This window comes from Pyrus communis, chromosome 4, assembly GCF_041283825.1.
Source record: "Pyrus communis isolate YQ-2024b chromosome 4, ASM4128382v1, whole genome shotgun sequence".
Taxonomy (NCBI): domain Eukaryota; kingdom Viridiplantae; phylum Streptophyta; class Magnoliopsida; order Rosales; family Rosaceae; genus Pyrus; species Pyrus communis.
Window position 1 is genome coordinate 2,303,399 of NC_142568.1, and position 65,468 is coordinate 2,368,866.

Sequence of the window (65,468 nt, forward strand, 5' to 3'; positions counted from 1 at the left end):
CCACATGAGTAGTTTATTATTATTCATCTAAAGAAAAATCAGATGAATTATTATTCATACGAAGAGATGGATTTCTATTTATGCACAATATTTTACTATTTATTTGAGGAAAGTTTGTAAAATGAATAGTATTGCTATAGTAATGTTTTGTTTATAAGATAAGAGGCATCCAAAGGAAGGAAGAGTTGAGAAGAAGAAGAAAGAGATGAGAGAAAAACATACAGAGGAAAGAAAGAGTATGGAGGAAAGAAGAGAGATGCGGAATAAATTATCAGTGAGCCAAACTATAGAGAAAAGAAAAAATAGTGAGAGTTATTTTGTACTCCTATTATTTTCGATAATGAAAGAAATTATTACTGCTGCCTCGAGAACATAAGCACCCTTGCCGAACCTTGTAAATATTATGTCTTATTTACTTTATATTCTACTGCATAAATACTGTCGACTTTACAATACTTAATCATATACACACACACACATATATATATAGTCACTCATGGTGCAGTTAATTTTTTATTTTTTTTTTAGATAAATACAGTTACTAAATTTGACCAAACCCCTCCTTAAAAAATTTGAACAAAATCAACATGTGCATCTCAAACTCTAAAGGAGATGTCAAATTCTCAAGTGTTACTGTTCATTTTTACTTTAAAAAATCCTTCTAACTATATGTCATTTGCTGGCTGGATTTAAAACCTTTGTGATTAGAAATCAAATTTAACAATGATGTCAAATTTACTTTTAATTAATTTTAATAGTGAGTGACTTATTCCACTGATATTTCAACAACTCCTTAATGAATACAACCATTTAAAATTCTATATTAATAACAAAATAACATTTAACAATTCGGCTGAAAAAGTATAAGAAATGTGACATAAGACTTCAAATTATCACATCAGCTATTAATTACAATTTGACTGTTATAATTTGACATTTTCTTTAGAGATGATCTTAAAATTATGAATTGCTTCCAAGTTGAAATAACTAGGAATTAATGACTAGGAGATCAACCTTCTCGTCTATAGTCTAAACATTGTATTACAAAAAGCAATCTACTTGTGCATCCTGATGTGAATTTTATCTCGGCTAATTATTCCCGTTCTAATAACTAATAAGTTAACATTAAAACTGTCGCTAACAAATATTAGAGGACAGTTTCAATACAAAAAGTTGAAACTTTATAACTCATTCGAGAAAGATCCAGAACCGTCCATTTAACTTGATTAGTTGATAAGACTAAACCCCCTACTTGAAGTTTATCCGATATAGAAGGCGGCTGCCGACCATATAAGTATATTACATCATCTCGCTAATTTTTTGGATTTCGCTGTCTGACAACTAATTAATCGATCTATTAAACTAATATTAAAATTAAAAAAATCAGATAAACTATAATCCATATTCCTAATAATAATTAGGCTAATTGCCACATCCAATCCAATTGGCACTTGCTCATGCATGGTGCGGCCAACCTACACCGAAACATCCCTTTCATTTTAAATCAAAGTTTTTGTGAGTCACCATATATGTTACGTGAATAAGTTCGTACTAAATATTTCTTTTATTATATTCGAACTTAAAACTTTGCATGTTCGTGTCGTTACATTGTAGGTTTTCTTCATCAAAGTTTTGATTTGATTTTTGGTTTGTTTGATATTTCAGGACCTAAAGTCGTATTTTAATTTAAATATTTAAATCAACAATTTTAATCGAATCCCATTTGCGCCGTGGATGAAGATTATTGGGTGAACTTACTTTTATGGGTGAAATTGGGTTCATTTTTGCTCAGTATTTTTAAGTTTGTGATAATGCTCATCACCATACTTCCTATCATTTGATGAATTTAAATTTAAAAATTTGTATTTATCAACTGCACCATACGAAATTAAAATTTATTTAACGTTTATAGATAAGTTGGTGAAACTTGAGTGCCAATAAAGCTATATTTTTAGTAAAACAATAATGCTTGTGAGTTAAATTATTAGTTGTTAAAAAAAAAAAAAAACCAGATAAATAAAACTCGTACCAAATGTAAAAACAATTAAACATAATAATTATTAATAGAAATTGAGTAATATTAAAATGTGTTAGTAATAAAGAATAAACACGTTAATTAAGACTTATAATTCGATAATTAAGGGTTCGTTTGGATGTGCTTTTAAAATCTTTTAAAAAATATTTTTGGGTTCCAAAAACACTTTAACACTTTAAGTGCTTTCTACAGAAGCATCAGTTATGTGCTTCTTCCATGAAGTACTTTAAGTGTTTTTCTAAGATTTACTTGCATTTTTATTAAAAAAAATTTCCAAAAATATTTTCATCAAAATCATTTTCACTCATTTTAAAGGTACATTCAAACGGGCTACAATAAACATGCTTTTAACAAAAGTGCTTTTGTGAACCTTGTAAAATTTAAAAAAAAAAAAAAAAAAAAACGAAAAGGTCCAAGTAAGAAGCAGTCGTAAAAGTATTGCTTCTTCAACGTCCGCCAGCCATTGGGGATAAAATACAAAACAAAGAATAGAAAGCTTCTGTCTTCTCTCTCTCTCTCTCTCTGTTTCAGAAAATCAGAATCAAAGGTGGTTGCTTTCGCTTGATCAAAGTCTTCTCTGCCGTTTCCGTCAACACCAAATTGGTAATTTCGCATAAACGATTATCCTTTTCTTTTTCTCTTGGTCCAAATTCAATCGAATTATCAAATTATCCGTATAAATTCGAGTAATTTGACATTTTGATTTGATTTGGGAACTGACAGCAGTGACTCAGATTTATCCATTATCCTCGAAATCCCCGAAATTCAATTCCAAAAACCACGACGGATCCGACGGCCGAGACACGGAGGGGCCCCGACTGTATGGTGGGGCTGGAGTGCTTTCTGGACGTCGTCAGGGCCCTCGGCATGGGCTCCTGCCTCTCTGCTGATGGCAGCGCTGCCGCCTACGGCTCCGTCCCTTCATCCGACAGCAAGAGGCGGATGAGGAGGGTGGCTGCGATTTCCTCCCCGTCCTCAACGACACGGTCAGCCGATAACGTGGAGATGTGGCTGCACAGAGTCCATGACAGGATGTTCTTGAATGGGTCCTCTGACTTTACTTCCTTGTTCAGCAAGCAAGGCAAGAAAGGGGTCAATCAGGACGCCATGATTGCTTGGGAGGTGCTTTGCTTTTTCTCTCTACTCAAATGTTTATCCAATCATAATTGTATAGAAATAGATATTTTATCCGACAGTCTGGATTTTAATGTTGCCGGTCTATGATGTTATTGCATGTTATGTTGTCTGCCTATGATATTATGTTGTCAAACTGCGAATCTGGACCATTGATTGCTGCAAAACTGAATATCTTTGTGGTGTTTCGACAGAATTTCGGTTCGGCGGATACCACTTTCTGTGGTGTTTTTGATGGGCATGGTCCTTTTGGCCATGTGGTTGCAAAGAAGGTGAGGGATGCTCTACCTTTGCGGCTGACTTCACAGTGGGTATTGAATGGTAATGCCAGGAACGGGCCTGCTGATGATTCGAGCGAGGCTGTTGCATATCACGAAGGCAAGGATGAGGAGCGCTGTGATCTTTTTATGACATTGAAAGATTCATTTTTGAAGGCTTTTAAGGTCATGGACAAGGAGCTCAAATTACACCCCCGTATTGATTGTTATTGCAGCGGGACAACTGCTGTCACCTTGGTCAAGCAGGTAGGTTTTTTGCGTAGCGTCACAAGATCCTCGTATTAATCTAATAACATTTCAGTTTTCGGATGAAATACAGGCATTAAGATGCTCAGTAGATCGGCTTCTTTTTATTATCTTCGACAAATTGCATCGCAATAGTCCGTATCTGATCCAAGAGCTCAGATGCTATTACTTAAGTTTTGGTACATCAAGAGTGCACCTGTAAAATTTTCTTTTAAATACTTACGTGTGTTTACAGGGTCAGGATCTTGTTATTGCAAATGTTGGGGACTCTAGAGCTGTATTGGGCACAAGAGATAAAGATGGTTCCCTCGTTGCTGTTCAGTTGACTGTAGACCTCAAACCAAATCTTCCAAGTATCTTTCTTTCTCTCACTCTTTCTAGTCTATAGTTAAAAGTTAAATAATATGAAGAATTGAACTTTATATTTAACCGCTGCATTTGATTACCGCTTGTCAAATGCACACGTTACTCATAATATCAGTCTCATATTCCTTAAATTGATTATGAACCATTAAATTATTACAATGGGATCCAGATGACGATTTCTATCTTTGATAGTTTCTATAAATCAAGAGTAGTGACCCAATTATAGATTCTGGTTTGTCATATATAATTCATTGTGACAACTGAATCCTGATGCACAAAATAAAATATCTCTAATATTAATCTGAAAAGTGACGCGATTTAGGAGTTAGGACTGAATAGTTGTGCTGTGGAAACTTCTGTAGTAAGGGAATGAAAGCCCGCATCCATATCGAAGGCTGAAAAGCCTTAGCTGCATAGTGCTTTACAAGGTCTTTCCTTTGCAGAGGACCATGGTCAATATGTCCTCTTAGATGTTATCTATTGTCTCAGCATGTCATGTTTACTCCATTTCTTGGTAGTTGAGTGCAAATTTGTTTTGAAATGGTTGGGTGCATGGATACAGCTTGTTTGTTTGAATTGGATTATGAAAGTAAGTTCACATGCAGACATGAACACTTGCAGCACCCACCTACACATGGGCATGTGCTCATGCATACACACTTAAAATTTTGGTGTTGCAGTAGTTGATATGGTCAATATACTATTACTACTTGTAGCTTAATTGGTGTTTTTACTATTACTACTTGTAGCTTAATTGGTGTTTTAACGTAATCATTCTTTATCATACAATTATAAATCCTGGATTAATAATATGGGGTCATTAAAGTTAGTTTTGAATCCAATTTTTTTGTATCCATCTAGGGGAAGCAGAGAGGATCAGGCTATGCAAGGGACGAGTATTTGCTCTCCAAAATGAGCCTGAGATCGCTCGAGTTTGGTTGCCCAACTGTAATTCACCTGGCCTGGCCATGGCACGGGCTTTTGGAGATTTCTGCCTAAAGGACTTTGGCTTAATCTCTGTCCCTGATATATCTTATCGTCGCCTCACTGAGAAGGATGAATTTGTAGTGTTAGCTACGGATGGGGTAAGAAATCTCTTTCCTTATATGTTGTGGCCTACAGCTTTTTGTATAGATGCAATTTACCAGCATATTTTTTCCTTTTGAGTGTCACACTTATTATGGTCTTTAGTGGAAAACTATAATGCCAATTTATTTATTTATTTTGGTTAGTGGTGGATTAAGCAGTAAACTAAAATTGGACAGAACGGAGACTGTAAGTTCAAAATAAATGCAAGCGGGGGAAGGGATACGACCGGACCCCTCAAATAAAGACGAACCCATCTAGAGGCAAGAAGTCAGAACCACCCAAAGGCCTAAACTAATACAGATAATGGGAAGAGTATCCACTCAAGGAGCGAATGTATAGGATCAGCAGGCCTCAAAGAAATGGTAGTGGGATGGAACTTTTGAGTATTCACTAGGATAGTATTTGACTTCTTCCATCACCAATGGAGAAGCAAACACTAATATACTAACCATAACAACTAGAAACTTCAAAGCTGTAAGCATATAAAAACTTAAACCCCAGTGTACCATTTCATAGGCTTTTATCAGGTAAACCTTAAGGAAACATTTTGGGGGTGCCAAGGGTGTTATGCAATTCATCGTGAGCTTCTGAACTAGGAAGATGTTGTCCCCTATCCTTCTTCAAGCAACAAAGGCATGTTGATTAGCGCTAATAAGGTTGAAGTGCGACAGATTCACCGTTTAGCAATAATCTCTGCAATTGGTAATAGTGTTAGAACATATGAGGAAGGTTTGACATGTCAAGTCATGCACATAGGGGGTATCGGAGCAAGAATGGTGGAATTAATCTGCATAAGAGTGTTCTGTTTAAGCGCTTGAGTCCTGCACTGGAATTGTAAAAAAGCTTCTATCTTTACCTTTTTTTTTCCTTGCCAGCAACGAAAAAATTATTTTCGTATTTGTACATTCTCTCTATAATATTCCTGCTTAGCCTCATCCATTGGAGTCTTAATTTCAGTCTTTAATTCGTCCATTTGTGTAGTTAATCTTCCACCTCTCTAAGCATTCTTCTATTCTTTTTCTTTCTTTGAATTAAAGTACCATGTTCTTGGTCTGGAAAACATGAAAATCCAAAACTCTGAGGTTTCTAACTTTATCTTCAATGAAACTGGCTTTGATTACCGGGCAGATGTGCTTCATTTCGTTTGGGGGCAAAAGTGCTGTTTATTTGATCCGCTTGTGGAGATATCTTGATAATTTTTACAAGTCGATTTAACTTAAAAAAACCATATAAATCCAACTGACGTCATAGATTCAAATATATGCACATGAAAAGTGTCACTGTACAGATGGTTTAGTATTGGCTTACATGTATTTACTTGGATATTGTCTCCTGTCCTCTGCAGATATGGGATGTCCTCTCAAATGAGGAAGTGGTGGATATAGTAGCATTAGCTCCACGACCATCTGCTGCTCGAGCCCTGGTAGAGTCAGCAACTCGTGCTTGGAGGTTAAAATATCCGTATGCCAAGGTTGATGATTGTGCTGTGGTTTGCCTCTTCCTCAACTCCAGTACATCAAACACTACTTCCCATTTCTCGCCAACCGGAGAGGAAATGAGCTCTGGAAAATCGCTGCAGTATCCGGAAGGGAGTTAGTACAAAAACCAACAGCAGCAGTGGCACACTTTTTTCGACTTGCCTGCTCCTGTGCCTTCTTGATTGTAGGGTGATTAATTTTCTTGTCATTGTCTATATCTCTTTTCATTGTTATAGTGATTGGTTGATTTTTTTCTATTTTTCACATAAATCTCGGCGAAAAAAAAGGATTTCAGGTTATATTTTCAGATTTGTTTGAAGGGAGACGCGGTATTACATTGTCTCTCTTTAGCGTCGTCGATCTGGGATTTCTGTAAATACAAGTCTTGAACCTGAAGCCTTGTGGTTGTTCAGGCTGCCTTGATTTTGTATGTTGGTGGGTGGTCGGAAATGTTCTCCTTGGGTGAGTATGTTTCCGCTCGTCTTCTTATTTTGTGCTTTTTCTTGTAATCCAAGCTATCTTTTCTTTCCTGGTTGCCTTGCATTTGATTTCTAATTGCTTTATTAGGCCCTCCAATGGCTTTTTAATGCCTTGCAAAACACGAAATTTTGTCTTTGATGGATGAAAATGCTGGATATAATCAAATTATGTGACGGAAATCCATGAGTAGTACGTATCGTGTTTCATGACATGATAATGATAGGGCACACTCGCTAGACTGCATCGATGAGGGATTAACTTGGCTCCTTGAATGAGGAGGAGTTCCGGTATTTCGAATAATTCCTCCTCAATTCACTATGTAGCTGATTCACAGAACTTCACTTACGATCCGAATTGTTCATGTTCGAAATACTAAGAAGACTCTTAAAAGTGGGACTTTCCATAGGGACTCTTTGTCATCTCATGTTTTTGCACAATGTTTTATATTGTTGGCATTGCTAATTATGAGTTTCACTTTGAGAGAGTCTTCTTAGCATTTATGTTGCTCATATTATAAATTAAAATGTAAAGATCATCTCTCCAAAAAATCAATTAAATATGGGATCGTTTGGTCATCGAACTGTATAAAAACAGATAAACAAATTCGATAAATGAATTACGAACCGTCTATTTGCATGCTACAATTGATTGACTAAACGTTAATTTTAATTGATTTTTATAAAAATAATTTATAGGATGAGGTGCCGATTTAGTCTCTGAACTATCACCTCAATGAAAATTACGCCCTTGAATTATTTTTTCGGTAAATAAGTGCCTAAATTCATTAAAAACTATTAATTTCATCCCTACTATCAAAGCTATTTTATTCAATTTTTCGTCAACTTAAGTCAATTGACACACTTTAAAGTGTAATACCGTTATTTTCTCGCCTATCAACCCTTAACATTTCATATAGGTTGCGAACTTAACGTCTAATTTACTATCCAAAGTTAACTCTATACACTATTTCCTTACAAAAAATTAAAAAAAATTATCAATCTACCCACTAATTTGTATCACATGCAAATAGCGTGACTTAAATTGACAGAAAATTGATTATAGTAGTTTCAAATATAATATTAAGGATGTAATTAACAGAATTTCATAATTCAATGACTAATTTTTCAGGAAAAAAAAAATATTGAGATTTAATTTTCACTTCGTGATAATTTAAGAACTAAATTGATAATTCACTCTAATTTATAATTGAATAATTTTAATTACAAGCCCGTGAATCCATATACCCACCAAGCACTAAATTGACAATTCATCCTAATTTGTAATTGAACGATTTTAATCATAAACCGGTGAATCCGCCACCTCAACATCCATCCTCACCCCTCAAGTACGAGGAATGAACGACTGAAGAGAACAAAAGTACCATCAGTCCAAAACCTCCACCCAAAAGCATAACTTCCTCCAGATACTCCTTTCCTTTCCCTCCCTCTTCCCACCAACCTTCCATCTTCTTCCATCTCCTCTTTCTTCCCTCTGTAATCTCACAGGCAGTTCAGATTCCTTCTCCTCCACTTTCAATGGCCTCCTCCTCCTCCACGTTTGTCCTCTCAACCCTCTTCTCTTCCTGTCCTCCCCAATCCCTAAACCCAAACAAGCCCAAGACCCCCTCCTTTTCATCCACCCGCCAAACCCTCAAGGCTTCCACCTTTCTGAAAGCCAACCAACAACCCACTTTCCACCCCATCCCTCGCAACCAAATTCACTTGTCCCGCAAATTTCGCACCTTCATCACCGTCAGAGACGGCAGCGACGGCGACGGCGACGAGCAGCCAGTGGTGGGGGAGGACTCGGCTGAGTTTGTGTTGTCGAAGCAGAAGCTGTCCTCGTGGATTTATTTCACTGCAATTCTGGGTACTGTTCTGTTCATACTCAATGTGGCTTGGCTGGATAATTCGACCGGACTCGGAAAGCCCTTCGTCGATGCGGTTTCGGAACTTTCCGATAGCCCTGAGGTAAATTTTGTTTCTCAATCTCATTGTGGTAATTTTGATTGAGTACAAATTATTGAGTTAAAAGCTGGTGTCAGGTTGTTTGTATGTTGAGGAATTTAATTAAAGCTATTAATAACATCATTAATCATTCATTAGGGTGTTACTAATTGCTTGTGTGTTTTTATTAAGGAAACAAAGAATTGGATTGAATTAGGATGAAAACGAAATGGGATGATACACCAATATGTTCAAATCAGAATGTAGGTTCGAAACAGCATTACAGTGATGTCTTCTGTTAATTCTCGAGAATAATTACACTAACAGTGGTAGTGAAAAGGGGAAGGGGATGTGTGGTCAGTATGTGGATAGTAAAATTTGTGAATGTTTAGTTGGGAATTGCGATAAAAGGAATCGTGTTTAAACTTTTAAATGTTGAATACTGTTTATGGAAGCTATGGTATCAATTGTGTTGCTTTTATAATGACGGGGATAATGGGGGTGACAATGTCCATACAGAGGGGTCGTATTTAAATTTGGTTTAACAGTTGTTTCCTGAAAGTAGGATAGACCCGATAGAGTGTTCATTTGGTTGAATTTTTGGAACAAGAGTGTGTGCAACTTCCATTCTGGTTTCCTCTTAGGTGCTTCGCGTGCATTGATTAGGGGCATGCTTCTTTTTAGTGGAATAAATAAATTCCCTTGTGTTTTGGTTTTCTTTTGATCAATTGCTGTATTGAGAGCTGTAAAATGTGATAAGGGTTTTGGTTATAAAACCTGAGGTTTGAAATGGTATTCTGCAGGTTGTGATGTTGATCCTGATTCTAATATTTGCCATTTTCCATAGTGGTTTGGCTAGTCTACGTGACGCAGGTGAGAAACTTATTGGTGAACGTGCTTACCGTGTTTTGTTTGCGGGGACATCTTTACCACTGGCTGTTACAACTGTTGTGAGTTCCTCACTCTCTATAAGGAACTCTATCCTTCCTTTTCTATATCTAACTTCATTCGCTGCTACTTTTTCTGCTTTAAATTCTTTGTTCGACGGTGTGGAGGGAATTGACTTCTGAGGGTTTGTGATTCAGGTGTTCTTTATTAACCACAGGTACGATGGACTACAGTTATGGGATGTGAAGAATGTATTTGGCGTCCATGAACTTGTGTGGCTCTCAAATTTCATTTCGTTCTTATTCCTTTATCCCTCAACTTTCAATCTACTAGAGGTAGCAGCCGTTGACAAGCCCAAAATGCATCTTTGGGAAACTGGGATTATGAGAATAACCAGGCATCCACAGGTAGCAAGTTCATTTACTGGGCATTCGGTTGCCCTTTGGGTCTTTGGATGAACTCTGGTGTCAGTTCTACCATTGAATTGTACAAAATGTGTTATGAACATTTTCAAGTTTAGATGCAATATGATGCCTTCGATTTTTCCAAAATCACCAGGCTGTTATCAGTTTTTCTCGGGGTTTATTTGCTATTTCGATTATTCTCTAACTAGCATATGGGCACACACAAAGTGTGAGAAAATTTTTTATTTTTGTTTTTGAAATAGGAGAGAGGAAGGGAGTGATAGAGAATGTGGGAGTGGGAAGTGTTTTTTTTTATTTTTTATTTAGAAATATGTTAGAATTACATGTAAGTGAGGCTTTGAAAAAAAAAACAACAAAATTTGGTTGTGTGAAATTACATTTCTGCCCCATATTTTTTATTCATGTTATGTTTTAATTAGAGGGTTAAACTGGTAATTTCATAGGATTTTGGTTGACTGTGGGTATTTTATTAATTAGTAGAGATACAATAATGGTGTTTTATGTTTGCCTGCACCTTCTGTCCTCTTTTCCTTTCTCTTTCTCCCCCTCATTTCTGATTTGTTAAGACAATTTGGTAATGGTTTTGTATTTCCCTTAGCTGGCCGGACAGGTAATATGGTGCCTGGCTCACACGATTTGGATAGGGAACTCCGTGGCGGTGGCAGCTTCTCTTGGTTTAATCGGACACCACCTGTTTGGTGCTTGGAATGGTGACAGGAGATTAGCTGTAAGATACGGGGAGGCCTTTGAAGTTGTGAAGAAACGAACAAGTATCATACCATTTGCAGCGATTCTTGATGGCCGACAAAAGTTGCCCAAAGATTACTACAAGGAATTTATTCGGTTGCCATATTTGTCGATCACTGCGTTGACGTTAGGTGCGTACTTTGCACACCCCCTTATGCAGGCGGCCAGTTTTCGGCTCCATTGGTAGGAGCAAGATACAAATGCATATGATTTGTACCGGATTGCGAACGGGAAGCTGGAACTGTATATAAACTGTGTAAGAGAGACAGGTTAGGTTCCTCGAGACGTGCTTATCATAGCCACTAGTCACAAGCATGTTCTATGGCCCTGATATGCACTGGTATCATTAATCAATTTATCAAGAAATTGAGTATATAACATGTTTTATGTAAGGCTTCAATGCTACGTATCATTCAATGTTACAAGTACTTTGAGCCGTTAGATTTGATTTCCACCACTATTTATTTCTTTTTTTTTTAATCCTAGCCATTCATTTTCCCTATCCTTTAATACTACCAACAAAAGATTCGGATGATCTGAATGATGGACATAATTGGGGCTTGAAACACGATGGGAAGGAGGAAGAAAAACGAAAATTTCAATGGTGCAGGAAAAACCTACTCTGATGCCATCGTAAAAGATGGGAAATTTCTTATATCATTGATAGGGAATTACGTACGGGCAACAGTTATGGCCGGAGAGTAATCATGGTTATTTATTCATAACTGTTTAAATTATTACCCGCATAACCGTTTATTCGTTGGATAGTTCTGTAAACGAGTATACCAATAACCATAATCGTTTATGAACGAGTAAATGTATCTGTAACCGTGTCTCCGTTTACTTATTTACCGGTTTTTTAAGAAGTTGAAAATCAAAATAGAATTTTTCATAATTTTGTTTAAATTCCATAATTGTATTTTCATTTTTTTTCAACTATTTTCATTTTCAAACTAAAGTATATTATGCAACATACTTTTCAGCTAAATCCAAGGAAGTTTTTAATTAAAACATCTAGACCAAGATTAAAATAAAATCAAACTGTATATGATTACAAAGTTGAAGCTTCCAATCTAGAAGATTCAAAGCTTCAAAAATTAGCCAATCTTGTATGGTTCTGTAAACGAGTATATCAATCTTGTATACTAGAAGATTCATGCTTCAAAAATTAGCCTAGTCTCCAACACATACCCAAAACTAACCTTCAAACACTCTAATGCTTTGGCACGTTTAATTACAAAGTCTCGTGACTCGTTATCACAACAAAAGGCCTACAAAAGAAATGGACAAATTGAATTAATATCCCAATCAATCAACAACAGCCAAAAAATAAAAAACAAAAATTAAGAGTTATCTTTACCACATTCACATCAGTATCGTCACCAAACTAGAAATCTTCAACACGAATAGTAGAGTTTGAACTTGATTCCACAATAAAAGTTAAAATTAGGCCAAGACGGTAAGTTATGGATATATATATATATATATATATATATATATATATATATATATATATATATCCATAACTTACGATATATATAATGTTTACACAATAAAAGTTAAAATATTAAACTAAGACGGTAAGTTATGGAGTGTGTGTATGTATGTATGTGTATACACACACACACACACACATATATATATATATATATATATATATATATAATGTTTACATGAAATTTTACATTACGCATACCCCTAATTTGACTCTACAGCTAGTCTCGAGCACACATGAGAGCATCCGCTATGCTTAAATGAAGTCGACTATAATGTGGGTTAATAATCCTATCACCAGTACTTGGACTTTTTCCTCCAAGTACAAGTCTAAATTGGCCACTAAGCGAACTGAAAGAACCCCTCAATTTTGAGGAGCCAAGCCTTGCTCTTGTCCATAGCTAAAAGATATATTTCAATTAAAGATATAGATTTGATCCATAATTCGTAATATTCATGAAATCAGTTTCAATCCCGCAAACCAAGTCCTTTTCTTTTTTTTTTTTTTTTTTTTGATAGAAGCGATAGAGTTTTATTATCATAAACAACCAATTACAAGGGTGGCAGATGGGTACATATGCTTCAGTGATAATTTTTTTTTTTTTTTGTTAAACGATAAATTTTATTAAATTAGATGTTAGGTTATCCACCGATAGGGTTTGAACCCACGCCGTCATGCAAGGGTTCAACATATTTCCACCATTGTAGTAAAGGGTCACTTGCTCCAGCGATCAATTTCTTGATCTAAAGGTAATTAGAACGAAACGCAAATAATTTAAAACTCCTATACGGCCACCCCACAAACCACACACTAGAATGAGAAGTCCCAAAGCATATATGCCACATAGACGAGATGTGACATACCAAGTCTTCTTCTCTTAGACATAAGACTTAGACGCATATTGTATGGTCTTAGATGACACACCCTGACCAAAATCAAGGTGTGCTGGCAATTGTCACACCCGGTCCGGGCCCTCACCACATCCCGAGCTCGACTCCACCGTGGCACGATATTGTCCGCTTTGGGCCCCGACCACGCCCTCACGATTTTGTTTTTGGGAACTCACATGAGAACTTCTCAGTGGGTCGCCCATCATGGGATTGCTCTCGCGCTACTCGTTTAACTTCGGAGTTCTGATATAACCCGAAGCCAGTGAGCTCCCAAAAGGCCTCGTGCTAGGTAGAGATGAGAATACACATATAAGGCTTACATGATCCACTCCCTTCAGCGATGTGAGATGTTATAATTTCCCAGAAACAAAACTGTGAGGGTGTGGTAGGGGCCCAAAACAGACAATATCGTGCTACGGTGGAGTCGGACCGGGGCTGGGATGTGACATTAGAAATAAGTCAAATTTTCAAAATATATTCTATATCAACCCGCCAACGAAAAAAAGGCAAAATATTAATTGTCATTTGAATAGTCTTTGTGGTACATTTTAGGGGTTTAAATTTTACATAATTGAATATAACTTACGTGCAACTAAAATCAAATGTCACGATATTTCAAACTTATCTTACATTTGTCATATATTTTGTATTTAAAATATCGAATAAAGATAGAAATATCGATATACAAATTTATGAAAATATCGACATATATATCAATATTAATTGAGTTCAACAGAAATTATAAAATTTACAATGGAATGAGTATATCAACTCATTCAGATTAAGTCGAAATTAGAGAAAAATTCAAAAATAATTCAAAAGTTCAAAATTTGCAATGAATTCCGACAAATTTTTTGTAGTTAATCGGTAAATATCATCAAAATTCATTGATTTTTCTATATTGCGCAAATATATGATGAAATTTCCATGATAGTTGATATCGTGTGATTGATATCGAATCCCATCACCTTTGAATACCTGTTCCATGTAAATTCCTCAAGAAGAGGTGAATAGTAATTTAGAAAAAAAAACTAATAAAAACAGCTTCAAATCTTTTTTTTTTAATAAAAAATCATTCAATAACTTTATTTAATAATAAGAACAAAAATAAATAAATAAAAACATTAAAACCCCAACTTGCGCTGGGCGTGTCTCCTCTCCCAAACCCACCCCTTTCCACACTCCATTTTTTTTTCTTCCCATTGTTAGCTACATAAATAGATTTCTTTTTCCTTTTTACTTTTTCTTTTTTCGCTTAAAATAAGAAAAAGACTTCAAATTGAATTACATTCCCCAATTTTAATTTTGTGGTGCTGTTTTTCAATAGTAGTCAAGATGACGAGAGATTTTCAATGTGCTCGGAATATGGGGTGGTACACCACGTGTTTCTATACAAGTTGTGAAAATTTTATCCAAGATGACGCCAAAGCTTAAGAAATTGGATGGAGGGCTACATTTATTATTGTAGGTATGTAAAAAATATGAGAACATTTTAATTTGGTAATTGAAAACTTTTTAAATATAATTACGGAGAACATAATCTTCTAAAGGTTTTGATCTATAGGGTCACTTCTGGGTTTATCGTTTTCAGCGTAATGGGTGTTTTTACAGTACCAAAAATTGTCTAAGTTTCAAACCTTATGAAACTAAACCAAGAATTAAACATTATTTATAAAATTTGACCAATAAGTAGACGCTATTCATGAAACTAGACCAATAAGTAAACACTATTTATGAAATTGAACCAATAAGTAGACACTATTTATGAAACGAAAACAAAAATTAGGCACTATTTCCAAAACTAAATCAATAGGTGAAAACTATTTATGAAATTGAAATATACACTATTTATGAAAATGGACCATTAACTATGTACTATTTACGAAACTGGACTAAAAAAGATACACTATTTATGAAACTGCATCAATTACTATATGTTATTGGACAAAAAATTAGGCACTATGAAAGTGGATTAATAACTAGGCACTATTTACAAACAGGACCAAGAAAGATATACTATTTATGAAACTGCATCAATTACAATATGTTATTTATGAAACTAGACCTAATGACTAGGTACTATTTATGAACATGACCAAGAACTAGATAATATTTTTGAAAGTGGAAAAAAAGTTATACACTATTTATGAAATTGAACTAGTAAATAGTGTAGTACCGTTCAGTGTTTATGATGGATGCACGAGTCTCGCGCGTTAGGTTTATTTATTTATTTATTAAAATTATATCATTTTTATTAGAATTTAAGTTCTTTTGTCATTTTTACTAAAATTTAAGAATTTTTCATTAATTTTTAATTTTTTTATTAAATAAAATTATTAGATAATTTTTTATTAAAATAAACTTAGCTCAAATGAAAGTGCCTAATTATTTAGTTGCGAGCAAAAGGTAAATTACAAAAAAGGATCATGGGAAATGGGTAAATTTGAATTTTCAAATGCCAAACAAAGGAAAAGAAAGAAATGAATACAAGGGGAGGCAGTTATTAGTTGATTTCGCGACTTTTGCAGTACGCGAGTGGGTGTGGGTCCCACCACTGTAATGCTCCTCCCACCAACTTGCCTCTCGGCCAACAACGAAACCAAAAAGGCTATACAAATTCCTCCTTCCTTTCTTCTTTCTCGCTTCTGGCCTCTCCGGGTCTCCTCCTCCATGCCATTGCCACCCAACAAGCCATGGCTTCAACGACGGTGTCGATCATGACGGCGGCGGCCACTCTGAGAGGCTCGTGCGCCAGCTTCTCCCTGCTATTCCTGCTCCTGATTTCAACCAAAATCACGGCCGCCTTCGCTCTCAACAACGCCTTTCTCAGCGTCAAGTACAAGTACGCCGGCCGCGAGCCTTCCTTGAGCGCCCTTAAAGCTCACGATATCCAGCGGACTCTTCGATTTCTCGCCGACGTTGACCTCCCCTTGGGCGGCTCTGGCCGCCCTGATGCCGTCGGGTACCCATTTCTTCTCTCCCCACCGCAATTCTTCATGTATATTTATATTCCGTGTTGCTTTGAATTGGGTAATTATTAACATGTTTTGCTTGTTTTGGAATTTGTAGTTTATACTATGCCAAAATTGGAATTGGAACACCTACCAAGGACTACTATGTACAAGTTGATACGGGCAGTGATATTATGTGGGTCAACTGTATCCAATGCAGAGATTGCCCAAAGAGAAGCACACTTGGGGTATGAGATTGAGACCTCTCCATCTGATTCTTTGCATCGTTTTCTTTTCGGGTTTTCGTTATTGTTTTGCCCCATGAATTGGTTGTGTTTTGCTTATTTGGGTTGTTTGGCTATGGCAGATTGATCTTACTCTATATGATTTTAAGCAGTCTTCCACTGGTAAATTGGTTCCTTGTAATCAAGATTTTTGCTTGGACGTAAATGACGGTCCGCTGTCTGGATGTACGGCTAATATGACATGCCCTTACCTGCAAATATATGGGGATGGCAGCTCCACTGCCGGTTACTTTGTCAAGGATATTGTGTTTTATGATCGAGTATCCGGTGATCTTGAAACTACGTCTGCCAATGGGAGCATCATTTTTGGGTAATTTCTTCTCACTTGGTATGATATTTTGTACTTGATTGGAATAAATGCTTCATTGAGACTAGTGCTTGGTAAGTTACACGTAACTGTTTGGGGACAAACAAGTCCTCAAATCAATACTAATTCAGCCATGTTGAGAAGATTAGTGGTCAAAATAGTGATAGGAAACTTGTTCTGTGCATAAAAGACAAAGATATGCAATTTTCAGCTGTAACTATGGACCGATTCTAAATTATGGTACGAGGAGAATTTAGTTCAATGGTGGGAGGGTTGTAAGTTTGGTAAAAAATGGACGGCATAAAACATAATTTTGGGTCAGGCTGATGATAAATGAGCTTTTAGTGGATAAATCAATGATATGGTCTTCCAAAATCTTCAAGAATTTTATTCTTCCAACTCAACAAAGTCCTCCTCCCCTAACGAGGAAGTTAGGTTAACTGCTTGAACTTTCCTTTTCTCCTTTTCTGTTCATTTCCCCCATTTAATTCTGCTGAAGTTTTCGTAACTCCTATGCTCTATGTGTGCAAAACTAAATACTTTTATCATCACAAAAATGGTCAAAGTAAACCATCAGTTGTTATTTTGCATTGAACTGTGTAATTAGGACAGCGTGGTATTTTGTTCTTCTTATAAATTTTGGATGGACTGCTTGTCCCTTGCTGAACAATGATATTCCACCTACTTGCTTGTTGTCATAAATTACTTTTTATTAAAGGAAAAGAAAGTGAATGAACAGTTGCTGATTGATAGGAGAAAACAATCCCTCTCTCTCTCTCTCTCTCGATTGTGTGCCCATATACATGTGCATGTATATGTGTAATATGGTTACCATTCGTATGGTTGTATTGACATTTGTGAAATAGGTGTGGTGCTACACAATCTGGTGACCTAGGCTCATCTGGGGAAGGAGCACTTGATGGAATACTTGGTTTTGGCAAATCAAATTCCTCAATTATTTCACAGCTAGCTTCATCTGGGAAAGTGAAGAAGATGTTTGCTCATTGCTTAGATGGCAAGAATGGAGGTGGTATCTTTGCTATGGGGCGTGTTGTACAACCAAAAGTTAACATGACTCCCTTGGTACCAAACCAGTATGTATTCTATTCTGCATTTTGATATTGTAATGTTTTCATTCATCTGTTTTATGTGCATTTAAGTGGTATTTTGTGGTCGTTTTCTTGCTTCATAAAACTGGTGTTTTATTTTAGTACTTTTTATTCCCATAATTTAGTGGTATTCTATGTTTTAATTTTTTTCTTTGCTTGTTAGGTATGTATAAAACTAGAGGAGAATCATCGGCTTATAATATGACTCAGATTAAAAGCCAAGCTTCCCAAGAAGTCAAGCAAGCAATGCAAACATTTATTCTTATTAAGTTTTCAAACTTGTAAATATTATAAACTGTAACAGCCATTCGATTCAACCATTCTCTTAGATTGTTGAAGATAATTTCTGATTTTATAGTAATTCAAAAGCAATAAAACAAAGAAGACTGAAAAGGGATAGAAAAACTTATCTATGTACTATATCTTATTCATATTTTCTTTTGAAACATGTCTAATATCTTCTTATCTTTTGGATGAGGGCTTTTAACATTATGTTATCCCTGCCTTTTCTTTTCTAAAAATGCTTTCAAGGACCTTATAAGAAGTACCAAATATTATTACTGATATTTTCTCAAATGTAGAATATAATCTAATAATTTCCTATATTTTCGTGCATAAAATTTGCTGTTTGCATCTATGAGAATGTCACCAGAAAAAAAATGCTCTTCTTTTGTTGGAAAATTAAGCTGCAATTTGTTATAAAAATTTAGGTCGCACTACAACGTCAACATGAAAGCAGTTCAAGTTGGCCATTCTTTTCTAAGTCTTCCAACAGATGTATTTGAATCGGGAGATAGAAAAGGGACAATAATTGACAGTGGTACGACATTGGCTTATCTTCCGGATGTGATTTATCAGCCCTTAGTAAGTAAGGTATGTGGTATGCAAGAACTTTCTCTTTTGGAGATTGTCATTAATTTTTTCCATTCATAAATATGATTTTTATTATTATTTTTAATCTGTGAATATTTACATCAGTATTGAATGAAATGCTTTCTTATTAGATTATCACTCAGCAGAATGATTTGAATGTTCAAACTGTTCACGGAGAGTATACATGCTTCCAGTATCCAGGAAGGTATGGTGTATTCCATTGTGAATTTTCTTTTAGGAGTAAGAGCAGATAAGAAAGTGTTATATTATTGAATTTTGATTATTTATAATATCTTGAATGTTTGAGTCATTAGATTAAGATTTGTCTGGAGTGATATATTATTCCAGAGAGAGAATGCTGATTGGACCTCTATATAAGGTGCTTAAATGCTAACTGGAATCAGATAAGATGAGTAATCATTGTAAGTTTAGAAGGGATGCGACAGCCGTAAATGTTAAAATGGATATAAGTAAATCTGTTTTTGTGTAGATGTAAATCAATATATTCGTTATCTTGAACTTGTTCATTTGGAACAGATATAATTTGGTAAGCGACCGGCAGTTTTTAGCTTTTATATAATGCTTGTCCATTATGTTTGTGTTTCTTGTTCTAAATAAATAAATTGTATGGTGCAGGACGCTTCCCTGATATTTGTACCTTTTGCTTTTTATTGCAGTGTTGATGATGGGTTTCCTGCGGTCACCTTTTACTTTGAAAATTCACTTTCTTTGAAGGTTTATCCACATGACTATTTGTTCACTTACGTAAGTATATTAAACTGAATTTTTTTTTCAGGCTTTATTGATGAGTTGTTCTTAATTCTTATTCAGGTTTACCCGTATTACTAGCTTGTTTTTGCATTCATATCTTTGCCAACTAATTGGCTTTGGATTTTAGTATTCTGTGTGTTTAGTTTATGGGCCCGGCTAGCATACTTATTCCCATGGTACCAATTATCAAATTTATTGTTATTAATTTATTTCTAAGAAACTGGAATCCTGTAAAAGAAAAGAGGAAAAGGATGCTGAGGAAAACGGACAAGTAGTCCACCTAAGGGAGAGTCCAACTAAAAAATTAAAAAAGGTCAACAATTACTATATTTCTTCAGTTGCTACTATTTTTTTTTTTTTTAAATATGATAAATATTGGTTGAGCTATTAATGCAAGTATTGTTACCCTCTCATTTGGATAATTTTTTTATTTCTGTTCCACTATAATCGATTATTCTACAGGAAGGCTTTTGGTGTATTGGTTGGCAAAACAGTGGGATACAATCAAGGGATAGGAAGAACTTGACTCTTTTGGGAGGTAATGTCTCATTCTTAGTTTGTGTTGAGGAGTGACTTTTCAGTTTCTTGAGTAAATATAGAACTTCCAAAATATAAGGTCTAGAATCGTTATAGCTTATACTCCGAAGTTCAAGGCAAGACTTTCTTAGGTATTGTAAGTAATTGTAATATCAATTCTTCTTTTAAAGATTTATAGTCACGAGAAATCTAGTAATTAGAGGAGTCACATAGGGGTGTCTTGATATTTTGCTTTTTGATAAGAAACAAATACTTATTTCGAAAGGGGAATGTAAAAGGAAGGATGGACAAAAACAAAGTGCCTATAGAAATATTAAGGATCAGAAGGTGTTGGTAAACACTCAACGAAAGAAAAAAAAAAAAAAACTTATGAGGAAAATATGGAAATTTTCTCTTTGAAACTTAAGAACTGTAATACAGTTCATGCTGACTCACACCGTTGCTCTAGTATTCATTGATACCTGTGATTCTCATAGTAACACTTACTTTAGGGTAAGATGAGATCATAGATTCAGTGTTGGGATGCCTATGAGGAATTGAGGAGTCTAATGGAACAATTGAACCAAATGTACTAATTAGACCGTATGTCCATTTTTTTAATTTGATGTAAAATTTCGCTTAATAAAGAATAATATTTGGGTTTAGCTCTATACTACGATTCCATGTATCATAGATATAGCCAACTTTCCCACACTTATTGTGTGTGGTATTATAAGTAATTATGGTTAATCTTCAGTATAAGCGACTATAGTCATGTGGCATCAATCTTCAAATGCAACTAAAGACTGGGTAAGCATAGCTATATAAAGTTTAAATGACATGATATATGAGACGAGCAAGACACAAGAGAGTTGCATGAAATTCCCGGTGGACTTGATCATTTAAAGTGTTTCTTGCAGATTTGGTACTTTCAAACAAGCTAGTCCTATATGATCTTGAGAATCAAGTCATTGGATGGACCGAGTATAACTGTGAGTGTCATGTTATTTTCTGTTCTTAATGTCTCTGTGTTCAAGTAATATGAGTAGATCCTAATTAGGCTCACCGGTTACTTACCAGAGACGGTTTTAGACACTTTTCAAATGTGAGTTTCTCTTCTTTTTACTAATCTGAACTTTTCTATGGTCAATTTCAGGTTCATCGAGTATTAAAGTACAGGATGAACAGAGTGGAACAGTGCACTTAGTAGGTTCCCACTATATTTCTTCCTCTTCTGCTTCCTATTTGAATACCCGATGGGCTATAATCTTCGTGTTGCTAACCATGCTGCTGCACAGAGTTTAGTGAAGAGGACAGCTAAAACAAAATACTGACAGCCAGATTTCAAGGTAAAGAAAGAAAATTAAAAAAAATAGAGAAAATACTATGAAAACTGTTTTTGACATGGTGTATAGAAAGGTTGTGATTTTGCGGGTCTATATTAACACCGAAGGTGAAAACACAAGCTAGGATAGACTTATGGTTTTGAAGCTTCGCTATGGGTTTATATTTTTCTGCCCGTTGTGAATTTCTGAAGATTTCTGAGAATATTGTATATGGTTTTCAAGTCTTGAATTGTCTCAACTTAGGTCCTGACAGAATTGTACATAATATCGTTAGTATATGTGTCCTCTGTGGCTCGATCCAGTGGTTCTGTGTCCTCTGTGGCTCGATCCAGTGGTTCGATGGCTGCACCTTTGAACTTCACAGTTATCGCCTCGTTGTTTGTATTGCACAGATGAATTGCCCACATATATAATTTCATCAGCACATACAAGATGCATGTTAAATTTCACATCATCATATGTTGCGTTACAGTTGCGAAAACTTTACCGGAGCTAATGTAAGATCTCAAGTTTTACATTTTGGCCATCCTTTTTTACCTCTTGCACTTTCTACTTAATTAATCGTATTCCTCGAGTTTCTTTTCTTTTGATTTGTTCCATCCAACGGTCAGAGGAAAACAGAGTTAGGTGCGGCAAGTGACACGCACCTGACAACATTTTAATCGAAAGAAATGTGACAGCTTTGTAGACTAGGAAGAGAATGCCATGGAAAAACAAAGTTGGTTGGGAGAGGAAAACAATTGAGTTGTCAATGACAAATTTGGAGTGTTTGTCCAGAGAAGGAAACGAGGGCATGTTTTGGCAAAACCAAGGATTAGGTTCAAGCTGCTCCAAGCCAATGATAAAGCCCAACACTAGACAAAGATGTGGCCCAAGCTATACTTTGCGCCCATGTTTTGACATAAGGAAAAGGATTTTCTCGCCGGATCCTTTTCCTAGGGATTTATCGATCGTGATCGTTCATCGTATATCGTACAGTCAGTTTTCGTTAGGTACTATTATATTTAATTTTAAATTTTAAAATGATTTCTGATTGCACGATGTATGATAAATGGTTACAATCATGGGATCCCTTGGAAAAGGATCCGGCGAGGATCTTTTTCGTTGACATAATAATTTGGATGGATAGTGCAACAGGTGAAAAAGGATGCGCATTATTGAAGCTAATGAAACAATTTTAGCCGTGATACAAACGATATTCTATAGTAAATTCATCTTACGTTTGGTTGTGATCATGTCCATTCGAACTTGGGTTCAAGGGGAGGAGCATCCAAAACTCGGCTTTTTAGCCGAATTTGGTCTCTTGAGATTTGAAATCAATAGAACTGGTTCCTGAATTTGTCCACTGTTAATCAGTTTGGTCATTCTTTGAAAAACCATAGTTAAATAAGTACCAAAATGACAAAAATACCCTCAATTTAATAAATAATGGATCAAAATGATTTGACAAAATTTGAGGGCATTTTTGTCATTTTACCTTTATTTAAAGGAGAATCTTCACGGAATAAGCAAAATTTTTTACGTTGGACAAACTCAACAAACTCAAGGACCAATTTTATTGATTTTAAATTTTATTGACCAAAATGAGAAGTTATGCCAATCTCAATTATCATTTTGGCTTTAAAAAATCCCCAATTTTTATCCTAAATTCTGAGTTACATGGCAAGTTTAAAGCTTCTATCATCAATTTGGTTTCGTTGGATCAACAAATACTGTTTTGATCCATTTAATGTAATCCCCTACTAGCTCCATGCAGATGAGATTAATGAAGAACAATTCACATGAACTAACAAATTGTACTAAAAGCAAAGGAAATTAGTATCTGCTAATTAATTACTTAATTACATCAAATCACTCACATTGAAAGTACCAAATCTTAGGATACATGAGATACTTTGGGTGAGAGTAATTGAAGGAAAACGTCTGCAGAGGTGCCAACGGCAACCCGCCGTTGACGACACAATCATCGACGGCAAGCACCTTGAGCTGCCGGGGATTCACCAGAGCTTGAGGAAAGCTTCCACACTTCAAATGGACGTTGATGATTGGGCACATTGGGCACTTGTTATTCACTTGTACCATGAATTTTGGAGAGCTTCCAAACTCCACTTGGGTCTGTTGCACTGTTGGAGCTTCCTCATTGGTACTGCATTTTGCTCCCCATCCTGCAACATATATATACACATATATGTATCAAAATTAACCAAGTTAATTAAAACCCAAGTAAATTTTAGAGAGAGAAAGGGAGGGAGGGAGGGAGAGGGAGAGGGAGAGAGAGAGAGAGAGAGAGAGAGACCGTGGGGGAAAAGAGAAGCAAGTGTAAGAGAAGTGCAGAGAAGAAGCATGAAAGCTGGTTGGCAATGCATTGTTGCTCTTTCGACTGTAAGATTATAAAGTGAGAAGGTGGTTAAAGTGGTTGGATCCAGACTTTCAGCGTCTGGTTTATATAGAGACAATTAGGAGTGGAAGGATGGGGTGGAGTGAGTAGCAAGCTTTTTATGTGGTTGGTGTTGCGATCTTTGCGGAAGAGAACAACTTAAATGACACGTGTTATGACACACCATATCAATGATAACGCTATATAAACTGAAACAAACATATATTTTTATTATTAATTAGTACGAGACGCTATAATAACAGTACCCATGAAATCGATGAATCTCTTTGCTTTTTAGTTGTTAGAGAGCGGAGGGAGTCACATGCAATCGGGAGGAAAAAAGGACATTTGGAAAGGGAACTTGGGGCCAGTATTTGTACGTACAATGCTTCCCTTACATACAAGCAGACTCACATGGCCAACGTCAGTGCCCCAAAAAGCTGACAACAATTCCAAGTTTTCTGTGTGTGTTGATCATATTGCTCTCTCTCTCTCTCTCTCTCTCTCTCAGAGACACAGAAGTCAGACCAATCACATGCATGAATATTCATACAGCAGCGCGGGTTTGTCTGCGTCAACTAATTATGCATCTGGCATGCTGCCAACCTCAATCATTCAATCGTTAAGTATTATTATCATGACTTACAGCAAGAATGCTAGTAATCTTTTCATTTGAAATCAGATTTTCTCGTTGTCTTTTCAGTTTAATTTTGTAATGTTGCTTGATGATCGGACCGTCTATTAAAAATCAACTATTTAGGAATAATTTTCATATTGGTATAAAAAAAAATTTGATCCTAACTTAAACCAGTTATATGTGTATGAATGAATTTCATACTATGCCAAAGTAATAATCTTTTTATTTCATGTTGTAAAAAACTCGCCTCTATATAGTAATAATTGTTATTAAGTCCAAAAAAATACAATACCACGGTGATAAAAATTAAGATGAAGTAAAATATTTTTTTATTAGGATAAGTAAAATATTGTTTTATGTGGCTTATGTGATAGAGGTATTGTAGTCATTTTGAACATATGGAGGGCCTCTGTTGGACAACATCTTACATGGAATAGGTTAACCGTCACCGTGACATACAAATCCAATAATGCATTGATATATGAAGAAAATCTTACACATGATAATACATTATTGAATTTATGCTCCCCAGAGCGTTGAGCCTGTTCCATGTAAGTCTTTATCCCTTTTTGGATTGTCACATGGCATGGTGGGGCCTCTCTCTTCGTCTTTTTTTTTTTCTTTCTTCCTCTTGAGTGGTTCTATCGACTCCCCGCAATTTGTTGAACACAACTTTTAACCTAAAACACCATCCACATGCTTGTTCGTTAACATAATATCCTAGAACTAACTTTATCCAAACCACCCTCATACCCTGCACTCCCACAGAATTACAAAAGTGTTGTTGCACATGCCCATAGCTTCCACTTTATTACTAAAAAGAGTAGTTTAAACGTAAATTAGCACAGCAAGTACAACCTCAGATGCATAACTCAAATAAAATTCACACTGCTACTTCCAGCTTTTTTGCACATTTTCTATCAGAGTAACGGAGATTAATGAAAAGACATTAGAACAACGTAAAGTAATCCCGTTTTGGGTATATTTTTACAAACGAATCATCACATTCTGTAGAAACTATTTAGCAACGGTTCGATGATGCTTTTCTTCGCCTTGAAATTATTTGCTAAACCATCTGAACTTATATCCGTGATCAAGTCCACGTAGCTCGTTCCCCGGCCAAGTCCCCTACAATGTGAAAGCACATAAAACATCATGTTTGCTTAGTTGGCTAAGCTTAATATCTAGCCTTGCATCGATGAACATAAAACGATTTTCCTTGCATCGTCATCAGTGTTTGATCAATTAAGATTGATCATACTATTTCAGATCTGCAAAAGTTTAAATATCATTCTATTTTTCTACAATAACAAGATCATATTGTTAAACACGTCTGTTACCAACTACTCCGTTCAAAAATGAAGATCGCAAACACATGAACCCACCCACGTATATATGAATAGTATGCAGGTATGTGTGCTTGCAGGAAACTTTTGTTTAAGTACATTAACAAAACATTCACAGTTCGCGTTTGAAGCAGATCCGGATGAGTTTTTTGCCTCGACTGCCAAGGAAGAATAAAAAAAATTCAGTGAACAATTAAAAGAGAGAGGGACTTACATGAGGCTCCATGAAAAGCAGCCTTAAGACTATTGGACTACTGAACCTGTAAAACAGAAAAAACAATGCACAGAACGGAACAATCTTGACTGTAAATTCAGGAAAACTTCCAAGCTTACATGGAACAGGTTAACCGTCACTGTGACATCCAAATCCAATAATGTATTGACATGTGAAGAAAAACTTACACATGACACTACGTTATTGGACTAGTGCTCCGCGGGGCGTTGAATCTGTTCCATGTATGTCTTTATTGTTGTACATGCCCATAGCTTCCACTTTATTAATTAAAAAAGTACTTAAACGTAAACTAAGACAGCAAGTATTATAGTAAGAGATTGAGTACAAAAAATTACAGTAAGAAAATTGCATTGCAGGCCAAAAACAGAAAGTCCCTCATCTAATATAGACAAGTTGTTGCTAAGGTATCAAGACTAAAAATTCAAGAGAGAAACATACATTCGAGCAAAAGCCATAGAAGCAGTGGCAAGAAACATCATAATTGTCCTCATCACCAACAAAATTAACAACACCTTCGCAAAGCGAAGAAGAATGGGAAACATGAAAGGAAAACTAAACACGCCATTCTGACATCAAAATGCAAGTGTAATAAACAGAACACGCACACGCTCACACGACCACACATACAGAGGGAGTAATTCAAAGGAACAGAAAGTATCAATTTGAATTTCAAATAAAAAGAGATTGAGTATGGTAATCGAAATCACCAACCTTGATACCTTCTGGCAGTAGAAATAAACAGAAAGTAAGAAAGTTGGGCAGAAGAGAATTGTAATATAAGCTTTCAGTGCATTAAAATTGGCACTGATCCTAGAAACACATACATACACAGTGGAAACTGATCATCCAAGGGGTCACTAGCTTCACCGTTCAATCACTTCCCAGAAAAACTAGAATTTACTTGAGGACATGTGTCCTTCGGTACATGAATGGGAGAACACAGTAGACCCGTTGGCTGCAAAATGAAGAGGCATGCAATGGATAAGTAAGGCAGAGAAGAAAGCCAAGGAAAACACCTACACCAAATTTCTCAATTAACTAAAGAACCAAACAAATTAAAATGTATACTAAGAAAGACGAATAAAGTTTGTCATGATCAAAAACTGTGCTTCTGACGCTGTGAAAATTAGACAGCTGCCGTCCCTTCTACATCTCCTCTATTGATCATTCGCAGAATCGCTCATCCACAAGCAGTCCGTCCAGTATTTGATACCATCCGACGGTTGGCTGCATTCGTCAATTTGAGGATGTTCTTGTGGTGATTCACCTTCAACCGTTCCCAACCATTGGTCAAAGCCTAGAAGAAATTCTTCAGCATGTAAAAGAATTTCTTCATCGCTAGTAGTACCACCACCTTCACCGCCCAAGCATATTGGATCAGAATAAACATCACTCATCAGCGGCACACAATCATGAACAGAAAAATCGGTCATCTTCGCATTGCCATGAATGTTGCTTATGCACTCCTGATCATTATTGGCAGTCTCACTAATCATCCTATTTCCTTCATCAGGACTACTGCTTGTACTAGGGCAGTCTTGTAGTTCAGCAATGGTGACCACACTCGCACTAGTATTTGTTTGTGATCCCACTTCTTTTTTTTCTTCCTTCACTGACGGCTTCTCATTCAATTCCTCCGTTCTTGCTCTCTTTCTCTTAACCGGCGGCTTCTCATTCACTACTTGTTTTCCTGCCCTCTTTACTGGTGGCTTCTCATTGAATTCAGGAGTTGGAACTGAGGAATCCATCTTGATTCCACACCTAGACCTCGGATTCCTTTTAAGTCGAGAAAGAACCACCTTTGCGCCAGCAACTGCGCTAGGAAGAAGACTGTACTCTTCCAAGAGCCAGTCGCCATTGTTCTCAGAGCCCTTGTTTGTATACTTGAAGTGCCGTTTTTCCCCGATTTGATTTCCGTCCAAGCCTAAAACTTTGTCGGAGGATGTTCCGCTCCAAGTGCCTCCAGCTTCGATCTGGCGTTTGCTGCGGCTGCCGCTAGAACGCAGCTCGTAGAAGAAGAACAAGTCCTGATCGAGGAGGGAATTCCCGCCCAAGTTTTCCCAAATCACCCAGGGTGGTGTTTGGCCAAAGAGATTGTACTCGTAAATAAAGGGAATTCCCAACGGCTTTCCGGCAAGCGCTCTGACACGAAGATAGGAAGCGACCAATTCTTGATCAGTTGGATGAAACCGGCAACCCAACGGCGCACCCCAATAACCCAACGGCATTCTCATTTTCAAACGGGATTTCAAATTCAAATCAAGAAACAAAACCCTAACTTTTCCGTATGGTGCAGTGCAAATTAAGCCAGAAAATAGAGAAAGCATAAGCCAGAAATTAAAGGAAGAAAAAGGGAACCTGGAAGTTGATTTCGATTTCGATTTCGCTCGCTCGTTAGTCGTTAGGGTTCCTCCGATCCCAGAACAGATGGAAGCTCGTCGCCCAAAAAACCAAACCCGGGATTTGATCGCGCTGAAAAATTTGACCTAGAGAGAGAGAGAGAGAGAGAGAGAGAGAGAGAGCGAGAGAGAGAGAGAGATGGGATTTGAAATTTGAATAAAAGCAAAGAGACGACCGTTTGAATTTGATGTTAACGTTGCAAGACTCATCACCGCCTTAACGCGGTTATTTGCTTTTAATCATGGGCTGGGTTCATCATATTTTGTTGGGTTTGGGCTTGGTCTTGGGCTTGGGTCCAGTTAATTGCAGTATGAAAAATCTCTGGCCCAAAAATCTCTTGTGACAAAATCCAGACCTTACGTTTTCGACACGCAAGTTTCATCTTCTTCTCTTATGCCCCTCTAAACTTTCAATTTCTACTAATTCCCCCCTCCCCAACAATCGACTTCTAGGCTCTAGCTATGGTAATTATTATGTAAAGTGAGTTATTTTCGCCTTAATCCTAGTCTTGGGGCAAAAGTGACCATAATGGAAAATTCTCCACATGATGTGACGGTTGATGGTTGGACTCCCTCTTTAACCATAATGGGCAAGAGATCATAACGTTTATACGGATTTTGTGTCCTGACCAAGCATCTATGAAGTTTTCCATAGTACATGGCATGTGGCGTTTGTCATTGTGGCATCATTCGATACTTTAGAACGGGGCAACGATAGATTAAGATTTTGCTCCTATTCCATTAGCTGTCATAAACAAGGTAATAAGAACGACAGTCGTGGACGATGTCTTTCATACTCAGAGATGCAATTCTTGAATTTATCAAGAACGAACAGTTGAGAAAGAATTTTCCTGAGATGTTTGCAATAATCGAGCGAATTTCTCAGGAATGTTTTCATTAATCTACCAAATGTTCCGAAAGCACCTGCGAGTTGTTTGGAATAAAAGCTCTTACGAGTGTATATTGGCGTTTCTTAAAAAAGCAATCTCAAACGAGCCGACATACAAAAATTCAATTAGCGAAAAAACCAACAATCTCTTTAGATGGAACCCTGCAGTTTTATGCAAAGAAAATGCCGGTAAGGCAGCGAAACAGGAAGGGAATCATCAAAAACTTGGAAACCAAGGTGAGATTATACCCACCACCAAATTACCTTCCATTCATAAAGTCTCTACTTATTTTCCACAAAGTTTGATGTGTACTTAAATGAACAATTACAATTAACCAAGTAAAACTGACCTTTGCTATGGATCTCGATGACATCTTCAAATTTACATCTCCGAACCAAGAAGAGGATCAGCTTCCGAGAAAGAAAAAAAAAAATATTGCTGAATCGCTAGTTTTTTTTTGTCATGTAAAAACAAGAGAACCGGGGACTCCATCTGCCTTGAGAGAATAGACAGTTAAAGCAGATTGTTGGGAGAAATCCGTCTCCTCGGGATCTTGAATGAACATATTTTACAACAAGACATTTCTGCACAAACAAAAACGGAGGGTACAATCAGCACAAGGAAAACGTTATCAATGCAAATGACATGGGACATTGACAAAGAACACCAAATTAGTCATGTGATATTGACAGCGATGAGAAAAATGAGCACAGCGACTTAGAGGCAGAAGTGTGAGACGACACTGAAAAAAAAATACAGAGCAGATACCAAAATATTAATATTGGGGGAAAGGACGTAGGTTTTGGGGCATTGCAGATGCAACGCGTTGGTTACTAACAAACATCAACTTTCAAGGTAAAACGTCTATTCATATATCTCGCTGAAAATCTTCAGCTTACATATATCTTGGAGTAATATTTTAGAAAGTGCGCTACTGTTCACCTACCTTTTATCATTCACCACTCCAATCTATTAACTCGCTGCGAGGGGCACAAAGCTTGGTTGCTCGCTCTTCGGATTCAACATCATTAACGACCCCCCGACATCTTGGGAAACCACAATAACATGCTAGCTGTTCATCTATTGAAAAGAATCTGCGATATTAAGAAGAAATTAGCACCTGAAATGAATAAAAAGGAAAAATTGCATACAGCCAGAATTGAGGATAACCTATAATCATATGTAAGTTCTTCCCATCGTTTAATGTCTCTCTTTGCAAATATAATTATATGCTCATCGTTATTAACACTTATGACTCTTGAGTAGCAATTTGGCTGCACACCAGAAAGGTAAACGTCAGCAAGTATAAAGTTAAATAAACAAATAAAAAGCTTGTGCAGAAGCCATTCAATATAAATTCAGTAATCACAAAAGCATGCGCAATATTAAAAATATAAATTATATGATTTCAACCATATCTAAAAAATGCCAATAAAAACCTGTGTAAAATGTTAAAAAGGAACACAAAATTAGAAGCCTCTACGACTACCATATTACTTGAGAACAAACACTTTGCTCTCTTCTCAATGAATTTTTGTTTCGGAAAAACAATAGGAATAAGAAAACTTCTAATCAGTTAATTCATTCATTAACTCGTTTCTTATTAAACAGAGGCATCATTCTCCCATAATTTCTTATGTTGACGCATTTAGCTTGTTGCTTCAATGAAAACGATATCAAGTCAATCTACATTATGACTCCCAGAATCTTGTGATGCATTACTTTATGAGAAGCGCAAAGGGATGCTTACTTATCATGAATGAAAAAGTGGGTCCCGTGTTGAACTTAGGTATGCCATTCCAAATAAGTAAGCATGCCCTAAGTTTCTAGAGGGAGAAAAAGAGACTTGGTGCTTGGTTGATGTGCCGTGCTGGCAATATTTAATTTGAGTTCTTAAATGGAGCATAGGAGATTTTGCTGCGGGTGGTGGGCATGTATTTATGGGAGAGTTTGATTCTGCACATCCTTGTGAAGTTCAGTTTCTTCTGGATTATGTTCAGTACAAAGACAATTCAAGATGATAGATACTTAACAAAATTAAAACTAAATAAGCAGTCAAGAGTCAGATAATACGCACTTCACAAGAGTGATTAATAAGGTGCGCAATGCTTCCAGCTCTTGTGGCATCAATGACTCGTTCATCATCAATCCGGAACATATAAGTCCCAGCCCCCTGCATGCGAAAAGGTAAAGCTTTAGAGAGCCATTTCTTTCTCATTTCATACACAAGCATCAACAAATTTACAAGTTTCTAAAATGGTGATACATATGATGTATACAGAACTAATAATAGATGAGCATGATGAAATCTAAAATAATAGATGCCTAAGCGCATGATTAGTGAACTAAAATTTAGGATAGGATGTATGCAACTATAGCCAAGCTGCTTATCCATGTGAATAGAATTTAATAAAGTAGAAATCTATTAATACAGCTAGGGCTTGCATCTACGGCTCACATTGCTTTTGACACTTTTAATAGTTTACACTTAAAGACCAACAAGATCAAGGGAAGATAGCAACATCGATTTCCATCTAGCTAATTCGTTATCCATGAACAATTTTGATACCTACTTCTGATGTGATTTGTCCGGCAACATAAAATGCATGCAAGAATAACAAAGCCTAACTTACCACCAATGAATTATATATGAAATGCTCCCTCCTGTCAGCTACAGGAGGTCTAACAAGTTCACCCGTGTACTCAATCACCTACAAGAGATATGATCAGTCGTCAAAGTAATCTTTTACAAGTCAAAATTTACTTAAGAACATTAGTTTACCATGTCCCCTGCTCTATGTGGGTGTTTTGCAAAGATACCAAAACCATGAATTCCCGATTTTCCTGCAGTTAACAGAAAAGGAAGTTCCAAAAGACAAAACTCAGAATAACAACAGTAAGAGTAAAATATAACACTGAATGACATGACTGAACTACACAACCAAGGTCATGCAATACATCTATGATATGAAAACTACTGGAAGAAATAATAAGACTCTGGGATACCAGCATACACTGCTAGCTTCAAAGAAGAAACACAATATTGTTACAAAAATTAAATAGAAAGTAAAAGAACCTGATAGGAGATTGGTGAAGATAACCAAACTGAACACAAATAGGAGAAGCTAGATTTACATACAACATTCTTAAATGTTTCAAGGAAATTCATGTAACCATATGAGTAAGAAAACTATATCTTACCAAATGCTAGTCTTTTTCGAAAGGTGTCCCTCATGTATTTATACTTCTCAGCCATAGACAGTATGTCATTAGGAGCATCAAGCTGGGAGGCTTTCAGCCTCTGAAGGCTAGAGCAGAACTTAGAGCCATTTGGAGGCTGTGAATTACTTGACAGTTGGTGTTGGCTGTAACCACCAACTAAGTAAGGCTGGTTTTCGACAAACAAACGCTTTAAGGATGCAGCAGCTATGGCTTCAGGTTCTTTTCTCCCTCTTCTACAAAAATAGTTGTATGGCTCTGCCCCAGGGTTGAAGGGAGCACAAAATTAATGAATTTCAAAATAATAAATTCAACAAACTGAGTGTCTAATATCTATATCAATGATTCATAGTAAAAATACACTATACAAGCATTCATAAAATAAGATCACAAACTCTACCGAATCTCATTAATTCAACAGAAAAGATAAACATGCACTTGATTGTTTGGAATTAAGTATCTACCCCATAAAGCGTTGAACCATCTTTTAGTATGATCCCAAAAAAGAAGTAAAGTGATGATGGCAGGAAAGGCCAAAAGAGTAAATGAGAGTGAGATGATGAGGGATGGTAGGAGATGTAGAAAGTTATACTGAAGATGGAGTCAAGTTCAGGGTGTCAAACCTAGTAAGTTTGGAACATGTTGCAGAAGACAAACAAGCAGTATAACTCATAATCAACTTTGACTCTCAGTAAATGGAGGCTGGCAACCTCAAATATTCATGGCTTCATAGTACAATTTTCCTTAAAAGGATGCAATATTGCAATGACCACCTGTGCAAAAACTACAAATACTTCAAGAAAGACAAATCTTCCTATTATATGGGGGACTGGAACCAGTACATAAGCAAAGCATGCGAAAATAAGTGGAGAGACATTATGATTTATAACATCATATCTGTCAAGTGTACCAAAAGCGCCGTAGAGATGTAAACAAACTTGTGAGGTAATTTGCAGCAGGATTGTAAAATTTCACTCTTAAGTAAACTTTACTCTAAAGTAGACTGATTATGCATTTACTTACCAGTCCGAGCACAACCAGATGGATTGGACGGTGGAATGTATTCTGAGCATCGGCGCACCGTTCGGCTAATACAGTTATCAGCAGCTGAACGGTCATTTGTTGGCTGCCTATGCTTCTTGCAGAAGGAAAGAAGACGAATGCACTGCTCTACTTCATCATCGTCTACAGATAGTAGATGTAGTCTGTCCTCATCCTCAAGCTTCGTAGTAATAAATATAGAATACAAAAACAAACAGCAAATAATTAAGAACTACCTCGGGCAAAAAATCTATCAAAATCATTCAGTAATGCATCCAGCAAATTATTGAAAAAAAATAGAGAGTAACATAAAACCAATGATGCAAGTAAAATGAAAAAAAAATCAACTACCTCAACACATAGACCAGCAGCCCGTGCACAAAGTGGGTGATATGCCACACAACACGTATGGTTTGAACACTGGAAGGGGCAAAAAATGAGACAGGTTATTATCAATGAATTTTGACCAACAACATTTATACAGTTAAGAAAAATAAATCAGGGAAGATACAAAGATGGATATATATATATATATATAAATAGATATATCATATGAAAATAAGTAAAGAACATATGAAAACCAACCAATTTCTACATAGATGCAACAATCATGTACGGGACAAAAAGAATACAAATTTAAAGTTTTTCACAAGATATTCTAAGATGGATTAAAAGTATATTTTTCTTTAAGACACATTAACCATTTTTTTCAAGAAATGTAACACCAAATAAAGAAGATTGGTAACCAGCATTATAGCATAAGAGTAAAAGATTCTACCAAATGCTAAACTCTGGAACATTTATTATGTTAATTATTTTACTTGGATCAGGTACCCTTTTTCCTTCAAAAAAGCAATAAATAAAGCAGATTGATAACCATAATATAAGTAAAACATTCTAGAAAACCCTCAATATGAATCATTCATTCCGTGAGTTTCTAAACAGACGAGACAACATTCAACAAAATTTCTTCCCTGCAAGTTGCAACAAAATATTCAGCCAGTTTGACATCACGATACATGTTATAAATTCAACAAATTGACAAGCCGTTGGCTGTTATTGGAATATAAATGAACTACCTGAATGCAGGCTCCATATGAAACCCCACAGATACTACATAATAGCTTCCAACGGTCCTGTCACAAAACAGAAGATTAGTGGAAGCGGGAAAACCTTGACAGTAAGGTTTTTAGCCATTTTGATCCGAAATGATCAAAACTATATGAGACCACTGCAACACACAAATCCTCACAAGATAAACATAAAAAAGGTGACACACGTCAAAGACAAAGGGGAGTGGTGCGAACAAAAGAAAGCGGCCATATGGTGTGGAAACATACAAGTGAACAAGGAAATACCTTGTTGATTCTACTAAGCCCATCAATTGGCTCCATTCTCTTAACATCAGATAGGCAGGTTTCTGATACATTTTCAAAGCATTAACAGGAAAATAAATAAATATTCAATGACCAAAAATGGAAACTGTATTTTCATGAACCTGGTATCCATATGGCACAAGCCAGATGAGCCCAGCACCCATCAGTTGTAGGCTTCATTGCACCCCCTGGAGGAAAATCAGTTCAATGATTTAATGATGTGAAATCCATGGCGTTACAAAGGTCAAAGATTAATTGAATTATAAGTACCTATTACAGGACAAAGGTAACAAGGGGGTGGAGGTTCAGGAGCCCCAGGCCGACATAAGTTGCATAACCATAGTACCCCACCAACAGGTTCCAATTCTCCATAGCATCTTGCATGGACCTATGAAAAGATTACTACTGATTAAACAAGGAACCAACCAGGAAACACACACGACAAAGTGGAGAACAAAGCATTCCAAATAGCCTTGAAAAAGAAACTTGGTTGACTAAAGCAAATATGACAAAATCTATCTTGAATTTAGTAGTTTAACCACCATTAGCAGTAATGTGATCCCCAGTATCAGAAAAGACCCTTACCATCATTCTGCATTTGTCACACTGCAGGAACAGGTTGTTTTCGTACTCCTATGAACAAACACCGCTTAGCAAACCAATAGGGAAAAAAGTTTAAACAAACTCCCACTTAATAAATAAAACACTGCAACTTGCAGAAATGAAAGAAAAAAGTAATATATATATATATATATATAATTATTTATCTAGTAGACCTTTTAAAGTAAAGAAACAAGATGAAATAAATACAGAAAACCAACAGACAACTATTATGCAGAAGAAAAGAATGTCACTGATATGGGGAAAAGCTTCAGTATCCACCTCATCCATGTGGCAAACACTGCATTTATCAAGATCCTTCCAGTCCACACGAACAGGTCTGTAACCAACAGGAGCATCTCGATATCTCCTAGAGGCTAACTTGCACTTAGGTAATTTTGAAGAAAGCCTGGATTTTGACCACCTCTGCCAATACCCCAGATATTCATATTAGGCTAGAAATCAAGGAATACGGGCAGAAGCAAAAATTTGTGTAGCATCTCAAAATGGAATGGGCTTCAACAATTTACAACTTGTTGCCAAAACAAATATTAGTCAAGAACCATTAACTAAGCAACAGAAAAGATTCCATATATTCAACAGAGAAGTATATCGTCAAAATTAAATAATAAAGAATAAGGATATGTGTGTGCACTGCACATATACATATACACAAACAAACATATGCATTTACATTTATATTATATCTTCATGGTTTATATGGCATTTATTCTATATCCAACCCAAGAGTACAGTAGTTCGGCCTGATTCCCAATGCCTTAATTTGATTATATTCATTAGAGAGGTGCAGTACAAAACAGTTGAACATGCTTATGAATTAGAAGTTATAACAATCGTTATTACAAAAATAAAAAAATACTTGACCTTGACAGAACAAATAAATAAAACTTGGCATCAAAAGCCCAAGAAAAAAAAAGGATCACATTTTATTCATAAATACGTTAACGGCACAAGAAATTTAAATAGTGCTAATGCACAACTCAGCTTAGGTACCTGAATACGTTTAGCAACTTCCGGTATAGAGAAACCAAACATATGAGAACCAGATTTATAGGTCCTTTCTAATCTGCCTTCAGCATTAGCATTAGAACCACCAAATGAATTGTTTTGTGCTTTCCTTATCCTTTTGTATATTTTATTCCAGCAAGCTGATGGTGTAGATCCCTTGAACTAGAAGAGATGAGCAGAAAGGAAAATGAATAACAGAACATCCGCAGATATTCATTCCAGATACTTTTTTGTGCATCATACTCCTGTACTCAATAAAGGAATCACAAATAGAAGATGAAACATATAACAAGACAATACGACCTTTTATTGTGTACTGCCTAGGCAGTGCATCATAATTATAAAGAGAGTATACACAGCTGTCATCGCTATTAAAATTAGTGAAAATAACACAATAGATACATATTCTGGACTGTAAATAGATATGTTTTCTGGATTGTAATTGTAGACCATTTAAGGGATTTAAAGTGTAAACTAAGCAATGATAAGTTACTAAACCTTTAATCAGATGCCTAACATGTTTATATACATTAGGATTAAAACGGAGGAGAATATACAAGTCCATTTACTATATAATTCAAGAAGATTATCAGCAAGAAAACCACCGTGGAAGTAAGAGGTATAAGTACAGCTTAACAGGTGGTGAAGCTATACACATTAATACATCAGGAAAAGAAGTACACGGACAAGATCCACATAAACATAAAACAATAGAGGAAAACTGGTTATTCACTTCCCAAACAACAGATGAAACTAACCACCTATATTGATTTTAGATTTTGAGAAATGTAAGATCCAAGATTAAGTATCAGAGTGATCCAGGAACTGAGCCCTTTTGGAAGACAAGAAGGTAAGAAGTAACACTTTCGAATTCAGAGTCATCAAGTTAGTCAGGAAAGTTATTACTCTGAGCTAGGCCTATAAGAAAGTAAGTAAGGAGGAGAAAGAAAAGCACAGTTGACAATTCTTCAAGGCAACAGTGCTAATCCATGGGTGCAAAGTTCCAATCCCAAATACTACCTAAAAATCTGTCTCTGCTAAAATGGGATTTACCAGATGGCATGATCATGTCTGATAAATATACGCATATTATATGCACTCGAGTATTACGCAGACATCTGAGATATCATAAGTGATGAATAACATATGAGTCAACAAGAATAGAAGTATATTATTGAGGCACAAACTGATAAACTGGATGAAGGAAGTTAAAGAGACAATCACATACTATACAAACTGATAAACTGGTGAGGAAGTTCAAGAGACAATCACATACTTTCAAATGCACTCAAAACTGAAACTGGAGAAAGCCTAACCTGCTCTCCTGTATCTAATGACACTTTGAACAGAGGTCGAATATTTGATTCGGTATCTCTCAACACCTCCATCCTATATAAGGCAAGCACACTCGGATCTGATCCAAATATTTATCAGAAGCAAGATCATTACAATACTAATATCATTGCAATAAAGATGGCATTAACCTAATAAATAAAAATAACTTTATTATGAAAAACCTGTCTATGAAAAAGAGAGAATCCCACCTGTAATTGAAGTAAACTTCCTCAAGGCAGTATAGCCTTCAGGCCAAATGTACTTCTCATCCTGAAAACATTCTGAGTCCCTGACAATCTTTCCTGCAAGAAAATTCCATATGGCGCTGAGTAGGATGAAAGTCTCAAGAACCAACTGGATATACTTTGTTTCTTATATGTGTGCGTATAGAAAACAGGCACTTATTAAAATACAGAAGGTACAAGAAAAGTGGAGTCCACAACTGAAAATACTAAATTTAAAGTATCAGCCTTAAACTAATGAAAAAAATAAGACTACAGAGAAGACTGCATATTACAGAACACCTGCTCTTTAAACAGAACAAATAACAGAAAAAGATAACTCTCTCAACTTTGATGCAGTAGATGCCCACAAAGAAGACTAAAATCAAATTCTACCCTATAAACAACCCAGCTCCTCAATGGAAACAACCTTGAAACACTCCTATTCTCTATAATTGTCGTTGAAGCACAACTTCAGAGGTCAATAATTAATGAAGTACCATTTATTGAACAATTTCTATAAACTACCAGATGTTAAAGAATAATTGTATAGAAACTATTGAATTTAATCTATATTTCTTGGCAGAATATCTCTAAATCAATTAAATACTAAAAACATTAAATAAAAAAAATGCTGGCAATCAGCACCGGGCATCCTTTTCTCAAACATTCTTTTTATCAAAACGTGTGGTTTACAAAATAGAAATAACATTCCCTCTCCCAACCACACCCCCCCCCCCCCACCCCCCTTGCATGGATTGAACCCAATACCCTCCCTTTGATGGGGGGAGGTACAACTTTGGCTACAAGACTAGTGGTGTTTCCTCACACAGTTGGGATTCAGAAAAATCTAGCCTTGAAGAATGAAAATGTGTTCAACAATTATAACATCAAAATTTGGACAACGCATGGGAACCATCCAGCTTATATTATATAATGTCTACAAGAGTATAAAGAATTACCTAGGTTTATTATCTGTAAATCTCCGATCACAAAGGGAGAAGTTCCAAGGTAATCCAGTGTCCTCGGAATCCCTGCATCATCAAAACATCCCTCACCAGAATCTGCACTCACTTCATCCTCTCCACTTATGCTTTCACATTCATCAATGTTAATTCCATTTTGCAGCCTTAGCATTGTTCTTGGAAGCTTTTGTTCATTGAGATACCTGATGAAAACAAAAGATTACCCAGTTATGCTATAATAAAAAAGGTCTTCATATTGCACTGAGAATCAAATTTAATCAGGTTAAAGCCTGTATCTTACAAATGATCGGTAAAATTTGAATGGGTACAAACTACAAACAAAAGGAATTACATAAGAATAAGAAAAAACCACAATGCAGTCATTACCAATTAAAGCTACGTAGGGTGATGGATTCACATAGCCTCCTTGATAATGTCTCAAAGACATAATAGTTTTGCGCATAAATATTAATTAAAGTGAATGCACACATTGTCTCATCAAAACTTGCCTCTTAGCGTATTAGGTCATTATATACTTGCACAACATATTCAGAGCATGCAGAGTTAGGGTCAGAACTACAACAATCTCAAAATGCCCGATTTGTGAAGGATGCAATGCCATGTTAAAAAAATACATTATGATGTAACAGGTTATAGTAACAAATGAGAACAAATGCATGGATTTTAAATTCATGAGTTTAGCACCATGAATAAACTCATAAATGAAAAGGTGTGTAAAAAACTATCAAAGATTACATTTTTGCTTCTTCCAAGCTTTTGATGAATCCAGGCTTCTTGCACTTCAAATGGAATGAAGAAAGAAGCCCTTTGAGAAATGAGATTGCTTGTTTCACTTTAATCCTGTATAAATAACAACAGGAAAACGATATCATTTAAAAAAAAAAAAAATGGAAATTTCAGGTATAATATGTAATTAAGTGCACAAAATATACATAAAAGTTCTGTAGATGTCAAAGGATCCCAAACCTTGCAAAGTCATGGGTACCGAAAAACTGCACTGGAACTGATATTCCTCCCAAAGTTTTGCTTAAGCCTTTACGATCACCAATAAGGGATTCATCCACAACAATCGCTGGCCACATAGCATAACCTGCACTACAGCAGTTGAAGGAAGTTTGAGTGAAATCCAATAACTGAAATCACCAGTTGGTGCAAACTCCAATGAATAAAAAATAGATGTATAACGGTGGAAGAAACTCACAACACAAGTAACTGAATATTTATATCTATGATTCATGAAACCTAATAAATCCTCATATAGTCGGACAACAGTCAGGGAAGATGAAATGATCAAACTGCCATAGTTTTACACTTTCAATTAAAAACAAAGCAAGAGAAATTAGATTCTGCAGATATTTGGATACATCACTATTAACAATTCCGATCTAGTTTTGAGTTCAATGTGATATGATATATATTTCATGATTCTGATCTTGATTTTGATGAACACCGTTGACTCTTTCCCTTCTTTCTTTTCAATAAAAGTTTGTGTTCTTGTCCACGAAAAAAATATCATATCAAGAAACCGCAGCGATAATTAACATCAATATCTACAGTGGTTAACATAGCAGAAGGAAAGAAGCCATTCAGGCCGCCTAACACAATCAGAGCCCTACTACTGCTCCTAAACCATAACCAAACAGAAATACATGTTCAGTTGGGTCAATATACTCTTAACATAAAACTGGTATCTAGTTTCTATGGAGGAGCCTCTGAATCATCTAGGACAAAACCATCTGGTTTGTGTAGGCGCCTGAAAGGCCCAAGAAACAATTTGGTTTTTCCAATGCAAAAGGATTACCTTGTTATTTGTTATCATATGTGACCATCCTCTCACTCAAAAGTCATAAGAAATATAATAACAACTAAAAGCAAAATCAAAACAGTAGATTAATCACACACCAGTAAGCTTGGCCCATATAATATCCCCAGGCTCTAGTTCTTGGCAGTCATCCAAACTCGCAGCCAACACAACCATCTCATTATAATCATAGACATCACTATTTGTACTCTTGGGACTGCAACTCAAATTCAAACTTTCCATTTCTTCTCCAGAGATATAAAACTTGACTCTCTCGCTTGATAGAAGCAAATCTTCCTCATCAGCATCTTCATATTCAATCTACATTGCAAAATTCATAAGTTATTGCTCCAACGACTTTTTATGCCTTAACTTTCACAAATTGTCTCGGGCGCCCAGAACAACATAAAAATGATTAAACAAAGCAGAGAGAATGAAGATGATAGAGCAATACATGATGTCTATTAGTGTCAGAGTTATAACCCACAATGCGGCCCGAATACCAATCAGCATCCAATGGCCAATAGACCTGTACTGAACAAAGCAAATGTTCAGAATTTCCAACAAGCACAGCAATGCTATGCTCCTCACATCCTCAAAACAGAGCAAACTTGTAACAATTGTCAAAAATAGCTTACAGAGAGCTTGCCTTGCATTGTAATCCAATAAAAGTTTTGGGATTCACATCTTTGAAACTCAACCTGTCGAAAACAACCATTAACACTTTCTCAATAATCATTCAAACATATTAGAATTGAAACCTTTTCTACGAAATAACAAAAAGACAGAGAACTGAAACTCTAAACTAACACATACCCGACCCATTTCTTCACAGAAGGCGAATCCAAAAGAATTTTCTCGCAGTTAGCAGAAGAATTTCGCTTCTTGAGGCGCAATTTATCTCCTTTTTTACTGCCATCGAGCTTCAGATTGCTGCGAGAATCCCTCAATCGAGGCCCCTCCATACTACACAAAATACTAGAATCAACCCCCAATTTGAGTAACTCGTTAAACCCGAGCTTCCTCTTCTTCTTCGTCTCCGAAACCCTCTCGAATTCACCATCGACATCATCAATCTCAATCTCCTCAATCTTCACCTCCGCCGGCTCGTTCCGGGCAAGCAAAGCATCGAAGAATGAGGAGCAATGGCGAGGCCGCTTGGCACGGCGCGAGTAGACATTGACAATTGAGGGTTTGGGAGAGGGCTTCAGTAGATTCTGATCGCCGCCACTGCCATTACCATCGTCGAAGTCGTCGAGCTTGCGAGCCTTGACCTTCTTGGACATGACGTTGGAGGACCCACTGGCGCTGACGCAAGGAGAGGTGGCGGAATAGACGTGGTTCAGAGATAGGTAGCGGAGGGGCGTTAAGGCGTCGTCGTTTTGGTGCTTGAGGGGAAATGCCATGGAGAGAGAGCAAAAGAGGGGAGCTTTCTCGCTTTTGCTCTCTCTTTCTCTCTCTAAATCTCTCTCTCTCTCTCTCTCTCTCTCTAAATCTGGGGATTTGTGGGTTCGAGTGGATTAGGGTTGGGGATTTAAGGAAAAAAGAAAGAAGAAGAGAGACGCCTTCTGACAGGTGTCTCTGCGGTTTTTGGGTGGGAGGGTTTTGTTCCCAAATATCAGTTTCCCGCCTGCAGTAAGAGAGAGGAGATAGAGAGAGAGAGAGAGATATGGAACCACTGAAACTCGTGTTAAAATGGTGGGACATTTGATCTTGTGTACCCAATCCTCACAACTAGAGGTAGCATCTCCAAATGAGAGGTTAAATTGTCCAAATCAACTATAATAATAACAAAAGATATCATTAATATTTTCCCGAGAAGTCAAATCTGATGTAACATGACATAAATTGACATCTCTCCCCATTACTGCTAAATTTGACAGCATCTTCAAATTTTTTTAATTAATTATTAAATGTTTTTTATTAATTTTTTATTGGTTTAAAACATTACCATTTTGTTTATTTTCATTCCTAATGCAAAGAAAATACATATGAATTATTATTTTATGTTTAAAATTTGACATATCGGTTGGAAAGCAAAAATTTAAAAGATGTCAAACTGCCTCGTAAGCCTTCAAATTTAAATTTTAGGTTTAAAATTTAATTACTTGCCAGGTGCCCCGACTAGAAATATACATCGACTCGAAAAATGACTTTCGCACTCTGTTTTTTATTAGTATGCACTCACATGTTTTGTTTAGGTTTTTTATTGAATAAATTAAGGAAAATTCAACTAATAGAAACAAAGAGACGGTCAGACAAACTAGAAGTGCGGCAATTATTTCCCGTAGAAGATAAATGCAGATGGACAAAACAAAAGTGCATCAATCATTTTCATGAAAGATAGTGCATAAGCGGAAAACAGATGGTGCAGAAGGAGAGAGAATGCATCAATCTTTACCTTTTATCATGAAAGTGTAGGATGACAAAGCAAGAGGGTAAAATTATTTCATGAAAGATAGTGCAAAAGCAAAAACCGAAAGGTGCATAAGGAGAAGATACAATGCAGTTATCATTTACCATGGAAGATGATGCATAAGGAGAAATAGAAGTGTGGCAATCATTTTCCATGGAAGAGGGTGTAGAAGGAGAAAATAGAGTGCGGCAAACACTATCCTATATATAATCGTTTTTTGAAATATTTCCTTATGTAGCATATATAAAACAAGTGTATAATGGCTTTATCACATTTTTTTTCTAACTGCGCGCCTTCTCTTCCATCATCTTCTCCCTCCACTCGAGCAATCATTCAAACCCCCAAATTTGGAAATCTATTATCATATCTCACAAAACTAATTCCATCACATCCCTCTCACCCTTTTACCTCTCATCTCTATGACATGCCTTGCCTTCTTTCACAAATTCTAAAATCCTTAGTTAAAGGAAATTCTAAAATCCCAATGATTTATCATTTTTTTGGGCCTCTTTATTGTTATCATCTCCAACTCCCCAAATTATTCGCCTTATATTTTCAAGCCAACAACACCATCGGTAATCTCTCAGTCACATGTACCTTATGTGATGTCTTGTCTTAATATTGGTGGATGTATGCCCTATAAGTAATTAAAGGGTTGATAAACCTTTTAGAGGGATTTATCCATAATATATTAATGTGAGCAAGCCCACTAAAGCTAATTGTAACCACATCCAATATGAGAATGTTACGTGGACACTAGACCTCTAAGGGCCCGACATCCGTCTATCCTATAGATCTTGGGCCTTTGGGCCCACACACATATCAAGGCGTCCATTGGACCCATGATATCTCATTCTTGCCACCGTGTCCTCTCACCCAAGGACGTAGGAGTTGACTTTTCAATGTCTTTTTTGGGTGCCCTACACTACGGTGTCACTACCTACCAAAGGCCTTTGAGAAACTTCATGTATCTGCATGCGGAGATTGGTTTGTATCATACAGCAGAACATAACGATATACCCTGTATGCCCTACAGCCTCCCTTCCAGCTACATGCAAGGATGTAAAAACCTAAATTCTTATATTAGTATTAATATTTGATTATTTGTTGGATTAATTGGTTTTTTTTTTATTATGTAAATAGTTATTCAAGACTTCTAGCGTGAAAACAGAGAACACAACATGTTCTCTTCTCATTGTATCAAATTGGAGCTCATTCAATTCATCATTATATATAGAACAGAGGAGCTTGTGAGCAATCTATGAGGATTTGTTGGAGGTCTCGTTGCATATGAGATGTCCTTGAATTAAGATGCAGCTTCATCACTTCGAGATGAAATTATTGAGATGGGAATGCTACGTATGTATTATACTCTATAAATGTAAATGCAAGTGACCTTACATTGTCTGCAATGTCAGTTTGAAATATCTCATAGGAGATTGATATTTGGATAAGATTGGGAGTACAACGATTACATATGTGGTACCATAGTTGCTCAAATAGGGGAACAACCTTGGCCAGTTGGTGAAGGATTTGCTCAAGGATTATAAGAATTAGGGATGGGCAAATACCCATTGGTTATGGGTAACCAAGGTTATCCGCCTACTTAAATTTGACGGTTACGGTTATGAGTAACCGTTTAGATAAATAAACGATTATGAGTATAACCGTTTACCCGTGAAATTTAGATGGACGGTTATGGGTATTACCCGCGATTATAAACGGGTACCCATTTAACCTTTTATTTTAATATATGTAAAACTAAAAAAATAAAAATAAATAAATAAATTAGTTTCTAACTAGATTTAGTATCCTGAGATATATTTGGTTATAAAGGACCATATAATATATATATATATATATATTTTATTATTATTATTATTATTATTTATGCCTCACTTGAGAGAAAAATATAGTTAATACAACGGATTAATGTTTAATATATGTGATTGAATGTGCTAAAGCATTAGAGTGTTTGACATTTTTGTTTTGGAGTCTTTTGGAGCTTTGACCAATTCAAGATAATGATTACCTTTAGCATTTATAAACATGTTATTATCAGATGATGCGTACCTATATATATTATCAGAGTTGTTAGATATTGAAATGAAACGGGAGCCATGTATTATTCTGTTTATTTTCTTCACTAGTATCAGATAAGATAAATGAACAGAGAAATGAACAAATGAGGAAAACATGATTATTACTTTCTGCTTTTAATCTTTTTGTACTACTCATACAATACAAGCATACGTCTCTTTTAATGCATGTATCAGGCTTACACACCAAAACAATAAAAATCAAACTTCTACTATTTAAGCAATATAATTTTGACTTCTATTCTTCCACTTTCCACCCTTAGTCATATGTGGTTGTTTTCTTTATGTGGGCATTCATACCAATTTCACAACAGAAATCATTACTTGAGTATTTATAGTCTCAACAACTATTAATGTTAATGAGAAATAATTCAAGAATTAATTGCAAAAAACAAAAAGGCACAACTTTGTATTACTTGTAGGGCAAGTAACCCCATTATTTTTCTTTAAAAAAGCACAAGGTACGGAGAAATATCATCAAAGTAATTCCCAAGCCTATCTTTTCTCTTTATGCAGCTGCACCCCTCTCTCTCCTTTATTTAAATTTAGGCCACAACGCATTGTTAAATACACTCCTGACACTGAGCTAAGGAACTGAATGCTTGTTTACTACAAGGCCGTTCACAATATTCATCAAGCAATCCAAATAATCTATAAAACATAGCTTCAATATCGATATTTTTTCAGCAATGATTGCATGAAATAGTCACCATGAAGCATGAACTCTATTTTTACGGTTTTTTTTTTTTAAATTATAGATTCAGCTTAAATTTATTGTTCTTATAATTGTGGTGAATTGAATATGCGTGAATAAGAGAAGAAAAAAAATGGGATTTTTCAAACCCTACACGCATGGGAGTCGCAGCCTGAAGCTGTGCTACCCGAGCCACCAAGTCGTTCCTGCTTCAAAACTCTAAGGTCCAAAACAAAGCTGTTTGCATCATCTTTCTTATGGACCTGGACTGTATGTAGTCGACCCACAACCCAATTGGGCATATGCACCAAACTGTCCCATTTGTTTTTTTTTTCTTTTGGGCCTTGTTTTTTTTTTTTTTTTTTTTTGTTTGGCTCGCATGAAATAACAAGCCCACGGGTTAGGTCTTGTTTTTCACTTTTCCTTCTTAGCCTAATAATTGGGTATATAATCTGTTAACCCATTTACTTCTCCTTTGTTACCCAGCAACCCAACAACCATTATTTTGGGCCTGCAAGCCACGACAGACCCATATTTTGGGTCGTCACTCATTCTTTTCACACATAGGTCCCGAAGCTATTCCCGTTCACTACATATGTATATTGTGTTTGTTTGCAGATATCATGAACGTAGAGTTCATACTTAAACTCGAACTTGAAGTTTTGAAAATAAGTACGATAGAAATTCAAAGTTTCATAAAACAATACTCCCATAAAAATCCGGAGTTCTTGTAGGTGATTTGTTAGGATTACATGTAGATGATACTTTTAAAAACAACTGTAAAATTTAGTTTGTATTGTCCATACTTTTATTTTGTGATAGGAGACAAAAATGTTTTTTCACCCTCTTATAGTTGACAAGAATAGTTTCATTAATATGTGGTTTAAATTAGCTTATTCCTTACAAATCTGTTATGTGTAAGTAAACTAACTTGAAATAGGTCCAATTTTATGGAAAGAAATCCTCTCCAGATCTCTTCCACCAAATCCACCTAATCAATCAATACAGGCCCTTGAAATTTGATCCAACGATTACAAACAGAAGGCCCCTTTAAAAGTTATAACTACTTTAGCAGTTAGACTAAATTTCAAGGGTCCGAATTAGGTGATTGGGTGGATTTGGTGGAAAGATCTGGAAATTATCCCTTTCCCAATTTTATGGCCTAACAATTAAATTAGTCTAATTTTTAGTTATTTTTTTATTTAGGTCCATGAATTCATCTCCATGTGTCAGCACTTTTGTTGTTAGGTAGATACTTTGCATTGTAATTACTATTTTACTCTACTATAGCTATTCAATGGAAAAAGAAAAAAAAATGATACGATCGGTACTTTGATAGCTATTCTTTTTTAGATTAATCGCTACAAATATAGCGACTAGTAAGGAAAAACATCGCTACCTTCTTACCGATCCTACCCTTTTCAATTTTTTTTTTCAGTTTTTTATTTTTATTTTTTATTTTGTTAATGTTTATTTTATTTCTCTTATCATAACAACAAACTATCATATTCGTGTTTTTCAAAATATATTATAATTCATTTTAAACACTTGTAATCAATGATTTAAAACCTAAATTGAAAGATATTTTTATATTTTCTCACTTTAAGAATCAATAAAAAATAGTTTCAAGACCTAATAATTGGTAAGATTACATCTAAAGGTTTTGCAATATTTTTCTTAACTCTAGTGCAAAATATTTTTTAAAGCTAAAAATTTCAATTTTTTTCGGCAAAAAACTGTCTGCTATGAGTGTGACAGCCCATCTCGAATTATTCGTACCGTATGTGTGAACGACGATTTTGACCTTGGTGGGTATTTATCATTTTGGGATGTTGTTTAATTATTTTTAGGGGGTTGATTCTACAGGACCACACACCTACACCCACATCATCTTCTCATGTGCTATCTCTATTGCAGACTTTCTCTCTCCTTCTTACTTGTACCGACAAGACTCAAAACCCTTGCAAACATGACGGATCGAAGTGGAAAATGGTACCTTTGTGTTCATGAGGATCATACATGTTTAACCATATCAATTTCAGGTAAGGAATCCTTCGATTTCACATCGAACCAGGAACCTCCGATTTTGTCACTGTTCATGCACATGTGAAATATTATTTTTCAGGGAATTTGAAGCTTATAGGAAGTTTAATGAGGTCCTTAGGAAGTTCGGGGTGGTTCGTTGAGTGGAATTGGACATCGAGAAAGCTAGTTTTGAAGTTGGCATGTTTCTCTCGAATTTCTCCGGCAAGATCCTGTGATCTTTGAGGTTTCAAACAGGTATAACGTTGTTCTACTCATCTCCAACTTTCCATTGGTGCAAATTTCATAGAAATTGGTGAAGAAACGAGTGAGAACGAAGGGTTTAAAGTTTTTCCAGGTTTCCGGCGACCGGCGACTCGTCGGAGAAGAAGACGAAATATTTTGTTAGTTTGGACGGAATATTCTGACACTGTCAGTCAGATTTAACGGAATCTATTAGGGTTTAACGGAATATTCCTAACGGCGTTAACTGACATCGTCAGTATGACTGGCACGTGGCCTCGCGTGGGGGCCGCGTAGGTCCGTGCACTCGCCTGTGCATGGCGTCTCAGAAAATTATTTTAAAAATATGAGGATATTCATGTGGTTGAGTACATCACGTTGGTATATCCAAACACCCCACTTGAGCATTGTATGAGAAGTTATTACCTAATTTTGGTTATGTGCTTTAATTGACGTTTTTATAATTGTTTCACATATAGGTGAAACTTATCCTGAAGACAAGCGTAGTCACTCAAGGTTCGAGGGTTACGACCCTTCCACATACCAGTGAGTGGCCTTTTGGTTTTCCGTATATACTTATATACTTGAGAATTTTCCCAAAAAATAAAATTGAATGTTTATATGTTCTAAATGCCATGCATAGTCTTTGCCTATTTTAATTATGTATTAGTAGTTGCATATATTTATGATTGATATTGTGGACGCACAGGTAAATGCCAGGTAAGGTTACAGATTATGGTTGTGAATTAATGGTTATGTGAGATGCATATAGAGCTCATAACATGCACCCCTGGTGTTACTGCTCCCGCCCAGAGTAGGGCACAATCCTTCACGTGATGTTCACCTCCCGCACCACACGCTCATCTTGGATCCAAGTTAGGTGCACAGTCCTGTCGTACAAACCACTTTAGGTGGTTCCGACTCGTAGGTGACCCGCGATTATTCGTACAGCCTTCACGTGATCGTAACACTTGAGCGTATTTATTTACACTCAGTCCTGTCGTACAGACCACTTTTGGTGGTTCCGACTCGTGTGCAGGTGTAGTGATTGAGTTGTGGATTTGAGCTCTAGATTCAACCGTACAGGTCACGTTAGGTGACTCCGGCTGACATATTTTCTGCATTGATTGACATTACCTGGATTACTTACATTATATGCTGAGTTAGTTGACATGGCTTACATACATATATATTTGTGAATGTTGCTACTCTGAGTATAGTTGTGATATATTTATATATTCTATTTTTTTGGAAAATTATACAAGTTTTACGGAGAGGGGTTAGAACTTTTGAGAATGAAGTGATTTTGAAAAACTTTGTTTTTGCCCACTCACACTTTCTGTTTTGTGCCCCTCCATGTTCTAGTTAGAAGCAGTTTTGGTGGTTCACGAGGACTTGATGGTGGTTCTGATAGAATATCATAAGTGTAGAATCACATTTGGGTGTTTTGTAATTAGTATTCGTTCTTCTGGACTTCACTTAGGCTTTCTGTGGTCGGATACCAAACTGACACACCCCAACCGAAATCAAGGTATGACGCCCAGCACGCATTGATTTCGGTCAAGGTGTATCAATGAGCCAAAGTTAGAGTCATTCTATTCGCATTGCACCACATATTTCCTAAAATTAATTTAGGACATTTCCAAAATTTTAGACACCTATAAATTTATTGGGGGGCCTCGCTATTAGTTATATTATTTTTCTATTTTTTTTTTCAACTCAGGTACCCTATTAGTTGGCATAAACCTAGATTTCAGTTGATCTTTTACAATCTAAACTATCTATCATATAAGTATTTTTACAGTCTAAACTACATGCAATATAAGTAGTTATACAAGCTAAACTACTTATCATATTATAATATTAGTTGGCATAAACTTAGATTTCAACTGATCTTTTATAATCTAAACTACCTATTATATAAGTACTTTTACAGTCTGAACTACCTGTCATATAAGTACTTGTACAAGTTAAACTACCTATCATATTGTAACTGCCTATCATGGTGGAATAAGTAATTTAACATGTTATAACAATAAGATGTAGTCCTTCATCTTGGTAATGTTAAAAGCCCCCGAAACTAACACAATCAATGTCAAAAGCCTCTTGAGCAATTACGTACATAAGACAATCAATATATAATACTCGCGAATCATGTAGACTAGAATCATGTAACAAATACCAGCAAAAATGAAGCTTACTGTTGTAAACGACTCAACAAAAACATGTAAAATTACTTGTAGTTCTCGTAGCTTCATGCAAATTCAAATTCAAATTTGGATACTAACATGTAGGAATCGCGAGGAAAATTCACAATAGGAGTCGGATAGAGTTTTTGATGAAATGACGATATTTGATGAGTAACTTTTTTTTTTTTTTTTAATACAACAATATATTTTACACTAAAAAGATGAGAGATTTTTATGAAATGATGAGATTTGATGTGTAACTTAAAGTTTCATGTTAATTATGGAATAGTCATGATAAAACATTCAACGACAATCGATGCAATTTTGTTTTCAAATTATGGACACTTTAATTGCTCTATTTATTAGACCCTACCTATGACTGTGCAATACATTAGATTCATATCAAAACATGAGGATTAAGATCCTTTCCTAAGCAAAGGGTGAAGATCCTTATGACCAAACTCATCAAGCCGTTGAAATTTTATCCAATGGCTACAAATAGGAGGCCCCTCTAAAAGTTATAATAATTGTAGCCGTTGGATAAAATTTTAACGGCCCAATGAGCTTGGTCAGGAGGATCCTCACTAGGGATGGGCAAATACCCATTGGTTATAGGTAACTGCGGTTATCCGCCCATTTAAATTTGACGGTTACGGTTATGGGTAACCGTTTAGATAAATAAATCGTTATGGGTATAAACGTTTACCGTAAAATTTAAATAGACAGTTATGGGTATTACCCGAGGTTATAAATAGGTACCCATGTAACCGTTTATTTTAATATATTTAAAACTCAAAATAATAATAATTAGTTTGTAACTAAGTTTAGTATCCTGAGATATATTTGGTTATAAAGGGCCATTATATATATATTTATGCCTTACTTGAGAGAAAAATATAGTGGATAGAACGAATTAATATTTAATATAAGTAATTGAATGTGCTAAAACATTAGTGTTCAGTAGTTTTGTTTTGGAGTCTTTTGGAGTTTTGACAAATTCAAGATAATGATTACGTTGAGTATTTAGAAACATGTTATTATTAGATGATGCATACCTATATATATATATTTAATTGACCTCGAATTTTCAATAAATATTTGACCCCAAAATTAGAAATCAATTAAATGACTTGGATCAATGAACATATGTTTCTAAATAAAAATCCAAATATTTATCAAATTAGCCTATTAGCATACTGATGCATACTTACACACACACACACACACACACACATATGTATATATGTATACAAAAATATTAATTAACCTACAATTATGCATGATTCTTGTAATAAATTGACTGTCAAATAATTGGGAGACATCGCATATATTCATAAATAATATTGCCGTTAATATAAAAATACATGTTAAATGTACTTATAACGGTATTTAATAGTTAGAAAAAAGAAAATTATGGCAAAATTCTTTTTAAATTTCAAGTTGTTAAAAAAATAGGTAGACAGGTAAAAAAAAAAAAAAAGTAAACGGGTACGCGGTTATGGGTATGGGTATACCCGTTTATGTAAATACTCAATGAGTAAACGGTTATGTGGGTAAAAACTTAAGCGGTTATGGTAAATAACCGTGATTACCTACCTGCCATAACCGTTGCCCATCTCTAATTGGAATGGTGGGTTGGTGGTGTAAAGGAGTACATCGGCAGGCTTGGAAGTGGCAGAATTTTGATTTCGGTAGCCACCACGGTGGTGTCATTTGTCGACGCCAACAACTACACCGTTGTCCCCATTGTACTGGCTTTGGCATCAGAATGATAGGATCGGTCCATTCAAAGAGAAGAAGAGGGAAGAGAAAATACAAAGAGAAAGGAAATATACTTAAATTCATTAATAACCATATATATATATATATATATTTTTTTTTTTTACTATATCGATATTTTTACATTAGGGAGAAGAAGTTCGGCTAAACCACAGAATGGACCCTAACTTGGTATCAAATTCATCATCCGCAAAGATTCAAACCTAAGACCTCTCAATTCTAAGTAAAAAGGAATACTATTAGACTGTAATATTGAGTGACAATTTCTTAATAACCAATTTTGACCCAAAAAAGAGAGAAGGATAATTGGTGGTAAGCCAGGGTTATCCATTCATTTTGGGGCAGGAAAGACTCATAGAGGGATTTCAGGCTCAGGAAAAAAAAAAAAAAAAAAAAAGATATTAATACAGCTCGGAAAAGACTAACGAAATACATAAGAAATACGAAGGAAATACGGTAAGATATGGAGGACCACAATTGGGCCTCAGCTTGGGCTTCGTAAATGCGTTCTAATTGTAATTGGGTCTCATAGTCCCCAAATCTATTGAAAGTTGAAACCCTAGAATCCCAAATTGGCCCCAAATTCCGTTAGTCTGATACATCTTACTGATAATTGTTCTTCAACTCCATAACGAAGAGGTAGAGAGAGCTTGCGGGGATGAGAGGGCTACGAAGATTGCTTGGACGAAGTCTTTCGTCTCACACAAGATGCCAACCTCCTCGGCATCGCAATGGCGCCCAGTTCATCTCTCGCCGAACCTATTTCCTATCTGCTTATTCAGCTCCCACGACGTCGTACCTGGCTCACAACAACTCCCCCTTTTCCGATGCATCTCCTTTCAATTCTCTGAAATGGGGCCTTCTCGGCGGTTAGTTTCCTATATGTTACAATTTTCAATTGAAATTCCGATTTTTAATTCACTTTTTTTGTACCCTTTCCTCGAATCGCTTGGAAAATGAAGGAAATGAAACGATTATAGCTTTGTAATTTTTACTTTTATAATCTGCCATTTACCCATGATTACTCATAATTTTGTATCATTCATAATTTTTACCTTTTTTTTTCTTTTTTCGAACAATAGATTTTGTTAGATTAGATGTTAGAATAGCCACCAACGGGGTTTTAACCCACGCCGTCATGCAAGAGCTCAACATTTTTCCATCGCTGTGGTAAAGGGCCACTTCATAATTTTTACCTAATTAACATCAACAAAAAGTAGTTGTAGTTTCAGATTTATGTTTAGTGTTTAAATTACATTAAGTTGCTGTTTTTCCACAGGGCAGAAGAGAAGCATGTTTATCCAAACTCAATCCACACCCAACCCTGCATCTCTAATGTTTTATCCTGGGAAACCCGTTATGGAAGTTGGCAGTGCAGACTTCCCGAATGCTCGTTCGGCCATGAATTCACCACTTGCCAAAGCCCTTTATGGAATTGATGGTAAGATTGTTGTCGCCATTACTTCACAAGTATGCATGGTCATCCTATTTCTTCGTCTTCATGAGAACGATTGCCTGCATGTTTGTGTATTTAAGATTAGTGCTTATGAAAATGTAACACTTGATTTTTGGTTTTTGATTGCCTTCAAGGATGGTAATCATTTTTTTGGTTAAATCTATGACTTTGAGCCTTTAGTTTTCTACTTTTGTTGTGTAAGATTTATTTTTTCTCTGAATAGTGAATGAATATTATTGTGGTTTTAGCTTGTTTATGATTCATGAGAACATGTGGATAGGGAAAAAAAAAAAAGCAGATTTCAGTGCAGGCTAGAAGCGTGAAATGGAGGTTATAGAAGTAACTCTCAAATGTGCCATAATTTTTTTTTCAAAATATGGTTTAATTGCTATGTGGGCAAACTTTGCACTTTGTTGTTAGCCACTCTAGTTACTATTTGATTTCTCCCCACCCCAATCCCCACCCACCCTTCCATTGGATTGAGTGTTAGTCGATTATGTCTGAATCCTTTGAAATTAAAAGAGTCATCATTTTCGCAATTTTTTCCAGTTGCTGCAGACTTTATTACTTACTAGTTTTCTTCCACTGATTGAATTTTGTTATTTCAGGTTTAATTTATCTTTTTCTTCTTCTTTTATTCTAAACATTTAATTGCTTAGTAATGTTTTGTTTGACGAAGTAATAAATCTAGCCTGGGATCCTAATACAGGAGTCACTCGAGTGTTTTATGGATCAGATTTCGTTACTGTAACAAAATCTGAAGATACTTCTTGGGATCTATTGAAGCCTGAAATCTTTGCTGCAATCATGGATTTTTATTCTTCTGGGCAGCCACTCTTTCTAGACGAAAAAACTGCATCAGCAATGGACACGGCTATTCAAGAAGTATGTCATCAAATTTCTCTCTGTCAACTTTATAAGTTTTGGGGCCAACATGTTAACAGAGCGATTAGATCAATGTTTTACCTTTGCTTTGAAGATATTTTCATTTTTCTTTAGTAATTAAATAGCATTTTATTATAATTAGATTGTACTTTCATAGACTGGATATGCTAGTATTAAGTCACCCCAAGTGGAACTGTGGGAGTATACAATCTAGTGTAGGAAACTCCTAGGTGTTGGTCAAGGTGTAGGATTAGTCTTTTGTGAAGTCTTATTAGGATGAGTGTGCAATAGACATTGGGGAGCATCAAAGAGGAACCTTGTGTTGTGTATCTTTTGTTTGAGGCACGGTCACAAGTAACTAATATCGTGGTTTCACTTTGTAACCATTATCAGTGTTTTGATAATCTTACTGTTAGAAGTTTGTGCAGCTTCATATTAAATCTCTTTTATTTTACAGCATCTCTTGTATTAAATACTAAGAATGTAATCTCTGAAGTCTGAAGCAGGATTTACTACCTTAGCAAACCCACCAACACAGCTTGTAGCCAATCATTCCTCAATTGTTATTGATTCTGCTACACCGGTTGCCTATTTTAGTGCCATGGTACTGCCAAGTTTACAGATCGTAAAAGAATCTCAAATATTTCGAGGAGCAGGATAACTTATCTATTAGAAAAAGAAACCTTTAAAGAATGTGCAGCGCTTTAGAGTTAGAAGGAAACGGAAATTACTTTCAACTACAGTGACAAAACTTGCACTTATGCAGCATTTGATTCTTTTTGGTCTAGTCATGAAATCATGGTCTGAGTTCATCATTATGTCTGCCTTTCAAAATTGTGTTTGTGTGTGCGTGGTTGCTTCCTATTAACTACCAATGCTGCCTTACTAGCTCCACTAGGGGGTCTCCTCTTCTGGATTGTATTTTTGTATTTCTTCTGAAGTTTTTTTGTATGCTTGAAAGATGTGGGATTGCTTTGGCAAGCAATCATCCGTGCTTGAGTTTACAGATGATACAGTTTGGTTATTGTTATGGGCTATCATTACTAGGCTATAATGGACATGCAAGATGATTCATTAAACTCTGTACAGTGATGTGATATTCTGTTATTTACTGGGATGTGGCTCGGATGAACAGAGTCATCTGTCAGTATGAAAGAGCAGAAATGAGAAGGAATTTTGGTTATGTTATTAATTTCTTTTGTGCATAAATCTGAGATATAACTTTTTCGGTGGTTGCTTTGCAGGATGATTCAGAAATCGTTGCAATGATAAAAGAATTGTTGGAGACTCGCATCCGACCAGCAGTGCAAGATGATGGTGGGGACATTGAGTATAGGGGATTTGATCCGTAAGTTGTTCTCCTTCATTTGATATACTGTTCTTAATTTTAATATTGGAAAATGCCTGAATTCTTTTCATTTTTGTTGTCGTTTTTATTTCTAGGCGCGTGGCTTCTCTCTCTTTTTTTTTCGTGTTTTTTTTTTTAACTTTTCGTAAACTGTGTTTAGAGAAACTGGAACAGTGAAATTGAGAATGCAAGGAGCGTGTAGTGGCTGCCCAAGCTCATCAGTCACCCTGAAATCTGGAATTGAGAATATGCTCATGCACTATGTACCTGAGGTAACAGATGCCAACCATTTTCTTGCATTTTCAAGAATGTATATATTTCTTTGTCTTCGAATCTGTCAGTACATGATTAATCACCCATTAGAGGGAATGTAGACCCTAAAATAATTAAACAGACAAGTCTTCCAAAACACAAAATTTCTCCTCTCCCATCCCTGTTATCTTTCAAATTCTGTTGTTATCTTTGAAGGATGAATCTTGTTGAAAATACTGCCAATCCTGCAATTAATTAGTCAGGTTGTTTCCAGTACCACTTTATATCGTATTAAACAGTTTCATGGCGTTATTTTGATTCATTTATAGTTAGGTTTTATTGTTCAAGAAACTTTTTCTTTTGGTGCCCGTCTTAAGATAACCTCCTTCAGTCCTCAAAGCTTCACTTATGCCTCGTGCCTTTACTAGATTACCAATTTCTTTGATTTTATTTACAATGGCATTTCTCCTTCAGTACATGTTGAGACCTCTATATCAGTTAACTGCAGCTTTTAGAATATGAGATGATAAGGATGGACTTTTTGTACTTTTTTATACTTCTTAACGAGCACAAGAACTATAAGAAAACCGAGTGACAAGTTCTTCCAAAATCTTTCTAAAATTTGTATTGTTTATTAGGGGAGCGAAACCATGAGTGATTATCTCTCTGATACTCTTCCTGAATAGATGCTGACAAAATATGACCATTTTATTTGTGTTTATCTGACATAGATGTCTGCATTTGTAGGTCAAAAGTGTAGAGGAAGAGCTAGATCCTGATGACGAAAATGCAGCTCTAACAAGTCAGATGGAGTAGGAGTTTAAAATTTTGTGCTCGAGTGGCGAATGGTGAGCTAAAGCAGGACTTCGGGTGCGCTTTCCTCTGTACATAAGCAAATAAATAAGCTGTTATACTCAATTTATTGATTGTTTGCCTCTTATGGAATCATCAATGTCGTAAAATGCATATTAAAATAAATTTTGAGCTTTGTAAGAACATTGTATAACGGGAACAACGATTCGTCCGCTGTTACCGGTTAAATTTTCCTGCTCGTTAGAAGGCTACTAACATTCAGATTGTCCGTATATCTGCCACTAATCAGTCATGTTTCCGACAGCCTTTCAGTGTACCATACTGATTTGCTTTTATGCAAATAAACCATCTTATGCTCTTCTGTGGTAAAATAAAGACATCCCATTGATCATGTGTCGAATATTACAATTTGTATTGGATGTTTACAGTGCGATCCTTTCCTTTACTGATACAGAGAGCTGTTATTGCGTTCGGAGATAATTTGCGTTGCCTACTCGAGCTATCATTCCGGTCCCTACTTGAGCGATCGTTCCGGTCCCTACTTGAGATTCTATCGTCGTTTCCTAATGTGCCGAGGTTGGGGTTCGGTGATGGAGCGAAGAAGGGTGCTGGCAGCGGTTTGATCACGGCTGAGGGCTGGGGCAGTGCGGGAGTTTAGGGTACCTTTACAACTTTTAAACAGAAAATTAAGACGGAATATGATGGGTGCGGTAAATTTCTCTTTTTTTGTTTCTCTATGCATGAATGTTCCATCATTCCCGCATCTGTTCTTGTTAATCCACACACCAAAACACACAAGCCTTGCACGTCCTGTATCGTCCCTTGGCCTCGAGTGTGTCTTGTTATATGAATTACCACCCTTGACACATTCGTTCACGTGCCATCGTTATCACAATTTTCATTCCAATCCATCATGATACAACCCCATGTAACTCACACGATTCATGCCTCTCATAATTGCAATGCATGATATGAATTCCATCTTGTATACGTATAACATCCAGCCACATTTATCAATGAACGAGTTATTAACAAAAAAGTTCACCACCGTGGTCAAAGCAAATCACTAAATCAACACCAGCAGATTCAAATAGTCATATGGTTGGTGTAAAATACCAAGTCATCATAAAAGAAACGTACGTTTGACTATGTTTGGAAAAAACAAGAGAAGATGCAGTCAAATAAAATCCAAGGAGATAAGCTCGTTACAAACTTCAGCGTATAGATTGTATATGAAAAATCTCGATTGAATACGTTACAAACTTCAGCGTATAGATGTACATGAAAAGTCTCGATTGAATCCACACATGCATCCAACCGTCTTTTCATGATTGATCCACGAAAAGGGATCTTCTTCAAATTCCTTCCACCAAATCCTAGGGATCCACCAATCCGGACCCTTGAAATTTGATCCAATGGCTAAAAATAGGGGTCTACTTTAAAATGATCAAATTTCAAGAGTCTGGATTAGTGGATCCCTAGGATTTGGTGGAATAGATGCTGAGAGGATCCATTTTCTTGATCCACATAGACACTCAATTAACTCTCTCATATATATCATAAAATAATTGGGCTAGTAGGCTAGGAGAAATCACAACATTCCTTATTCCAGATGCACTTATGGAATCAAATAACGGAAGGGGTGTGATATCCACATACTCTATTTTACTTCTCACACATTTTTTTTTTATTTTCAACCGTCGGATCGGATGAATTGAAGAAGATCAACGGACATAAATTATCAAGAGGGTGTGTACGAAGTAAAATGGGATGTGTGGATAGCACACCCCATAACGAAAATAGATAGACATTGGATTTCATACTTTCTCGTGGCAATCTGATAACATAAATATATAGATATTGCATTCCAGAAGGCAACCCGAGCATAGTTTTTTGTCCTAAACTTTCTCATGGCAACTAAAAGAATTCTAGGCCTAGACTTTCTCATGGCATACCTAGAATGAATGTTTTCGCATGAGTCTCAAATCAACTATTGAAACCAGAAAGAAAGATATAAATCTAGGGTTCCAAACCTACACATGGAGCCAGAATGAAAAGTATACAACGATAAGAGTTATCTGCTAGCCCTCTCAGTTTGCAATCATTTCAAACATACATATATATCATTTTACAAAGCAGATTGATGACTGGGTAATAACATATTTGTAAACCCATGCTATACACACAAAGTATATAACAAAGAAACCTTTTCATATGCAAAATAGTTTATCACATAATATTATAGTCCATTCACCTCGAGTCTTGTGCACTTCCAGAATAACCATAACAAAGGCGTCATGCAAACTAATGCGCACGCAAAATCATTGCATGTCATTGAGACATCTCATATACTAGATGAGCCAATAAGACTCCGGTAAAACGTAATATTGTACACGACACTCCACTTAAGAATCTTTTCAAAATTGACACGCAAAACGAGTCACACACGTTAATTGGGGACTATACATCATCGTGATGAGGCAGCTAAGCTCCATCAAGCCTCTACAACACACTAAAAAAGTCAATCGTCGCTCAAAGTAGGACCTGTTAGAGTCAACAATCTAAGATTCTCAAAATCCAGAACGTCAGGTTTCTAATCCACAAGTTCTCAAATGTTTGAATATTAATAAATAGCAGCATCACAAAATTGTACAACAATCTAACGGTCGGATTGTCGTTAATTTTGAAAATCGTACAATTGTACAATTATCCCAAAAATCAAATAATCATACTTTGTCCAAAAGTGGATGGAAGATGTCCAATTTTACCAATAAAAGTCGCGGGTGCAATAAATTTCACGGTGTTGAGTTGCTGCCTACAATGGTCTAATAAGGCCTAGGTTGGTTTGGTTTTACTCTAGGGATATTGGGCTACAAGACCCAGATCCAAGAGGTGGTGTCGGTCGTTGCTTTGTAGATTTGCTGATCAATGGATAAAAGCCACAAGAACGATTAGAAACGCTAGAACTTCACGCCCTAGCACCGCCGTGCGTGGTGGTTCTTGGGTGGGGCTTGTAGGGGGAGTGAGAGCTTCAATTTGGTAGTAGCGGTGTCAACCAATTATGTTGAATATGGCTGGAATTTGAGTCAAAAAATCGCAATGGGAACGGATCATGGCTCCCGCCACAGGTCGGTGGCTCTGGGTGATTTTTCTGAAATTAGAAAGTTTTTTATGGCAAGTTTTCAAAAACAAAAAGTTACTACTTGTAGTAAGTTCAAAATATCAAAACGTCTGTCACTTTCAATGCTAGTAACTTCTTCGTCTGTCACACCCGATGCTTGTAACTTCTTCGTGTAATGCTCGTAAGATCAGGATCGGACTCTATCCATCCATTCTAAACTCACCTCCAAACACCAAAGTGAAATTTAAAATGACCAAATCGCTATTCAAATTGTTTTTTCCAAAATTGTAAAATAAATAAATAATAAATTTCGAGACGGGATATTGCAATTGTGACACTGCTTTTCCTGCTCATAACAATGTTAAAAATTACAAATTTACAACAGATTATTCTCAAGGTACATTAAAAGCTATTTATATAAAAAGGAAGATCAAATTGACTAAACTAGTGCCAATAACCTTTTTTCATACATCGATATATTTATAATAAAAAATGTGAAATAAATTAATATTCAACACGTCAATTCATAATATTTGAAAATAAAACTCGTCATGTTTGTATTTTCAGCTATCATTTCTGACCCAAAATAACCATTACATCTAAATCAAATAGTATTTTCATATGTGTTATTTACACGTTTATTTTTATTTGTTATACACTTTTGTTAATTTTTACTATTAATCTTCTTTAATTTATTTAATACGACGATCGAAAACTAAGAAAAATGAATTAATATGAGTGTACGGATTTCATACGATGGTAAGTGAGTTCAACGGCCGCAAAACCCTAGTGGTTTAAATAGCAGCACACTCCGTAGCTGTCTCTCTCCTCATGTCTGTCTAAACCCTAGTAAGTCGTCAACACTCTCTCTCCCCATTCCCATCCGCATATCATATGCCTTTTCCCCTCGAGGGTTTTGGATTGATTCGCATCAATTTCTGATCGTCGAATTTTGATCCGAATTGGTGCTCCGATTGTCAGCTATGGATCTTCCCAGCCTCGCTGTAATACTACAGGCTGCTCTCAGTACCAATCCCGATGAGCGGAAAGCCGCCGAGCAGAGCCTCAATCAGGTACATACATCATTTGGTTGGCTTAAATTCCCACTTGTACTGAAGCTTTTCGCCATTTTTCGATTAATTGGGTGTAATTTTGATGCAAAGTTGGGATTTTTGTGATGAGAATTGAGCTTGATTGTGCAATTCGATACCTTCACTTGCTTTTGAGTACTGAGGAGAAGTGGTCCTGAGAAATTATTAGAGAGAACGATTTACTTCGGATTTATATTTGGTTTTGAGCTGTATATTGACTTTTTGATTGGGAAGAAAACAAAATCCCACACGTAATCAATGCATCTGTCCATACAAACAGAGCTTAGTTGCTGAGAAACCATTTCTTCTTTTTTCCGTTTTATAAGATTACGCGTTGGAGAAAGACACTTCAATTCCACTAATTAGATAAACACCTTTTTTACTTTGCAATGGGAGAAGGGCTCCAAAGTAATTTTGCAACTGAAGTGGATGGTTAAGGATTTTTTTTATTATTTTTTTAAATTTACTGCTGTATTTTCGTCGACAGAGTTGTTAATATTGGGGTTTTGTGTATTGCAGTTTCAGTATACACCACAGCATTTGGTGAGAATGTTGCAAATTATAGTGGACAGCAATTGTGACATGGCTGTGCGGCAAGTTGGCAGCATCCATTTCAAGAATTTCATTGCAAAGAACTGGTCACCTCTTGATCCTGGTATGCAATGATTGTGTGGAATTTAGCTAGTATTGAATGCCCACTGGTGATTCGATCCAGTTGACTGTTGCTTATTCTTTGCGTGTCGATGTAGATGTGCAGCAGAAGATATCACAGAGTGATAAAGACGTGGTGAGGGATCACATTCTAGTCTTTGTCACACAGGTTCCCCCATTATTAAGGTACTTGCTATTTTGTTCACTGTTTTCAGTTACTTAAGTTGAGATGTGTGCATAGCTAGGTCGATGAAACCACTACGTCTGCGAGTGCACAGACATAAAATTTCTCAGTAGTTTTAATTTGTTAGCTCCTTTGTAATATTATGTGCTGTAGAATAATATTTGGCTTTATCTTCTTATTTGCTGGCAATGTCAAGTCTCAAAGTCATTTTGTACAGGGTACAGCTAGGTGAGTGCCTGAAGACAATTATTCATGCTGATTACCCCGAGCAGTGGCCACGCCTTTTAGACTGGGTGAAGCATAACTTACAAGATCAACAAGTCTATGGAGCCTTGTTTGTTTTGCGGATTCTGTCTAGAAAATATGAGTATGCTAAGTTATTTCTGCTATTATTTTGAAATAATTCCTAGTTTAATGGCTATTATGTACGGCTGCATTGCCTTCTGAAAAAAAGCTACAAGCTTAGTTAGTTTTGCTATGTGATGCATGCTAATGGTTTTGAACCTGTAGTTTGTTTGTGACATATATAATTGACTCACTTTGTTCTCCTATATTGTGTGCTTCGTATCTACTGTTCATTAGAAAAAAATATAGGATTCAAAATTTCCCAAATTTATTTAGTTACATCATGACTATTTCATAAGTTCCTTGTTGTTCTTGTAACCATGTTTGTGGGTGTGTGGTCTATGCACGTATCTTGATGTGCAAAGTGATGCATGGACATTGTGAAATTGTCACTGCTGTGATCAAAGTTTGGAGTTGATTCAGTCCACCCAAACTTTAAAAATATAGGATTAGGGGAGCATGTTGGTTAGGGTTTATGAATATAAACTAGGCCAATATTATTTCATTCCAAATTCTGAGCATTGCCTGTCATTCTTTCATCTAGTTCTATTAATTCACCTTGCATTACTTCAGCAAGACTATAAGTACGCTCAATGACATAACCTACATGAAGTACAGGATCAGTTTATTATATCTTTACTTCTCTATTGTATTGCTTTTTACTTGGTGCAATTACAGTTTATATTACTAATTTGATCTGCCCAAAATGAATAGAATGAGTATCAAAGTTGCATAGTGCATATATTTTATGCAATGCAGAATTCTAATATTTCAGGACACAATATCCAAGTTTTACTTGCTATGCAGATCAGAAGTTCTGTACTGCTGAAAAATTCACAAGTTCTCACTTTTTAAGTTTTTTCTTCATTTCTTCTGTGTTGAAGTTATATTCTTAATCTAGTTTGTTTAGTGGGTAGTTGTAACTTGAAACCACTGTCTGTCTGTAAGTAAACAGACCTTCAAATTGATCTGTAGTTTTACATAACATGGTATCGTTGTGGAGAACTGTTGCGTTGATGAAGTTGTCATCTTTCTAGTATTTTGAATTGATGAAATAACTAACAGAAAGCCTTGACTTTCTATATTTGTGTAATGTGTATCTTCAGAGTTACTTTTGAAGTTTAACTAGTGATTTTATATTCTTAGGTTCAAATCTGATGAGGAGAGGACACCGGTTTATCGCATTGTTGAGGAAACATTCCCAGCTCTGCTAAATATATTCAACAGGCTTGTCCAAATTCCCAACCCATCACTGGAAGTGGCAGATTTGATCAAGCTTATCTGTAAAATTTTCTGGTCATCCATATATGTACGTTCTGGACATAAAGGTTGAAGGAATCATGATATGTTCACTAGAATAAAATAAATATTAGACTAACTTTTATATGTATCATTTTTTGGTGCCTTTCTCAGCTGGAGATTCCAAAGCAACTATTTGATGCAAACGTGTTTAATGCTTGGATGATGCTTTTCTTAAACATACTGGAGAGACCTGTTCCTTCTGAAGGCCAGCCTTCAGATCCCGATCTTAGAAAAGCATGGGGGTGGTGGAAAGTGAAGAAATGGACTGTTCACATTTTGAATCGGCTGTTCACTCGGTAAATTTTTAGATAAGTTTCTTCTAGAATAAGTTTTAGATCAAATTAAAACTGAACAAGAACTAGGGATCACAATGTAACCATATTTCTGACGTTGCATCACATTTTCTATTGTTGTTTCTAGGTTTGGAGATTTAAAAATTCAACAACCAGAAAACAAAGCATTTGCTCAAATGTTTCAGAAGAATTATGCAGGGAAGATTCTGGAGTGTCACTTAAATTTGTTGAATGTGATCCGAACTGGTGGCTACTTACCTGACAGAGTTATCAATCTTGTTCTTCAGTATTTAAGCAATAGGTGGGCAATTTTTTTTTTCCTCATGGGTTAAGTCCTATTTGATTGCATTTTATTTGTCTGGTGGTGTATTTATTCTTTTATTGGAAATTTAATGATCTTTTTTTTGTTAAATTTCATTTAATGGATAGGAAGGTGGCCAAAACTTAAACGGAGTTGACCAATTATTTTCTGTGATTTATATAGTCCCAAATGTGTAATGAATTTCTATTTGATACGGATAACTCATGCACAAGGGAGATCACTGGTAGTTCTGACTATGCGTGAAACCCAACTTTGGGTTATTGAGCATGAGGTTTTGATGTATGATGCGGAAATGTTACTTGTTTTCGGTAATTTATTGTTTTTTGTTACACCTCTGAAACATTTGAAAAATTGGATGCTTTTTGTGTGTCCAATACAAATTCAATGAACTCCAACAGGATTGATATCTCTTGACTAAAATAAATTTTCATGTCAAAATTGGAACTTTTAATGTACTAGATTTTGTGAGCATGGTTCCATAACGTTATGGAAAACTTTAAAGTTGTGCTAATAGGTCCTGATTGTACTTATAGCCTACTATGTAGAGCATAGCACGGAAGGCTAGAGAGAGGAGTAATTCTTGAGTTTAGAGAGAGGGAAAGCTTAGAGAAGAAGAAATGTAAAATTCTGATACATTTCCCTTAATGAGAAAGTCATTACAATTACTCACTTATTTAATCTAACAATACAATAATATAACAACTCTCTAATAAACTAACTATAACTCCTCTCCTAATCAGTTGACACTTCGCATGGTGCATGCATTTGTATCCTCTAACAGAGAACCTTAGCACCA

The 65,468-nt window shown here is 36.0% G+C and overlaps 8 protein-coding genes and 1 long non-coding RNA gene across 21 annotated transcripts in view; 5 read left to right on the top strand and 4 right to left on the bottom strand.

Moving 5' to 3' along the window:
* Positions 1–2,449: 2,449 nt before the first annotated feature.
* On the top strand, positions 2,450–7,155 carry LOC137722829 (putative protein phosphatase 2C 33). Of its 2 annotated transcripts, none has more exons than XM_068461931.2 (6): positions 2,450–2,638; positions 2,759–3,157; positions 3,364–3,693; positions 3,929–4,046; positions 4,921–5,144; positions 6,494–7,155. In XM_068461931.2, the coding sequence occupies exons 2-6, from the start codon at positions 2,858–2,860 to the stop codon at positions 6,743–6,745; spliced, it is 1,224 nt and encodes a 407-aa protein (XP_068318032.2). In that variant the 5' UTR covers positions 2,450–2,638; positions 2,759–2,857; the 3' UTR covers positions 6,746–7,155. The 2 variants fall into 2 exon arrangements, with proteins under 2 accessions (XP_068318032.2, XP_068318033.2); XM_068461932.2 differs by having other exon boundaries at positions 2,484–2,638; positions 2,762–3,157.
* Positions 7,156–8,457: 1,302 nt separating this feature from the next.
* On the top strand, positions 8,458–11,504 carry Z-ISO (15-cis-zeta-carotene isomerase). The gene is made up of 4 exons (XM_068462184.2): positions 8,458–9,076; positions 9,856–10,002; positions 10,138–10,347; positions 10,964–11,504. Exons 1-4 carry the CDS (start codon positions 8,642–8,644, stop codon positions 11,297–11,299), a joined length of 1,128 nt encoding a protein of 375 aa, XP_068318285.2. The 5' UTR covers positions 8,458–8,641; the 3' UTR covers positions 11,300–11,504.
* A 4,511-nt stretch (positions 11,505–16,015) lies between these two features.
* Positions 16,016–22,036, top strand: LOC137722657 (aspartic proteinase 36). Its single transcript, XM_068461708.2, has 10 exons — positions 16,016–16,459; positions 16,567–16,696; positions 16,816–17,063; positions 17,927–18,154; positions 18,880–19,042; positions 19,174–19,247; positions 19,720–19,807; positions 20,276–20,351; positions 21,250–21,321; positions 21,486–22,036. The coding sequence occupies exons 1-10, from the start codon at positions 16,191–16,193 to the stop codon at positions 21,632–21,634; spliced, it is 1,497 nt and encodes a 498-aa protein (XP_068317809.2). The 5' UTR covers positions 16,016–16,190; the 3' UTR covers positions 21,635–22,036.
* A 1,439-nt stretch (positions 22,037–23,475) lies between these two features.
* LOC137721715 (uncharacterized protein At1g05835) lies at positions 23,476–24,458 on the bottom strand. 2 transcript variants are annotated; one of them, XM_068460741.2, is made up of 2 exons: positions 24,319–24,458; positions 23,476–23,840 (listed from the first exon to the last, which is right to left on the bottom strand). In XM_068460741.2, exons 1-2 carry the CDS (start codon positions 24,320–24,322, stop codon positions 23,527–23,529), a joined length of 318 nt encoding a protein of 105 aa, XP_068316842.1. In that variant the 5' UTR covers positions 24,323–24,458; the 3' UTR covers positions 23,476–23,526. The 2 variants fall into 2 exon arrangements, with proteins under 2 accessions (XP_068316842.1, XP_068316841.1); XM_068460740.2 differs by lacking the exon at positions 24,319–24,458 and adding an exon at positions 23,972–24,232.
* Positions 24,459–25,645: 1,187 nt separating this feature from the next.
* Positions 25,646–27,196, bottom strand: LOC148697291 (uncharacterized). Of its 2 annotated transcripts, XR_015961403.1 has the most exons (3): positions 27,095–27,196; positions 26,250–26,295; positions 25,646–25,817 (listed from the first exon to the last, which is right to left on the bottom strand). It is a non-coding gene; the product is annotated as an uncharacterized LOC148697291 (long non-coding RNA). The 2 variants fall into 2 exon arrangements; XR_015961402.1 differs by lacking the exon at positions 27,095–27,196 and having other exon boundaries at positions 26,250–26,385.
* Positions 27,197–27,282: 86 nt separating this feature from the next.
* On the bottom strand, positions 27,283–28,617 carry LOC137721887 (uncharacterized). The gene has a single exon (XM_068460913.2). The coding sequence runs from the start codon at positions 28,595–28,597 to the stop codon at positions 27,428–27,430; it is 1,170 nt and encodes a 389-aa protein (XP_068317014.2). The 5' UTR covers positions 28,598–28,617; the 3' UTR covers positions 27,283–27,427.
* A 918-nt stretch (positions 28,618–29,535) lies between these two features.
* LOC137722471 (histone-lysine N-methyltransferase ATX2) lies at positions 29,536–42,854 on the bottom strand. 9 transcript variants are annotated; one of them, XR_015961400.1, is made up of 27 exons: positions 41,984–42,854; positions 41,817–41,868; positions 41,622–41,696; positions 41,269–41,488; positions 40,333–40,456; positions 40,102–40,206; positions 39,343–39,548; positions 38,369–38,461; positions 38,141–38,238; positions 36,810–36,986; positions 36,078–36,221; positions 35,781–35,828; positions 35,466–35,583; positions 35,318–35,383; positions 35,178–35,239; positions 34,899–34,955; positions 34,171–34,239; positions 33,802–34,000; positions 32,761–33,036; positions 32,636–32,664; positions 32,342–32,403; positions 32,193–32,270; positions 31,637–31,732; positions 31,310–31,515; positions 30,730–30,833; positions 30,506–30,653; positions 29,784–30,143 (listed from the first exon to the last, which is right to left on the bottom strand). XR_015961400.1 is itself a non-coding variant. In XM_068461479.2 (25 exons), exons 1-24 carry the CDS (start codon positions 42,571–42,573, stop codon positions 30,512–30,514), a joined length of 3,261 nt encoding a protein of 1,086 aa, XP_068317580.2. In that variant the 5' UTR covers positions 42,574–42,854; the 3' UTR covers positions 29,784–30,143; positions 30,506–30,511. The 9 variants fall into 9 exon arrangements, 3 of the variants coding, with proteins under 3 accessions (XP_068317580.2, XP_068317581.2, XP_088548386.1); XR_015961401.1 differs by having other exon boundaries at positions 31,310–31,544; XR_015961396.1 differs by lacking the exons at positions 31,310–31,515; positions 32,636–32,664 and adding an exon at positions 29,536–29,720 and having other exon boundaries at positions 29,909–30,143.
* Positions 42,855–53,137: 10,283 nt separating this feature from the next.
* On the top strand, positions 53,138–58,118 carry LOC137722634 (nifU-like protein 4, mitochondrial). Of its 2 annotated transcripts, XR_015961404.1 has the most exons (7): positions 53,166–53,478; positions 53,889–54,050; positions 54,775–54,950; positions 56,195–56,298; positions 56,459–56,570; positions 57,298–57,420; positions 57,818–58,118. XR_015961404.1 is itself a non-coding variant. In XM_068461683.2 (6 exons), the coding sequence occupies exons 1-6, from the start codon at positions 53,268–53,270 to the stop codon at positions 57,364–57,366; spliced, it is 834 nt and encodes a 277-aa protein (XP_068317784.2). In that variant the 5' UTR covers positions 53,138–53,267; the 3' UTR covers positions 57,367–57,591. The 2 variants fall into 2 exon arrangements, 1 of the variants encoding a protein (XP_068317784.2); XM_068461683.2 differs by lacking the exon at positions 57,818–58,118 and having other exon boundaries at positions 53,138–53,478; positions 57,298–57,591.
* A 3,092-nt stretch (positions 58,119–61,210) lies between these two features.
* Positions 61,211–65,468, top strand: part of LOC137722329 (importin beta-like SAD2) — a 12,405-nt gene continuing 8,147 nt past the window's right edge. The window contains exons 1-7 of the mRNA XM_068461298.2: positions 61,211–61,557; positions 62,095–62,230; positions 62,325–62,412; positions 62,628–62,777; positions 63,902–64,064; positions 64,169–64,353; positions 64,478–64,651. Of these exons, the coding sequence (XP_068317399.2) occupies positions 61,468–61,557; positions 62,095–62,230; positions 62,325–62,412; positions 62,628–62,777; positions 63,902–64,064; positions 64,169–64,353; positions 64,478–64,651 (986 nt within the window). The 5' untranslated portion in view covers positions 61,211–61,467. The remainder of the gene's footprint in view (positions 61,558–62,094; positions 62,231–62,324; positions 62,413–62,627; positions 62,778–63,901; positions 64,065–64,168; positions 64,354–64,477; positions 64,652–65,468) is intronic.

Excerpts from the sequence above, each read along its gene's own strand:
- LOC137722634 (XM_068461683.2), top strand. The coding sequence starts at position 53,268 with ATGAGAGGGCTACGAAGATTGCTTGGACGAAGTCTTTCGTCTCACACA. Across the intron at positions 54,951-56,194 it reads TGGACACGGCTATTCAAGAA|GATGATTCAGAAATCGTTGC; the intron begins GTATGTCATCAA and ends GTTGCTTTGCAG. Across the intron at positions 56,299-56,458 it reads GAGTATAGGGGATTTGATCC|AGAAACTGGAACAGTGAAAT; the intron begins GTAAGTTGTTCT and ends AACTGTGTTTAG.
- LOC137722471 (XM_068461479.2), bottom strand. The coding sequence starts at position 42,573 with ATGGCATTTCCCCTCAAGCACCAAAACGACGACGCCTTAACGCCCCTC. Across the intron at positions 41,489-41,621 it reads CTGACACTAATAGACATCAT|ATTGAATATGAAGATGCTGA; the intron begins GTATTGCTCTAT and ends TTTGCAATGTAG. Across the intron at positions 32,271-32,341 it reads CACATAGAGCAGGGGACATG|GTGATTGAGTACACGGGTGA; the intron begins GTAAACTAATGT and ends TATCTCTTGTAG.
- LOC137722657 (XM_068461708.2), top strand. The coding sequence starts at position 16,191 with ATGGCTTCAACGACGGTGTCGATCATGACGGCGGCGGCCACTCTGAGA. Across the intron at positions 16,460-16,566 it reads GGCCGCCCTGATGCCGTCGG|TTTATACTATGCCAAAATTG; the intron begins GTACCCATTTCT and ends TGGAATTTGTAG. Across the intron at positions 16,697-16,815 it reads CAAAGAGAAGCACACTTGGG|ATTGATCTTACTCTATATGA; the intron begins GTATGAGATTGA and ends TGGCTATGGCAG.
- Z-ISO (XM_068462184.2), top strand. The coding sequence starts at position 8,642 with ATGGCCTCCTCCTCCTCCACGTTTGTCCTCTCAACCCTCTTCTCTTCC. Across the intron at positions 10,003-10,137 it reads CACTGGCTGTTACAACTGTT|GTGTTCTTTATTAACCACAG; the intron begins GTGAGTTCCTCA and ends TTTGTGATTCAG. Across the intron at positions 10,348-10,963 it reads GAATAACCAGGCATCCACAG|CTGGCCGGACAGGTAATATG; the intron begins GTAGCAAGTTCA and ends TATTTCCCTTAG.
- LOC137721887 (XM_068460913.2), bottom strand. The coding sequence starts at position 28,597 with ATGCTTTCTCTATTTTCTGGCTTAATTTGCACTGCACCATACGGAAAA.
- LOC137721715 (XM_068460740.2), bottom strand. The coding sequence starts at position 24,041 with ATGCATTGCCAACCAGCTTTCATGCTTCTTCTCTGCACTTCTCTTACA. Across the intron at positions 23,841-23,971 it reads TGCTTCTCTTTTCCCCCACG|GATGGGGAGCAAAATGCAGT; the intron begins GTCTCTCTCTCT and ends TATATGTTGCAG.
- LOC137722829 (XM_068461931.2), top strand. The coding sequence starts at position 2,858 with ATGGTGGGGCTGGAGTGCTTTCTGGACGTCGTCAGGGCCCTCGGCATG. Across the intron at positions 3,158-3,363 it reads ACGCCATGATTGCTTGGGAG|AATTTCGGTTCGGCGGATAC; the intron begins GTGCTTTGCTTT and ends GTGTTTCGACAG. Across the intron at positions 4,047-4,920 it reads CCTCAAACCAAATCTTCCAA|GGGAAGCAGAGAGGATCAGG; the intron begins GTATCTTTCTTT and ends GTATCCATCTAG.